This window comes from Zosterops lateralis (assembly GCF_965231275.1).
Source record: "Zosterops lateralis genome assembly, chromosome: 12".
Classification (NCBI taxonomy): Eukaryota; Metazoa; Chordata; class Aves; order Passeriformes; family Zosteropidae; genus Zosterops; species Zosterops lateralis.
The window spans coordinates 21,173,231-21,245,319 of NC_139772.1; positions in this window are offsets into that span (position 1 = coordinate 21,173,231).

The window sequence follows — 72,089 nt, forward strand, 5'->3', positions numbered from 1 at the left end:
TTGTTCAGCTATGGGAATTCTTCAATTTTTCTGTAAATGCTGCCAATAAAAGCTGACATGTGGGAAGAGTTTCACTGTAAATCATTCAATTGGGGCAAATTTGGTTTCCTTGCTGAGGGAGGAGGTGCTGCCCCTCCTCAGCCAGCTCTGAGGCGGCAATTTGGGCAATAACCTGGGGTGTGCTCTTATGGGGGCTGAATGTTCTGTAGCACTCCTGGGTTATTTTCATTCCTTTCAGGTGTTGTGGGGTGCAGGGAACCCCCTGTCAGGATGGATTTGAGAGGGATCAAACTTCCCAATGCCTTAGGAAAGCCCCTGGCAGAGCCAGCACAGCCATATCCTGGGCAGTACTGATTTCACAACAAAATAAACTTTGTCAGGCCTGCAATGAGACACTGAAGAGTCTAAAAGCACTTCAAAGTTTTTCCCAACGACCTTCCACATTCTGCCTTCCTTGAATATGGAGCTCTGACTCCTCAGTGGCTTCAAAGGGCTGCCAAAGCACTTTGAGTCAGTCTCTTAAGTAGAATTCCTGCAGAGGGATGAACTGTGCCCTCATCTTCCTCAAGGAGGCCAAAGCCTTTTGGTGTGGAGCCATTAATGCCAGTCAGGAACAGGAGTGGAAAAATGAAACACTATCAAATAAAAAGTCATATTTAAAGTTCCTGTGTGAACTTCTCCCTATGGAGAGCTGCAGATCTTCCTTAAGAATGGCTGGAGCTTCTGCTCTCCATTTCTGATGAGTGCACACAGCAGGATTCTCACCTTTGCACTATGCCCTCTCAGGCTGTGCTCTGCCACTCAGTTTACTGCACTGGGTGTCTCAGGAGAGCAAATTCACTGACAAAAGAGAGAGATTTGATATTTTTACTCACCATCCCATCAGACAAATCACTCATTTCCCCGTAGTTCAAGGTTTTTCCCTCTGATTAATCCAATGTAAGAAACAACAATCTTTTCTTCTGTTACTGAAGCATTTTTGTGACAGTCTTTAAAGCAAGTTTTTTCATGTTTCACATATATTTACTGATTACAAGTATACATCAGTGACCAAACATCAATTCAGTGAGGGCAAATTATTTCAAATGTAAGAGATTAAATTTAAAGGTAGCTTCTCCTTTTTAGCTTGACATTTTTATCAGATTTAACTCCTAGCACTTACATTTCATGGGCAGAATTTATAGTGTTTAATTTTAGTCTGCTCAAGCACAAACTAACTGAATCTCAGCACAAAATATGCTTTCATGCCTTGCATTTTTATTACCTTTTTCATCAGAAAGACTCATCACTGTATTCTTTACAAATTAGGTTCATTCATTTTACAAAGGAAAGCTGCTAACAAATTAGTTTCATTCATTTTTTTTCCAAATGAAACTACTCTTTTGCTCAGATTCAGACACAAAATCAAGCAGTTCTGTGAGCTGACACCCACAGAGCACAGAAACCTCCGCAATGAATGAGATTACACAGAGTATATCAAAAAGACAGAAGTGCTGCCCCATGGACTTTGGAATCATATTGGCAATTTTGACTAATTAATAATTTTGAATAAATTAGTAAATTTGAATTAATTAATTTTGAATAATTAATAAATAATAATATCAGCATTTGCTCCAAGTTGTGGCCCTAAGCAAACACATGTAAAAGATAAGTTTAGTTACCATGTAAATAAAGGGAAATTATGTACACATCTTTAAGTGATTTTGTAAGCAAGGTTTGGAAGTTTGATTAATATCTAAATAGCTAAACCTAGCAACATGCTAATCAGATGTCAATTACTTACTAAAATAGTTGCATTTATAATGTTAATTGAAATTAACTTGCTATAATGATTTATTAATCCTAGTTTTCAAACTCTTTAATTATCTTGCTTGTAGAAAGACCACACTTGTGATTCAAGATTCAAGGTTCTATTATATTAACATCTGGAATACGAATGCTGAGAGAATTTATTCAAGAACTATGTGGTTCATAAAGCCCATATACTTTTATCATAAAGCCAATCTGATACAGTGTCTCAATTTAATTTGTCTTTACAGGTAGGAAGTGAGCAAATATTCTGTGTTTAGAATATTAATCCATACTGAATTACCACAGAATTGTGATCAAATTTCATTAATGCAGATAAACAAGCCTGGCTGTTTCTGACGCTACGAAATCACCTGGTCTTTTTAATCACTGAACCTTGATCTGGTCTTGATAAAATTATAAATTTTGATTTGTTAAAAAAACAGTCATGGGAGATCGCCTGAATAGAAGAATGTTTTAGTACATGCTAAGCGAAGTCCACATTTAATTATTTAAATAGATTGTTTTGACTTCTCTATTAGAGCTTAAATTCTGATGTCACAATATGTAACTGTCATGTACAACAGATACTCATGATTTAGATAAATGGACATAATATTAAAAAAAAAAAAAAAAAGAAAAAAAAAAAGAGAGAGACTGAAATTTTAATATGCTGACCATTTTTTTTTACCCTGAAATAAAAGTTTCAAATCTCTTTTCCTTAAATCCAAGTCAAAAACAATTTTTTAGGGATTCCACATTTGAAATAACAGTTTCTCCCTGGCTGGGTTAAAGTTTATTTTATTCCAAGTGTAACTTAATTTTGATGAATTTTTGTAGTCATACAAACTGGGAGAGCATTCCAAATGCTTCCTCATCAGTGGGAGCCTGGCCTCAGAAATCCCAGAAAACACCTGCTAAACAAACACATTCTCGTCCATAGCAGAAAGACCAAATTATCTCATTAAATCCTGCCACAATGTTCCTGCCCTTAAAACTCATGATTAAGCTGAGCATAGCTGCAACATCAACAATCTCAAGAGTGACACCTCCAGATTCTTCGCTGATCAGATCTGTCCATCTTCCTCCAAAAAATTTGCCTCTGTAGAAAGCCAAACATTTATGCTTTAAGGTGTGATGAAAAACTAATTGATTTCCAGTGCCTGCAGGATCAATTGCCAAGGGCTGGAGGGACAAGACACATGGAATGGCTCCCAGTGACAGAGGGCAGGGATAGATGGGATATTGGGAAGGAATTGTTCCCTGGGAGGGTGGGTAGGCCCTGGCACAGGGTGCCCAGAGAAGCTGTGGCTGCCCCTGGATCCCTGGCTGTGCCCAAGGCCAGGTTGGACACTGGGGCTTGGAGCAGCGTGGGGCAGTGGAAGGTGTCCCTGGGCATGGCAGGGGTGGCACTGGATGGGCTCTTTTAGGTGCCTTCCAACTCAAACCATACTGAGATTCCATAATTACATTATTTTACTAATCTGTCAGTGGCTCTTGTTTAATATTGATACCCAGAGGTCACATTCGTTTCCTTCTTGAACAGAAATAAAATCCAATTTTACATGAGACAGTGTCTGTTTGCATCTCCTGTATATGTGAGGAGGTGCTGTAGATATTTCAGCACCCTGAGGACATCTTTATATAATGATTGCTCTTGAGCTGAAGCAATTTAAAAATCCCACTGCACACACTTGATGTTTAGTATAACGAATGAGGGCGAATGCAAAAAGAATTGCAATAAATAAGCTGAACACTGGAGAATACTGGATCTAGTCTACAATTAATAGAAGTGCAGTTATCATAGAAAGAATTCATGTTTATAAAGTACAGTTGTGCTTTATTCTTTTAACAAATCTTTGGGGCAAGTTTGTCTTGAAAGCTGAAATGCTAAATTCACAAATTTCCCATCTCATTTCAATTTCTGCCATCACAATTAATGCATTTAACTAAATGCTTCTTTTAACCATAAAGATAATAAAACTAACATCAAGAAGAGTTTTATCTGAGCATCTCTTTCCAGGATGTTGTAAATGAAGTGTGCAAGTGCAAGAATTAAATGTCTCCTTCCCTTTAGCTGCTGTTGGTGTAGTCAAATCCACCCTCAGCTTTGGGTATTCTACTCCTTGCATTCCACACTTATTGCTCAGCTCTGCCCACTGCTCTTTGAAGATTTCCCCTCTTTCTGTCTCTCCCTCTGGTAGTCTTGGCTTAAGATGATGAATCCCTTTACAGCCACATTTAGGTTTTTTCTTTCCCACTCCACACATGTTTTTTGAAATTTGATTTTCAGCAGCACTGGGCAGCTCAGGAGACCTGTGGAGATGCAGCCCAGTATGAACTGGATGTGTAACCTCAATCATCTCAGTGTTGTTTAGGCCCCTAATTCATTGCAAGAGCTGTGGTGGATTTGACAGGGCTCTGTCTGTCCCACGCTTCTGTAATCCTAACCCTCCTTGCATCAGCTTCAGCTTCATCCCAGCAGGGTGCACAGCCTGCTCATGGTTCAAGAGATCTTCCTCCTAAGAGAGGATATAAAATGTTCAGCTGCACAGTCAGGATGAGAAATCCCCTTTATTATCATGGTTGGATAACCTTTGGTCTTTCCATGGGTATAAAGCCTAAAACAGAACCTACAGGTAGTTCCAGTGCCAGGCTGTGTCAGGAGAAATCACATTTTTTTATTTAGACACCATTGTTGAACACCATTCTACCAGTGACTGAGTTTTAATGGTAATTTTTTATATTCCTTAAAAAGGAAACAGGATTGAAAAGCAAAATTTTTCTGTGAGTTTTATCAGTGGAAGAAGGAAAGCACATTAGTAAGGAGACAGCACATTGCAAATTAATGTAAACCTTCTGATTTCTCAGGAGTTTCTTGGAATTTTAGTGCTCTGAGTGTACTTGTATCCACAGTTATACTGAGATTTCTTGAAATATTTAATGCAGTGCTTCATTCATCATTTATATATTTTTAGACATAATGTGTCCGAGTGGAATAGATTTTTCTAGTGACTACACCACTTCAGGTGAAAATATCAACATTTACAGGGAGGATGATATGAGCCATGATTTTTTACGGGAATTTAGATTTATATAAAAAGAAATATTGAAGTCATAAGGCAGAATAAGTTGATTATTAATTTAAATCTGGTTCAAATTTTAAAATATAATCTGCTCTTCAGAATAAGAACCTCTTTGCATTATGTCACAGGCAAAACAAATGCTTTTTCCCCTTGAACTTTTTTGAATAAATCTTCTACACTGAAAGAGAGAAGATTTAGATGGGATACAAAGAAGAAATTTTCTACAGCTAAGAGTGGGAAGGCCCTGGACAGGGTGCCCAGAGAAGCTGTGGCTGCTCCTGGATCCCTGGCAGTGTCCAAGGCCTGGGACAGTGGGGCTTGAATCAGCCTGGGACAGTGGAAGGTGTCCCAGCCCATGGCAGGGGTGGCACTGGATGAGCTTTATGGTTCCTTCCAGCCCGAAGCCTTCCATGAGATAAATACAGCTTCTTCTAGGTTCCAACAGATGATGGCAGCTGTTTTAAATTGCCTAATGCTCTCACAGCTAATTACAATTGTTTGCCTTTTGTTGACTGAAATCCAAGTGAGGCTGATTTACGAAAACCGTGCTCGTCTGTTGTTACTCTGTGAGAAAAAAAAGAAACTAAAGAAAATAGAAGTATGGTCTAATGCCAGGAGAGTACCCAGTGCATTCATTAAGTATCCCACTATTAATCAGTAAACTCCAATCAGCTGGTAATTCTTTGTTCCCCTGTTCATTGTTGAATTGGAGATGACTTTGCTGTAGCTGACATGCAGTGACAAGTCCTGTCTTCCCTTCCTCTTCTGGCCCCACTCCAGGAGCTGTCTGTCACTTCTGTGCTGAGGATCCAGAGCTGGACACAGCACTCCAGAGGTGCCTCCAGGGCTGGGCACAGGGGCAGGATCATCCAGGTAATTCATCAGCTTTAACTGGAGATTCTCTTCTTACAGGGTTTATATAATTTTTAACCAACTCTTAACTCTTAACATTTTCTATCATTCATTTCTTCTTCACTAATTAGTTGCTAATGAATTGTACTTGCTAAGTAGGAAGGTATCCACTACACAGATTTTTAGAGCTCTTTTGATTAGGAGCCACATCTAAAACCCTTTAAATTAATAGAGAGTCATAAGATCATGCAATCATTGAATGGCTTGGGTTAGGCTGGAAGGCACCTAAAAGAGCCCATCCAATGCCACCCCAGCCATGGGCAGGGACACCTTCCACTGTCCCACGCTGCTCCAAGCCCCAGTGTCCAACCTGGCCTTGGACACAGCCAGAGATCCAGGGCCAGCCACAGCTTTTCTGGGCACCCTTTCCCAGGGCATCCCTGCTCTCCCAGAGTACAATACCTTCCCAGTATCCCATCCAGCCCTGCCCTCTGGCACTGGGAGCCATTCCCTGTGTCCTGTCCCTCCAGCCCTTGCCAATTGTCTCTCTCCATCTTTCCTGCAGCTCCCTCAGGCCCTGCAAGGCCACACTGAGATCATCCCAAAGCTTCTCCTCTCCAGGTGAACAATCCCAGGTCTCCCAGTGTTTCCTCTCAGCAGAGCTGCTCCATCCTTCTGCTCATGCTGGTGCCTGCTCTGGGCTCTCTCCAGCAGCTCCAGGTCCTTGCTGGGCCCAGGGCTGGGGCAGCTCTGCAGGTGAGGTCTCACCTGAGCAGAGAAATCGGGACAAGGGGAGGGGAGGGGAGGGGAGGGATAACTAAGTTGTGGATATCTAAGCTTCCCATCAGAGTGTGACACCTATATCAAGAAGAAACATTTTCCCCCAGCCCAAATCAGATGATCAAAAGTAGATTCAAATGATAACAATTTAATGGTGAAACAAGACGTTTGTGCATGTGCTGGATTTCCTTTACAGCTCAGCTCCTCCAGGGTCTCTTCATGTTCATACCCTGTCCAGGGTATGTTCCATCTGTTGGAATACTCCCACGTCTGTGGGATGCATTCAGTTTTGTCTCTGTCCCCACAAATCCACTGCAAATTTAGAAGGATTTTACTGGTACAAAAAAATAGATTTATTGCAGAGCGTTTGTTATGAAATACAGATTATACAACTAGCTAAAGCATTCAGAAGTTCTTTCTTTTATATTACTCCTTTTAATTATTTTATTTTACTTCAAAATTTGCACATCTATATTCATCCAAGCTGACATAGAGCATGCAAATGCTCTGGAGAATGCTCCTCTTTGCCCTTTGCCAGCTACAGTTCTCAGCAATGTATAAATGGGATGCAAAGAATAAAACCAGTTTGTGAAATACAAAAAAAGTTGTGCACAATTTTATAGACAGTCAATATTTTCTTTTCAGCATTTCGGGAAATTCCACACAAGAATCTGATTTAAAGGGTTCTCAAGGCAATTTTCAGAAGATTTTAAAATCAGTAACATCACTAAAAATATATACCCACATATAATTTTGTATTCATAATAGAGCATATATGTTCAAGGTGTACACAAAAGTGAAGCACAAAGCAACCAAACTTTATTAGTCTGTCATCTCCACTGATATTAAATTCACAATGATAGGAACTAAACAAACAGAAGGTTTGTCTTCATGTGTGGTGGAAAGTTCAAACTGAGAAAAGCCTGGAAAAAATCTGGAAAAATATCTCAAAGTCTATCTGTCTGTTAAAAAAAATTACAAGAACAATTTTTCTAAGGATTACTGGAAGATGAAGTTCTGAATTATGTTCATACACACAGAACTTCACAGGGCAAATTCTGCCCCAGCAACAGTCTTTGGAAAACTTTGGAGAGGAGCTTGGAGCCAGGGTCTGAGAGAAGGTCTGGGAAAAGCAGCCTTGATCCTCATGTATTTGTATGTGGGAGAGGGATAGATCAGATCAAAATCAAGTACATATCTAAACCACCTGCAGAACATATATTTTTGATATTCTTCCTAGGTTTCTGCTTGCTCCCACTGCAAAGGTATGGAAAGGCAGAATGTGTCTAGAAGGGATAGAAGGAGCAAGGAGATGAGATGCAAGAGCACAGATTCACCAAAAAAACCTTATCTAAACCCTGCAGTGTTCAGGCCATGTCAGGAAAATGGAAACCCTTAAAGGGTGCTGAACAATGTGAGGCAGTAGCATGTCCAGGAATACATTGTTCTGTTTTCAGATTTATTAAAATAAACTTTTTTGGGGGGGAAGAGTATTCACAATGTGACTAATCTGCATTATGACTATATGGTTTATATTTATTTTTATATAGAACAGCTGGAGGTATGGAGAGTGATGGATAAAAAAATATATAAATTACAAATAATATTGACAATTATGTGATAAGTTTCCTAATGAGTTTTGATGTCTGTGGTTCATGGCACAGCCTTCAAACATTAATTTATGAAAGATTCAAAGCCCAGAGCTCATCTATCATTAATAATTTTTGTGGAACTGGCAATTACTAATATGTGAATAGTGCCATTTTACTTTATCAAAATGTCCTCTTAAAATTAGGCTGTCTGAAGTTCCTGATGTGTAAATTAAGCATCTAATTTATCTTGCCTGGTCTTCCTGGCTGGCTTGATTGGTCCTTTATTGTTAGGCAGGCAGAGAGGGAATGTTAAATGTAAAACAGCAATCTCTCCAAAAATCTATGAAATGCAGCAATAACGGCCAAGCAGAAGGTCAGAGGTCACCAGCCTCAGTGAGAAGAATGCGAATGTTCCCAGCCTGAAACGGTCTTAATTTATGCAGTTTCCAGGAAACTTTTGTATCTCTCTTTCGTCTAAGATATATCATCCTATATCCTGTTCCACCACAAGGTTACTGGACCTGCTGTTATTTTCACTAGTGATGTGCTCAAGGAAGAGAACTGCCAGAACATTCCAAACCTTTGCTCTCAGATGGGGCTACCAGATCCTGAAAGGGAAATTAAAGCAAGTTAACTTGCCCAGCTGACATCATCATCAAGATGTGTGGCTCCTAACTAGACAGAAAGATTGGACTGAGCACACAGCAAGAGGGGAAAGCAACAGAGACATGGCAGATGAGTAAAAATTATTTTCCTCCTTAATTCTGTGGCCAGCTTGTTTCTCCAAACTCTTCTTTAAGGAGGGAATATCTCTGAAAGCAGACAAACCTCCCTGGGGTTTTATTTTGCAGAATAGAACCTACCAAAGCCCCTTGCTAGCGTAACTGCTTCCACAGGGAAAAGTCTGTTTTCTAGACAAAAGTCTGTTTTCAATCAAACTAAAGAGGCATCACTGCCATTTTAAGTTAAAAAGATTTTGCTGTCCTTGGAGGTTTAGTATCAAATCTAAACAAAAAGTAAACCACAGTATTGGGTGTTGCTCCCTGCAGTTCCACTACAATCACTTCTCATAAACCACTTGTGAGCATAATTCCAACAGGTACAATTGCAGGAGATAACAACTTGTTTAGCTATTCAAACTTGATAAAACAATCAGCTCTAATAACTCCTCAAGAACGTTTAATATAGTGGGCATTTCATTACTGCTGTCAACATTGTTGATATTTAATGACTATAAATAGGTGGAAATGCTTTACATTTAGCTCCTCTCCCTGTGGAATTGAAAGTAGGTTAGAGATAAAAGTTGAGCAAATGTGGGAAATCAAGGCACAGAAAATTCTCAAAACCTTGTGCCTACAGGCTCAGACTTAATAATGAATACAGGGTTCGACTTGAGACCTTGGAAAAGGCTTCCAGATTTAGAGACCAGAAGCAAGAATGTGGATTTGTAGTTTTAGCAGAAACATGTTAAGCTAGTAGAAAGTTTTTAACTTTAAAGCTTAAGATGTAGAAGTAATTATAAAGGTAGTAAGAAGATCTAAGGTGTAGTACTGTAGGTTTGTGTGTCATTATATGATTGGTTAAGCAAAGCCGCACTGCGGCAAAACGTGTAAAACAAAATAATTAACGACTGGGTTAAAGACACAAACAAGCTTTGTGGCAGTAGTTTATTGGTTAATAAATCTTTAAAAGGCTTTGTAACTAGAGATATTGTGACTACTGACTACTGACAACTGATATGAAGACATTCTCACCCTTCTAGGAAACTGTAGAAGATAAGAGCAATAAATCATGCTTTAACACGTCCTTCACTAGTCCTATCTCTCTTGCATAATCCTGATAAGCAAACAGCTCCCAAGGAATATTTTTGATTAATGTTAACCCTGACCTGGCACTTGGATAGAATTAAGAGAAAAATGTGCAAATTTACTATGCTTAAAGACTGTATTATCTTGTCATATTGCTTCAAGAATATTTTCTGCTTTCTTTTTCCTTCTGTCATAACCTCCACTATGGCTTTGTCTTCCTTTTCCTTAGAATGAGATAATTTACAATGTACATTGCCATTTATAAACATATCCAAAATACATGCTAGCTCTCTGGAACCAGTAGTTCTGGCTGAGAATAACAAAAGGAAGCTGGCACAGAGGAAAGCTGGCACTGTGCCCTCCTCAAAATCAGGTCATTTATTCAGAAGTTGAAATAAAAATTCTTGGGCTCACCTCTCTTGTAGTGGTTTCACGTTTGCCGAATTTCTGTTTTGTCAAATTCAGTGTAGTTGTTTGAGTGTCTACTCTTTGTACCCTCTGGGAGAAAGGGTTTGGGAGAAAAAGGCAAAACAGGCCCAACTTAAAAGTAAACAGATTTTATTAACACACACACTAAAAGAAGAAAAGGAGAGAGGAAAAAATGAAACCTTCAAAATCCTTCTCTTCCCCCCACAAGAGTTCACGATTCCACAAACAACACAGAGACAAAACCTGTGGTTTTCAGTTTCACCGTTTGAATATAGTCTTTCATCAATTCTTTAGGAGAGGCGTTTTTCTTAGTTTACCATGGAATCTTCCCCCACTGACAACGTAGAACAGTTCTCTTGTGTGTCTGAACTCTCACAGGAACAGCCACCCAGGGAAACCTGCTTCCATGTAGTCTCCTCCCATTAACAGCTTCCCAAGCTACCTATGGGTCATGGGAACTCAGGCATCTGGGGTGTCACCTTTTAAAAACGAGCAACTTCAAAGGCAAAGAATTCTTCACCTCAAGGAACAGAGAGATCTTCTCACTTCTTCACTTGGCGCAGAGGGCTTCTCATCTGTCTCTGTTCAGGCATCTCATGGGACCACAAGAATCACAGATTCTAAGGCAATATTACTCAGTCTATCACAAACACCTTTGCTCAAAAATTCATAAATAAACAGTCATCTCCCCAAATGCATATTTTTTTCCATGATTTAAAGGGTAATCTACCTATAGAGTTCACTGCCATGGCTCAATAAGAAATCCAGCCAGGAGGCAACTCCTTCATTCTTCCTCTAATTAGTCTTCACACTCTCCATCTGAATGTTATGCTGGGTCTTCTGTATGTTCACTCTGTCTCTCTTTTTTCTGTCTCTCTGGGAACAGTTATGTTTTGAAAGCTTCATATAGCCAGGAAAAGATTAGATCTACTCAGGCCTGCAGTGGTCACATGATCTCTGCCAGCTGAAACTCAAAGCTTTGCCTGTAGGGGAGGCTGGTGGATGTCTTCTTTTGTACCTCTTGATCTCAAGGCATGGGCCCACTTTGAGTTCCCCCCTGGGGCCCAGAGCAGAGAGGGGAAGGATCCCATCCTCCCCTGGGCCAGTCAAGTCCTGGCCCCAATCTCCGCCTCAGCCCCTTACACACAGCCAGCACTGCCGAACTGCAGCACTGCTACCAGCAGCCAGGGGAAAAGGGGCTCAGCTGGCCCGGACCGCTCCTCTGCAGGCAGCAGCTCCTAGAGGCCCCAACCAGGCCTGGCCACCCTGGCACATTGGGGCCTAAGCCTCTAGGCCCTCCTCGACTGCCCAAGATGTTACCTGGTAGCCAGCTGGGAGAGAGACTCAAACACTCAAACTCAGCTTTATTTGGGTATTACCAAAAGTCACATTCCATTTTCTCAGTGGTCAAACCACATGCCAGTAGCCAAGAACCAGCCCCAATAGGTCTCTGTCCTTTCCAAACAATCCCAGCGTCCTTGACAGAGAAATATTCCATATTCCTCTTTAACCAAAAAACCAAACTGTGCTAACCTATGACAAGATCTTTCCCAACACTTGCCATGAAACCTTCCCATAAATCATTTGGAGCTGTTCATTTACCTACATTAGAAAGTTACTGGCAGTAATGACTCTGAAAATAATAAATCAGACATCAAAGAGAAAGATTCTGCAGAGCCTAAAGACTGGGATGGAGAAAAACTGTCCCTCTCTTCCAAAATTACTGGCTCAGGACAATTGATTTTTAGGCTTCCTACATCAAGGCCTCTCAAAGAGGATGATATTCCCAGGGACTGGAAACAATGACTTTGATGATCTTCAAACTTACAGCAACAATATCACAGTCTGAGCTGAATGGCTTCATTTATATCACCTTCTCTCTTACCTTTATTCTAGACATGAGTCTAATTATGTTTAGCTTGGTTTAATAAACTTTATTTCTATCTGGGGAGGATTCTTAATTTATTCCTCAGTCTTCAGAACTGACTACTTTATCTAGTGAGATCCTTTTGAAAGAAACAAAATTAAAGCTGCTTTAATTAAGCACTTTCTATGGGAGAGGTGCAAACACACACCAACAGCCCAACTCGAAAAAACATATTAATTATTTCATGGATAAAAGAGTTTCCTGTGAGGATGGTGAGGCACTTCCACATTGTCCAGAGAAGCTGTGGCTGCCCATGTATCCCTGGAAGTGTTCCAGGCTAGGCTGGACAGGTCTTGGAGCAATCTGGGATAGTGGAAATGGTTGAAATGAAATTATCTTTAAGGTTCCTTCTAACCCAAACCAGTCTGGGATTCTGTGATTTCACTGCCATTCTATCTGAGAGCGAAGTCTAGACCAAGATAATCACAATGTGTGGTGGATGCTAACCCAGCCATACATAATCCAGCCACAGGGAAAAGATGACATATTATGTTAGATGTCATTGGTAGGAGACAGAAATGAAGCAAGTTTATCGAAGGGCCTCTACAAACAGCTATGAATTTAATATGATTGCTCCTTTGATAGGGAGTTTGAATCTCCCTGGTTTAGATAGTTGATTGGTTGTTGCTTTGCGTATCTGTCTCTCAGGCCAGCCCAGCGTTCGGCTGGACTACCCTGCTAGCTCTGATACGCCTCGACAGGACTTTTGCGTGGGTCTTGGCTCCGCAGTACCTTTGCCTTCGCTGTCACGGCCGTGGTTCGAAAGAGGGGACACTCGAGGCTCAGGAAGAAAGGTTTTATTCAGGGGTCACAGGGGCAGTCCCTGGTCCCAGGCCTGTGCCTCAGGAGAGTGACCCAGGGCCTGGTCTGCATGGAGTTTTTATACACCAAAAATCTCAGGGATGGGCACAAGTTACAAAACCAATGAAACAAAGCAAGGTGGCTAATGCCAAATGCAATACACAACATCAACAAATCAGGCAAATTGGGGTGGGGTCTCTGGGGGATTCACCAACCACTGTCTGACACCTCTCAGAAGGTTTCAGGCCTGGAAGATGATGGACAAGGGGGGGAGAATATACATTGTGATGGGGGAAAAGACAATGGGATGACCGAAGTCCAGGCAGAGGCTTAGGTTGTCTTGGAAACTCCTATCAACTTCTGATAAGAACCATTCTAAGACAGGAGCTTTACCTAGCTAGGGTTAAAGTCCAAACCACACTAAACTTAAAACGAAAAACCTATGAAACAATTCCAGCACCCCCACAATTGGTTGGGATCTCTCTCCATCCAGATCTCTGGCCATTGGTGTGTCTGCATCTAAGCTTGAACAGGGCTGGCTGAGAGTCTCTGCTTGAGTCCTACCACTGTTCACCCATGGACCTGCCCATCAAACCAGGAGAGCCAAACTGGGTTTCCCATCATAGCTAGATTTATCTGGCCAGCTACACACTAGCTGTACTCTGACACTGCACAGGAGATCAAGAAAAGTTCATCAGGAATCTAGCTGGAATTCTCCTAGATATTGGGTGTTTCACTGGGAGTGATCACAGCGTAAAGATAAACAAAGCATCTTAAATGTTTAATTAATTTTCAGCTCTGTATGGATCTGTAAGCCAGCCAAATACATAGCTGGGAAAAAAGCTATGTATAATTTAATGTGGCTTAGAGCTAAAAGAGCTGCAAACATAGAACCCTCCTGTATGAAGCATCTGCATATCATGTACATCACAGAGGAGGACAAGAGATCAAGCCAGTGGGCTGAGTTACAGGTACAATGCTCAGAAGTTACTGTAGTAAAACTTACCTTAAACCTAATTTGTGTGCATCAAAAAAAAAATAAATCAATTCCTTCTGTTTACCTGTTTTATGTTATTTTCTAAATGTTTTAGTGAAAAGCTTCAAGCTGAGAACTCCAGAGAACTGCAGCCTTAATAACTCCCAAGAGCACCACTACATTTTCAGCATGAATTTCAACATAGTCAAGACTTGTCCAGTCTGCAAACTTCTCCACAGTTTTAGGTAGCCTTAGGTTGATACCATTTGGGAAAAGTGCAAAGTTCCTTGATCCCCTTTCAACTGTTTTCTGTCAGGAAAATTTGAAACACAAAGAAAGGAAAGAGTAAGACTGTATTTGAGAACACTTTCATTTCCTCACTTTCATGTCTGACTGTGCTCTGTGCATTAAACAACATCCCAAAATGGTTTAATCTCTCATTGTCTGATGAAGGAGGTCCTTATGTAGTTTTATATTTTCATTCTGTACGAAGGACCCTTATTTTTATCTGTCACAATATACAAAACAAAGACTCTTCCCTCTGTTGTTCCAGGACCCTTTTTAATGTCTGGTGGGTCCTTTCAATCACGGCTTGGCCTGTTGGGGAGTAGGGGATGCCCTATTTATGTTCTACCCCCCCATTGCTGCAGGAACTCCCCAAAGGCCTTGGAGGCATAGGTGGGCCCGTTGTCTGTTTTGATGACCTTGGGGATCTCCAGCATGGAGAAGGCTTGCACAAGGTGTTCTTGGGCATCAGTCAACTTCTCCCCTGCATGGGTGACAGAAGCATATACTGCCCTGGAGAAAGTGTCCACCGATATATGGACATATCTGAGCCTGCCAAAGAATGGGATGTGAGTAACAACTGTTTGCCACACCCCACAGCTATTGAGACCCCTAGGATTTACTCCAGAACCTAGGGATGGGATGGCATGCCTTTGGCAGTTTGGACATGTAGCCACAATTGCTTTGGCTTAGTCCCACCTCAGATGGAACTGACAGATCATCCCGAGCAGGTTTTGGTGAAATCAGCAGTGACTTAACTTGGCTTGTTGGAAGGTGTTTGGAAGGTTGGCTCTTTCAGCCAGAGCCACAAGGGGCATCTGCCTTCCTGTTATCTTCAGCTATGAACTCAGGCAGGTCTGTGTGTGACCAGATGTGCATCATGTAGAAGAGTTGCTCTCAGTGGGAGACTAGATACACTAATTTTGAGAGCAACTCAAAGAGGCATGTGTTAAGAACTCCTTTAAGATCGTGTTCTCTGCCCTGGCTACTACTCCTGCTACATAAGCCGAATCAGTCACCAAATTAAAGGGTTCAGGAAACCTTTCAAAAGCTCTGATGACTGTGGCCAACTCAGCAACTTGAGGGGAACCTTCCACCTCTTCAACGTCAGCCTCCCACTGCTGAGTCAGGATATCTCCAAGTCACCACTGACTTGTGAGATGCTCCGGACACATCTGTGAACACTGTCAGGGCTTCCAAAGGCTTCTGACTTTGGTTTTCTTTTAGCACTAACTTCAATTCCACATTGAAAAATTTGCGGGCTGGACTATGAATCCAAATTTGGCCTGTGTAGCTATCCAGGGCAAACTGGAGTGCCTCATTCTCCTGAAGCAAAAGCTCCAATGCCTCCTTTGTTAACAGACCTGTACTGAGTTTGATCAGCAGGTGGATGCACGCAAAGTTGCATCCTGCCAGTTCCCTTATCCTGGCCCTGGCCTTCCTGATTAGCTGCACCACCAGCTCTTGTGGCTTTGTTAGAGTCTTGGTCCGGTAGTGACTTAGGAACACCCATTCTACGATCAAGATGGGGTCTCTCTGGTCCTTGTCCTTCCTAGTACCCTCATCCCACTGGAATATCATCCCATGGAGGTGTGGCAGTCTCCCGAGCACAATGAACTTAAATGGCAGGTCTAGCAGACACCAATGTGCCTGCCTTGATGTCAACATTGCCTGAACTTTCTCCAAGGCTAGTTTTGCTTCTTGGGTCAACGTCCTGGGAGAACTCAGCTCCTCTCCCTCCTTCAACAAATTGAAGAGGGGGGGTAGGTCTTCAGTGGTGATACTCAGCCAAGGTCTGACCCACTTCAAAGACCCACACAGCTAGTGGAAATCCACCAAGATCTTTGGGTTGTCCCTTATAACCAATTTTTGTGGAACAGTGGTCCTGTGTTTGATCTCCAGGCCCAGATACCTCCAAGGGGACATCTCTTGAATCTTCTCCCTCTGGAGCTCAAATACTGCAGCAACCAAAGCATCAACTGTCAGTCCAAGCACTTGAGAAAGCAAGTTGTCTTTGGGCATACAAACGAGGACATCATCCATATAATGCAGGATGATGGCATTTCCCACTTGGGCACACACTGGGGAAAGCAGGGAGGCTACATACCGCTGGAAGACAGTGGGAGAGTTCTTCATCCCCTCCTGGGATGTCTCCTGGGAGCTCCTCGATTGATGACAGGAATCAAGAAGGCAAAACATGGAGCATCAGCCGGGTCTAAGGAAATCTGAAAAAAGCAATCTTTGATATCAATTACAACCAAATTCCAGCTTTGGGAGAGCATTGATGGGGAAGGCATGCCTGGCTGAAGAGATCCCATGTCTTTGATCATGTAGCTAATTTGGCAGAGGTTGTGAAGGAGCCACCACTTGTCCTTCCTCAGCTTCTTGATAACAAAAACTGTGGAATTCCAAGGGCTGGTGGTCTCAACAACATTACCTTTAGCTAGTTGCTGCTCTATGAGCTCCTCAAGCACCTGTAATTTTTCTTGACTCAGTGGCCACTGCTCTACCCATACTGGCAAATCCGTTTTCCAATTCAACTTTTGGGTAGGGTGCTTCTCAGAGGCCACTACGAAAAATCCTAGGGGTTTTTTGGGATGTCAATCTTCACCCCCCATTGTGATATGAGGTCTCTTCCCCAGAGGGTTTCCTTATAATCTAAAATAAACAGGTGCGAGCTTGCCAATTGCCCATCTGGCTCCTCAATCTGTACAATGCTCTTCGACTGTTTGGCTAATTGAACGCCCCTTTTAACCTGAACTGTCCCAGTCACATTTTGCAACTCCCAATGTGACAGCCATTTCCGAGAGGGAATGATTGTCATGTCTGCCCATGTCTAACAGGCCCTTGGGGTACTGGTATTCACCATTCCAATGGACCCCGCACCCTACCATGGGCTTGTTCTCACCCATTACTTCTGCCCAATATACACTTGGTGAGATCTCCCAGGTCTTTCTCTCTTGTTCTGGCATTGGAACGGCCTGGGTAATTATTTGCCCTTTGGGCAGGACACAACGAACCGTGAGGAAGAATTGCTCTGGATCCAACGGAATGAGTGCTGGGAGAACCTCGACCTCAAACAGGGTGTGTTTTGTTTCCCCAGCTTCCAGTGGAAGTTCCCAAGACGAGTCGGGTCTGCAGAGACTCAGAGCTGGTCTTGATCCTTTAACATTAGACTCTCTGTGAGTTCTAGCCTGAAAGATTCATAAAAGTCTTTGGTGGTTACTAATTCCAGTGGCCTTTGCAGGCCTGTGACCTTTTCATCAACTCTGGGTCTCTGTCCTTTCTTCCCATCTCTGTCTGTCCCATTTTTATCAGCACATGAGGAAGATCCACACTCCCCTCCTAGTTTTTTTCATTCCTTGGCAGCATCCCACTGCTCCTGTCCTTTGGGGGCAGAGCTGTGCCCCTTAGTACCTGGGTTTCTTTTTTGGGATGAACAGTTCTTTGCCATGCATCTCCTCCCTCCACAGTCAAAACATATCATTGGGCTCCGTGGTTGTGTGTCAGGCACTACTGCGACTGCAACTTTTCAAAGTCCTTTGTTGGAGTCTGCAGGTGTTTGAACATTGGTACGCTTCATGCAGGCCTCTACCATTAAGTCTAGAGTTGGCGGTGGGTCGAGCAGGAGACTCTGAATTATCTTCCAACAGTCCTCATTTGCATTTGTCTGGACAACTGCAGTAATGACATCCAACTGAGCTATCCTGTTCTCCACCTGACTCTCAACTGCCATACGGCGGCATTGCATGAACCTACAAAACACTCGGAAGGAGCCTGCTTTATGGAGACAAAACTAAGTGTTGGATCTGCAAAGGGCAGGGTAATAAAAGCTTTCTCAGCAGCTTGTTTGATCTCCTCCAGAAGAAGCATAGGAATCCCTTCTGCCTGCTTGCTAGCCTCAGCCCATTCTCCCTCATCGCCAAAGTGTTTAAAGGTGATGGCCTGATTGTGCGTATCAACTGCACACTGTGGATTCTGCCAAAGCTGAGGAAGGACGTCACGCAGCAGTCTTTTCCATGCTCTTTCCCATAGGAGATACTCAATGGGAACCAAGAGGCATGAAAACAAATCCCAAAGATCATGCAGGACCAACACATTTGAAGAGAAGGCAGCCCTTAAGAGGCCTTTAAAATATTTGCTTTCTCGCCTGAACTCTTTCTCAGCTTTGGAGAGTTCCTTTTTATTCTGACGGGAGAAAGGCTCCCATCGGATGTGTTGGTGTCCCCCCTACCATGCTGTAACACAACTGCGGCAGCAATGAGAAGGGCCCTCTGTTCCTGGTTCTGATCCCCAACCTTGTCACTCCTAGTTTCCAGACCATAGGAACTGGTAAGAAGGGCGTAAGAACCAGAAGGAGGAAGATGGGGATGGACACTGGAGGCCTGGGAGAAATCGGGGACACTGTAACAATCAGAGGAGGTGGAGTTTGAGGATGAAATAATGGGAAAAGGTATGGGAATCAGAGGTGGAGCCACTGCAGAGGAAGAGGAGGAACTGAGGAAGGAGTTAAGGGACAAGAAGGGGTCAAAAGAGATTCTGGGATGAAGAAGCCTTTAGGGGACAGGAAGGGGTCAAAAGGGATTCTGGGATGAAGAAGCCCAAGAGAGGGACCCTGACATGTGGCCTCCCCCATTTTGAGTCTTCTGGGGGCCATTTTGAGAACTGTCCCGGGGGTCTAAGAACCAAACTAAAGGCTTCAAAATGAGGGAAACCGGGTTCTGGGAAGGGTCCTGAGCAACTAGCGCCTGGCCACCCGAGCAAGGGTGCCAAGAAGGCTGAGGGGAGCCAGAAAATCAGTAGTTCTCCTGTGCTCTCTTGCAGCTTTCTCCCCACAGACCTCCTGGCTTAGGGGATAATGGCTTGGGGCTGAGGGAAGAGGAAACTGGAGAAGATTGCTTTGGCCCTTCTTTCATGCCCTTCCTCTCAATCAGTGAATTCTGAACCACAAGGCTTAGACTAATCAATCTATGGAGTGTCCCCTTTACCAGCCAATTTATTAAATTTACAACCAACCTGATCCCAAAGGGGGATGGTCAGCACCTCACCCAGGGATACTTGAGGAAAATGAAAGAACAGCCAATGAATCAATCTCTTTAACAAACTTTTGAGAGCACTTTCCCCCCCACCCTCTAGGAGGCCCACAACTGGGTAATAATCCCCTCTGCTGTGCAGTCAGTTTAGCACCCATAGATGATTAACCAGCACAAACAATACAGCAAAAATCCACCCCCCCTTCCCCCGACATGGTCAAAGGCAAAACAAATGAACAGAATATAAGGGTCCAGGAACCAGCAACTCCAGACAGGGCTAACACACAGACACTGCACAACAGGCAGCCACAACTCTTTCCCTCACTCTAGGGAGAATCACATGCCTTTCTCACACAGCTGTAAAGCACACACAACACAAAATCCTCTGAGTGCCTCACAGCCACTCACCAATCTGGTGTTGGACAAGCCACAACAGAGGTCCCCTGCCTGGAAGCAGTCCTCCTGTGCTGCGAAGGGTTGTTGCTTCCACTCTTGGGAGTGCAACTGGACAGAAGTTGGTCTCCTACTACCGAGGCAGCTGATGGCCAAGACTTCTGACTCCACAAATCCAAGGAGCACAATCCTTCTGTGGGATCTGGTGACTGAAGGGGGTCCTACATTGGGCACTAAGAAGATGCAGTGCCTTCCAATCCAGCTCAGCTCAGCTCAGTCATTGACACTGTGCACAGTGAGGGACACTCCCCAGGAGGAGGATGAGCCAGTGGGCCGGTTAGAGCAAAAGTTCTAGCATGGAAGGCTGTTAAGGCACAAGGTGGAGATAAAGGATGAGAGGACGGTCCTCAGTGCTGTAAATCCAAAAGGCTTTTACTCCTCAGGAGGGGAGGTGAGCAAGGGAAGACACAGCAACTGAAGACCCCAGGTTGAGACATACACAGACTTTTAAACAGGGGTGGTCCTGCAGGCAGGGACAAATACATAACCAATAAGGGAAAAGTAGGGGAGGATACAAGAGTTTGATAGCCATTATAGGGGCCTATGGGGAGACACCTGGGGAGGGCACAATTTGTCACTACCAATCACCCATCAAAGACCATGGAACATTCTAGGGAAAGGGATAAGTACATCGGGGATTGACAGGGAGGTAGGAGGTACAATTACAGGATCAGCCCAGAACAGTTGAGAACAAGGGGTGGAGTCAGGCAAGACTGACAATTCAATGGGGAGGAATCAACCAGGGAAAAACCATTGCAACAGAGGGGTAACAGAACAAATCACAACACATGGCTCTGGCTCCGCAACCCCAGGACTACGTCGGTCAGGACCAAGGTGGCGATAACTACAAGGATGGGTACAATGGAATTATCCAGAAAGTAAAAGGGTTAAATAACAAAAACAACAAACAGGAGAAGCTGAACAACAGTATGGGATTAATTCCAAAGACCTGGGATAGGGTAGGCAGGATATACATATAGGGTTGATTGAGGGGCAGAGCTGAGGGCAAGGGTCCAAGCAAAAACAATAATTCAGAATATGTAAAACTCTGCACCAACTGACAAACTATCATGAAGGAAGAACTGAGGAACCTTCTAGAACCACAACTTTGTATGAACAGAACTATTACCATAATATTTCCCAGGAGTCAAAGCTGCTTGAATCATGTTTGCCCTAAGTTGAGTATCGGTTAGGTTAACTACAGACTGGTTTCCCACAGTTTCAAACCGATGCCCTCAGGCAGCTCAACTCCCATAACTGACAGCCTCAATATTTTGAAACATTTTAGTCTCAGAGGCAGAGGTAGCACAAAGACTTACAAAGCTGTAGAGGCTCCTTCTCTGAAGATATTCCACCCCACCTGAACACGTTCTTGTACAAACTGCTCGGGTGTCCCTGCTATGGCAGGGGGTTGGTGCAGATGAGCAGAGCCAGGGTCTAGTGCAGTTTCAGTATGTTATAGATGGGTAATGCAATGGTTTGGTCTCACAATTAAGGGATGAATATTATGTATACATTATACATGTATAATTATGTTCTTGTGATATGTTCTCCCCATAGTCCTCTTTCCCCTCTCCTTGTATTGTTGTCACTGGACAGCCTTGGTAGTTGGAGCATTTGGGGGGAGGGCAGGTTTGTTACCAGGAGGCACGACATGGCAACACCTGACCTCCAACCAAGTTGCAAGAAAGCAGTCTCCACCAAAGGACAACAAAGAACTGTCAGACTTTGGGAGGGGCTAGGGTTACCTGATGCAACACCAAAGATATAAAAGTTGGAACAGTGTCTTAAGTTGCAACACAAGATGTAACCAGAAGTATGTATTCTAGCACCATCTGTTGAAATCAGGTGGAGCAGTTCTTTATCTCTTCTCCGGGTGGCAGGGGGAGATATCCTCTGTTAATGGATCATTAAGTCTCACTGCATGACTGATGAAAATACATCATCCCATTGTGAGATGCTCCACCCAGGGGGAGGAGCCAAGCATTCCTACCTGGATAAAAATCTGAGATTCAGAACACCAGAGCAGCTTGCTTGCCTTGGATTCCCAGAAGAAGACTGGACTACCACTGGACTTTCAGAGGAAAACTACACCCTTCTACAGAATCACTGGATCAACAGAACCACATCTGTCACTCCAGCAGTACTGCAACCACCATTTAATTAGACTACTACTGTTAGCGTTGAAAAACATAATCACAGAATTATTATACACAGGTGCTTTTATTGAAGAGCTCTGGGAATCAGGGGTACAAAGTATGGACCCAAATCTGACTCTTGACATGGATTCAAGATGGACATGGTTTTATATCCTTCCATTATATAACTATATATATTAATTATTAAACTCTTATTGTTCTATTGTATACATTGATCTTATGCAAGCAGGAATTCTTGTAGTTTTTATGAGGTCGCCCCCAAACATCGTTTCTCATGATTATTAAAAAATAATCATATTCAATTACCAAACAATCATTACATTTAACAATCTTATCATTTATCATATGATGACTGTGTAGGTGCACTTTCACATGATCTAGTAAAGACAAAGCCTAACCTTCGTTTCCAGGGACTACCCAGCCCTGGTTCCCTTTCCCAGGCCTATCCAGACCCAACCTTTCTTTCCACCTCCTCTGAGTCTATTGTATACCATTCCCATGATTTCAGAAACATTTTAACCCTATGCTATCACTACGAACACCCTAACCAACAGGTTATAGTCTAATTCTGTCAGTGGAGTGGGTTTTTTGTTGTCATTTTTGTTTTGGGTTGTTTTTTTGTTTGTTTGTTTGTTTGTTTTTTGTACTACTGCAATTTTATTTTAATTTTCCTAATAAAGAACTGTTATTCCTAGTCCCATATTATTATTTAAGAGCCCCTTAATTTAAAAATTATAATAATTCAGAAGAAGAGGGTTTACATTTTTCATTTCAAGGGAAGCTCCTGCTCTCCTTAGCAGACACCTGTCTTTTCAAACCAAGACAAACATTTCATGAGCAAGCACATGGTGGTTTAGTCCCATGCTCCCAGAGGTGTAATTTTTCCTTATTCAGTCTTTTGTTGTATTTTGTTAAGGTTTAATAAACCTTTGATGTTGGAGCCCAGGGCATCCCTCTGGGTGCCCTGGGAAGTCACAGACATCGGTAGAGAGGCCTGGGACCCAAAAAAGAGGGTCTGGGGTCTGTGCAGGGGGGTTTGCCTGGCACAGAGCCCAGGAAGATACAGTCTTTGATTTTTGGTCCATGTGAAAAACATCCAACAGAGAGAAGGATTGCAAGTCACAAATGTGTGACAGAGAGTAGTGTAGTTTATCACTGTGTAGAAAATTTTGTAGTTTGGGGATTTTTAGAACGTAGATGCAAAGGGACAAGATGGAGATTTTAGGGCAGTGCCCTGCCTTCTTCTCCCTTGGCATCCATCTTCTGTAGTGACGTGGGCACAAAGTAGTTTCAGTGGATTGGGTCAAAGTAGAAATGACCCTGTTTTAGGTGATAGACATTGGCACAGAATTGTAAATAACGGGTACGTAGTTATCTGTATAAGAGGTAGCGACCTCCCATCACAGGAGGAGTCACCTCATGTCCGAGCTGCTGTGAACATCTTGGCCAGACACAGGGGAGTCACATCGTGTCCGAGCTGCTGTGAACATCTTGGCCAGACACAGGGGAGTCACATCGTGTCCAGGCTGCTGTGAACATCTTGGCCAGACACAGAGAATTGTAAGATAAGAACTAATAAACAATGTGAGAAACCAAGAAAACCAAGACCTTGAGACTTCTCATCATTCTCGCACCGCACCGAGCTCACCACAGAACACAGAGACACAGAGTCAGACAGCAGACCCTAAATCCTTCAGAGATCAAGAGGGAAGATCACTCCCTCAAGCCCACACGAACCACCAGCTTTGGAATCTCGGGTGAGAAAGAACCAATTAAACCTGAGACTTTGACATTTTAAACGTGAACGTAGTTTCTCACAAGAACATGAAGTTGTGTTATCACATCTTTTTCCCATCATACTTAGAAAAAGATGGGGAAAACCAACTAAAATCCACCAACAAGTGAGAGACCTGCCTGTGGCAATTGCAGTTTCCCAGTGCTCCTTCCTGGCTCACTCTGCATGGTTGCCTTTTGCATGCAGGGTTCTCTCTCAGGAGTTTGTCTCAGAGGTTTGAAATGAGACTGAGGTGTTCTGCCCCTTATCCTGACCTGGCACTCCAGGCAGCCAGATATGAAGGCAGATGGAATCTGAGCTCTGAGTTCTATCTCCTGTGTTCCTTATTCTCTGTGCTCCCTCGGAAATTCATCTCACAGACATTTTAAATACCCTGCCTCACTATTAGCAAATCTATACCACACTGCAACTGTTCTCACTGTCTGAAAGGGCCTGAGGTCTTGCACCCTCTGACAAAACACCATGCGGAGTTATTTTCTCTCCCGTGCCTAGTTAAGAGTTTATTGATTGCCACTCACACGCTGTAATGAATGGTTTTCCACTGCTCACATTTGCATTCCTTCTGTATTTTAGCCTCTATTTCTTCCCTTCCGACTGATACCATTGTAATTTTCAATGTGTGTACTGATGTGAAGGTCAATACACTTTGCTGGACAGTGCTTCAGTGATTTATTTTCACATCTCCTTAACTAAATCCTCACAGTGAAGAGTTTTTTCAACCAGTTGCCAGCAAACTACCATCCCCAATTCTTGCCAGCTTTGTTGTTGTGTTGTTGCTGTTTGGTGAGTCCATTCTCTCAAAATTCACCCATTTGTTTCACTGCTGGTTTTCAGAATCAAGTGCTTGTTAACGATCATTACTTTCTGAGACATTCTTCTGACTTTTGGCATGAGCTTAAAATTTTCTTTTGCCTTAGAGTTTACCAGATTTCCCCATGTGGGACTTCCCACCTGCATGATTAATGCTGATGAGTGAAACCACTCCTATTTATCACCTCACAAAAAAATTGTGTAACCCCTCTTTAGGTCACCAAATTGGCCAATATATCTCATGATTTGAGCTGTACCATGGAATTAAAATAAAATCAGAGTAACAACAGAAAAGCAAACATAACATGCCATAAGAATACACTGCAGTGATCTACCAGCTGAGACACCCTCCAGGGTTCAAGTTTACACCACACACAGACTAAAAAAAGCAGAAGATATAGTCCAGAACTTCTACAGAAAACCTGCACAAAGACTTGGATGCCCAAGAGATGAACAGGGGGGTAGAATCCTAGAGATGGAGGCCTTGGGCTGCCCATGCAGGTAAGTTTTGAAATTTTCTATGTTTATCTACCTTTAATATCATTTTAACCCTGTGTTAAAAACTGTCCAAAATATCCTTGTTTCATTTAATGCAAGGTGATGAGCTGCTTTCAAATTTAAAGGGCTCTTAATCCACAAGTTAAAGTGCAACCAAGGATATCAGTGTAATTTTTTTAAGAGCTTTACAATAGAAAGTCCATATCTTACCGTTTAGCTGTCTGCAGTCACGTAGGGAGCAGTTAGTGCATTACTTTCTTAAACCAGAATTTCAATGATATTTTATTACTTTCAGCAGACACACCAAATTGATTAAATTCACAAGCTGCAGAAATGGATTCTGACAGCTGGGAGCTACACACTGCAAGGAGAAAGGTTTGTTAGGAATGAACTCTAAAGCAATACAAACTGATAGCAAAAGGCTTTTATCTAATCTAGAGAAGTGGGAGTTAAGATTTTTCTCTATTAGAAAGCATGAATAAGCTGCTTGAACTTTTCATATTAAAGGATCTGTCTGCCTTTCAGGCTTTGGCAGCTTGGCCAGTGTGGAGCACTTTTGAATGTGTAAGCTAAAGACTCCACAAGAACACACAAGCAATTGTTTTTTTCATTAATAAGTTGCAGGATAAATCAGAGCCTGCTTCATTTTCATCTCTGCATGATCACTGAGACACTGTGGAAAGACTCTCTAAATAAAATATAGTTTATACTCCACTGCTAAACTACCAGCAACAGATAACTATTGCTTGGAAAGAGGTCACTTCCTAAGAGAGGTAAACCAAATCTCAATGTCACCAGAACAATGATCCCAGGAGAAAAGAGCAGACTGATTGTATCTATAAAATAGACATAATTGTGTCAGTCTGGAGGGACTGAATGACTGTGCAGTGATGTCAAACATGTATCATCAATTAATTATACCTCAGAATGCTCTTGCACAGCCTGGTATGCAAACCAGCACAACTGGAATTTGTGCTGATTGAAAAAAACCTAAATCTTAAAATCAGCCTTAAACTGATTGAAATTATTTTTCTCCCATAGGTGTTTTTCTATTATCAAACAGCATCTTGTTGTTTATTTAAACATTGTTATATCAATGTAATTCTTGGTATAACAGAAGTCAGACATTTAAAGTGCAAAGACTGTGGTTACTTAATTTTTTAGTTCTCTGTGGCTGTTATCATGGAAAGAGCTCCAGGTAAACAACACAGGCCATGTGATTAACATTAACATGAAATATTTTACAGGGAATTTTTGCAGCAAGTACTTAGAGATGCTGGGTTCGGCATTTACCATAATTGCCATTATCACTTACATGCAGCTTTTCCCCACAGGACTTACACAGAGAATGGTTTTAGCTTGTTTTAACCTAATAGGCAAAAAATTAGGTGCTGAAAGATAGAAATTCCATGAAAATTCACTAGGTGGGCAAACAGTATAATGCAATTGAAATATTTAAAGCAAAACAAAATGCCATTGCAAAAATAGCAGGTAGTAAGCAAAGATGCTTTTTCTACTTACTGGTAATTTTTAAAGTAATGAACCATTCAGTTTAAGTGTTTTATAAACTTTTAAACTTTCATGATCCTGCTTTAGAAAGAAAAAAATATACATACATAATTTTCTTCCACTCCTGGCATTATACAGTTTGGAAGAAAAATATTATTTTCCTGGTCTACATTAAAAAAAAAAAAAAAAAAAAAAAAAAAAAAAAAAAAAAAAAAAAAAGCAAGCATGGAAAGTGAATGGTAGCAGCTCTGATTCTCTGCCTGCAGATTTAAGAGCAGCTCCCATCACCCCCAGCTCCCAGGGCTCCCATCAGCCAGAGAAGTGCCAATTTAGCATCAAACCCAGACTCAAAACCTAAACTTTGTCCAATCTGGAAATACTTACAATCTACTTTTTTGTCTATTTAACAGTGTTTGAAACTCACAGCAAATCTCAAGTTACTGTATTTATGAATGGGGAAAATTGATTTGCTTTTCAGCAGGAGGAAAAAAATAATTCAATCTGTGGTGGGAATCTTTGGGGATTTTGCTTCGCAAAGTTGAAGGCATGAGATTACAATGGACAAAGAAATTCTGTTTAATATTTTCCTCAACCTGAATATAGACATGTTATTTCCTACATATGCTCCTAAGGGAAGGATGGCCTCGGAATTCCCTGAGGCAACCCCACAGGACAAGACAGAGCTGGATCACCAGGTGGCAAGTTTGTTCTCTCAGGATTTGTACTGATGGCTGCAGAGGTGGTTTTAATCCCAAGGGTTGTGTGCAGAAATTCTTATTTCACTATTATTTTAATAGTATGGCCCAGAACATTCTAAAACTATGCTAAATTAGGATAAAATAATGAGGTGATATATGCTTGACTGACAGTGAGTCAAAGAGAACTTCTGCACCCTTTAAAACACAGTAAGAAATGCAAAATGTTCTAAATGCACATAAAATATTGTTAAAGAAACATAAAGGTAACAAAAAGCAGATTTTGATGCCAGCAGGTGGGTTTTTTTGGTAGTTCTTAAGAATAATGGGGCAAATCTGAAAACCCAGAACTGATAAAAATATCTAATAAACTTCAGCTGAGATTCAGCAGCTTTAATTTACATGTCAAAGTTCTATGAATACATCACATGTACCAACAAAACACTCTGAGGGCATCATGTACAACAAGATAATCAGATTCCTTTTGTGTTTCCCCCCCCCCACCCCTTTTTAATTTAATTTGTTCACTTCACATTTCTCTGTGGATATCACCAAACCACCCCACTTTGCAACCTGTAAATGATACCTCAGAGTTTACAACAGCTCACTGCAGTTTTTCTGCAAATGTAAAAGCAGAAAAAGAGGGGATCTGTAGAAAAATAATAATTATCTTCATAAAAGAAAACTGCTCACCATAGAGACACAAAAGCTTCCTTGCCAGAATATGAGTGCATTGCAAATTTTAAACAATATCACTGTCTTGAAATAGTGTTGTTGGAATCAGCCATTATGGAGCTGAGAGCCTGAATCATTTAATGTGACCTTTAGCTGGACATGATAATTGCTGTAGCAGCCTGACATAAACTGGAGCCTCACTTAATTAGCAGCAGTATTACAAAGGCCTAGGACTAAATGATATGTTAAAAAAATAGCAGCTCACAGGAATGGCCACACATTTCTTGTTTTACATTTTATCTGGGCAATATTCCTCATTCCCACCATTTTATCAGTTCAGCCCATGCTGCCATTATGTGGAAGGATTATCTCTGATTTTATTAGGAACAAAACACCCAGCTATCTGCATTCCTCCAAAAAGTGAATGGGACTCAAACTTTATTCTTTCAAAAAAGAAAAACGAAGAATCCCTGACTGACTTCAAGAAAATGATGGCTCTAGGGATAATTTTTCTTGACTCTCTTTCAAGCTTTATTTCACCAAGTAACAACACATTTGTAAAGATTAAGACGGGGAGAAATGTTCTACCCAGACCAGTGAGGTCTAGGCAGACTAGATCAACATGATTACAAAGGCTGGGTAGTTGTGTTTGGTTGACATAAGACAAATTAAAAGGCAATGGTAACAATGTCATTCTGCCCAGACCTTGCCATTCTCTTCAAATTGAAGTGAAAGGTCAGTGATGATAGGTGTCTGAAAAATTCATGAACTCCCTGGAAAGTGTCCTTATAGCAAAGTCCTTGAGAAGTCAAGGAGCAGGGAAAGCAAATTAACTCAAGGGTCTATTCTTCGGACTGCCTTTTACTTGAATTCTTGAGGTCCCAAATTAAACCAAAGTCACACAGATCAACAATTTCACTGCTGATACAAAAACCTACCAGGATACTTTCTCCCTAATTTTCCCTACCAAAAAGCAGAGAGAGTTAAAAGATGACCTAAACTGTAAAACACCAGTGGTCTCCTGAATCCTGTCACCACATCCCAGGTGAGGTTAGAGCACTCTAAAGAGTCCCAGGGAGCGGTTAATAATGAGATGTTGGTCATTTTTGATTAAATATCTTGCACAGGAAATAAAGCATGGCATCCTCTCAGTGAATTTCTAGTGCAATATGAAAGTGCATAAAAGCTAAACTTGTTAGAGATGATCTACAGAGTTAAGAAGAAGTGACAGGGGAAAAACTCAACCAAAATGAGACTTAACTCAGACTGCTCTTCAAAATTCAAAAAGGACATTTTATCCAGAATGTTGAACTAATCCTCCTTTAAAATGCTAGTTTAAATTAAGTTTCCATGTGCAGTTTAGGTCTAAAAAGATAAAAAAACCACAAACTTTTACTTATTTCTGGAGCTACTATAAGGTGCACATTTAAATATGCAGGAATTTTAAAGATTTCTAGCTGCTACATGCACAGAAGTCATGAGGATGTTTTGCGGGCAGAGCTGGTTCTTTACCTTTCTAGACTTTTTTCACAGAAATATTTTGAGAGAAAGAAAGATTTCATTACTAAGGTGTTGGAGTCCAGGGCATCCCTCTGGGCGCCCTGGGAAGTCACAGACCTCGGTAGAGAGGCCTGGGACCCAAGAAAGAGGGTCTGGGGTCTGTGCAGGGGGGTTTGCCTGGCACAGAGCCCAGGAAGACACAGTCTTTGATCTTGGTCCATGAGAAAAACATCTAACACAGAGAAGAATTGCAAGTCACAAATGTGTGACAGAGAGTAGTGTAGTTATCACTGTGCAGAAGATTTTTGTAGTTATGGATTTTTAGAATGTAGATGCAAAGGGACAAGATGGTGGTTTTAGGGCGGTGCCCTGGGTTCTTCATCTTCTCCCTTGGCATCCATCTTCTGCAGTGACGTGGGCACAAAATAGTTTCAGTGGATTGGATCAAAGTAGAAATGACCCTGTTAGTATAGGTGATAGACATTGGCATGGAATTGTAAACAATGGGTACGTAGTTATCTGTATAAGAGGTAGCGACCTCCCATCACAGGGAGGAGTCGCCTTGTGTCCGAGCTGTTGAGAACATCTTGGCCGGACACAGGGGAAGGGGAGTCGCCTTGTGTCCGAGCTGCAGTGGACATCATGGCCGGACACAGGGGAAGGGGAGTCACCTCGTGTCCAGGCTGCTGTGAACACCTTGGCCGGACACAGAGAATTGTAAGATAAGAACTAATAAACAACGCGAGAAACCAGAAAACCAAGACCTTGAGACTCCCTTCATTCTCGCGCCGAACACCGAGCTCAGCACAGAACACAGAGACACAGAGTCAGACAGCAGACCTAAATCCTTCAGGGGTCAAGAGGGAAAATCATTCCCTTCGTGCCCACACGAACCACCAGCCAGCTTTGGAATCTCGGGTGAGGAAACAACCGGATTAAACCCCGAGACTAAGGCACCAAATACCAGGTGCTTCCCAGCCTCATTTCCTGACATTATTCATAATTCCTGAATAACCCAAACAAATAAATACATTACTTGGCATAAAATCTTTATTTACTTCTATGTTCTCTCTACCCTGTCCAGCAAATATGTTGTCTCTGATCATCACTTTTTGCACACAAAATGTTAATCCCAGTAGGCAACATAGTACACACCCATAGCAGACATATCCTTTGAGGTAGCACAATATTCAAAATATAAAGGAGAATAATGTGAGGGGTTTTTGTCTGATAACACAGAAACTTCAGCATTTAAGATCAATAAAGGGTGACCAGAAGGCTGGCACAGTTTCTGCAGTAATCCAGGACATGGAAGATCAACAAATGATAATAAAATAACTTGCTTCAAATTTTTGACTAAGAACATTATTCCTTCCACCTTGTGTTGAATGCAGATAAACAAAAGGATGAAAAGTATATTTCAGTATTGCATAGTCAAAGCATTTACAATTCAAGAAAAAAAAAAAAAACAAGAAAAATTGTTAAATTGGTTCAAATGTAATAAATTGTGCTCTGGTTTTAGAGTCTTGAGGTGTCTAATGCTTTTTTCCCCCTGCCGATGTAAGAACATGGGCATAATTTCTCCTAAAACATAATTTTAAGAGGAGGAAAAGAAGCAAAAAATGATGCATCAGTCCAAGGTTCTTACCTGGCACAGGACTAGAAGTTGAAGGAAAAAGACAAATTCCACTATTAACCTGAGTAGTATTCAATCCAAAAGTGATCGAAAGCCTTTGCTGTTGCAGGGGGGCACCTGTACACATAAAAACAAGGAACAAACACAGTTAGTAATGCAATTAATTCTCAGGGTTTAATCCGGTTGTTTCCTCACCCGAGATTCCAAGGCTGGCTGGTGGTTCGTGTGGGCACGAAGGGAGTGATTTTCCCTCTTGACCTCTGAAGGATTTAGGGTCTGCTGTCTGACTCTGTGTCTCTGTGTTCTGTGCTGAGCTCGGTGCTCGGTGTTCGGCGCGAGAATGATGAGGAGTCTCAAGGTCTTGCTTTTCTGGTTTCTCGCGTTGTTTATTAGTTCTTATCTTACAATTCTCTGTGTCCGGCCATGGTGTTCACAGCAGCTCGGACACAAGGCGACTCCCCTCCTGTGTCCGGCCATGGTGTTCACAGCAGCTCGGACACAAGGCGACTCCCCTGTGTCCGGCCATGGTGTTCTCAGCAGCTCGGACACAAGGCGACTCCTCCCTGTGATGGGAGGTCGCTACCTCTTATACAGATAACTACGTACCCATTGTTTACAATTCTGTGCCAATGCCTATCACCTATACTAACACGGTCATTTCTACTTTGATCCAATCCACTGAAACTATTTTGTGCCCACGTCACTGCAGAAGATGGATGCCAAGGGAGAAGAAGAAGAACCCAGGGCACTGCCCTAAAATCACCATCTTGTCCCTTTGCATCTACATTCTAAAAATCCATAACTACAAAATCTTCTGCACAGTGATAACTACACTACTCTCAGTAACACCTTTGTGACTTGCAATTCTTCTCTCTGTTGGATGTTTTTCTCATGGACCAAAATCAAAGCCTGTGTCTTCCTGGGCTCTGTGCCAGGCAAATCCCCCTGCACAGACCCCAGACCCTCTTTTTTGGGTCCCAGGCCTCTCTACCAAGGTCTGTGACTTCCCAGGGCGCCCAGAGGGATGCCCTGGACTCCAACATCTCCCCCCTTTGTTTTCACCAAAAAACACCTCTTTGGCTGCTTTGCCATATGCATTAAAGCAAACACGACTTGATCATGAGAAGAATTACAAGTCTCAATAAAATACATACAATTTTTTTCAAAATTTTCTTCCACAACCGTGAAAGGTTGAAGAAATCAAACATGCCATTCATCCGTGATCTGGTTTCTTCTCTGAGTTTGTTCACTCCATTTCCCAACCGCTCTGTGCTCTCGTGAATTGATTCTGAACCATCTGACAAATTCATGCAATACAGAAGGAAAAGAAAACGCAAGATATAAGTCCTTGCACGCAGAATGAAAGATGTCTGCAGTCTTGACACTGGTTCACATCTGCATGCTCTCTCCTCTACTCTTGAAGCCGTCAGAGCTTCTGTGCTTGACATGATTTCCACACTCTTTGCAGAAATTCACTTGTGTTCTGTATCTGCAGAAACAAAAGCTACTTCTTTGCCATAGGTTAGTTGAAACTGTACTTTGATGGAAAATGCACAACTCTTGTTAAAACCTGAAATCCATCAGGAAAAGTTTCACATGCAACATCTATGCTTGTTGATGAACACATCTCTCCTCTAGTTAAAGCCAAAGTGTGGCCAAAACCCTGGCCTTATCTAGAGTAATATCCTTTAATACATTTTTGGAACAAAGCTCTTAACAACAACAATTATGAAATGCTTAAACAACTAAAGAACATAAAGGAGAATTTTGAAATGTATCATGATACAATTAACAATACTTATTACTTAAAACTTATTATCTTAAACTTATCTTATTTTACCAACTTATCTTACTTATTACCTTATTATTTTAACTTATTTATTATCTTAACTTTAACTTACTTAACTTAAAACTTAACTTATCTTAAAACTTATTCTCTTAACTTATTTATCTTAAAACTTATTTAGCTTAATATAAAATACATTTAAAATTTACATACAATAAAACTTTAAATTTATAAAATATAAATCTATCACTTAAACTTTATCAATCCTTATCTTAAATTCAACTTTACTTACTTAACAAATCTTAAAACCACATAGAAATCCCTTCTAATGTCAATACAATACTAAAACACAAATCAACTTGGATCCAAATACATCAACACTATAATCAAAAATCCTTTTCCATGTCATGACAATAAGTCTTTTGCTCCTGATCATGCAGCTGCTTTGCAAACATCCAATGATTTCCAGATCTCTGCTTCTGAATTCACAAAACCTGTAACTTTAATTGAATTATTATTTTGCCTGAATGCAGCCCCTCCTAACCCCGAGGGTTACTGCCTTCCCCGGCATCCCTCCCTCTCCTGGATGAGGAGTGGAGACTTTAAAACTCTTATTGCTGCACATAATCCCTGTGCAGCCCTGCCTAAGAAAAGCCCTCCCTCTCCTGGATGCGGAGTGGGAACCTTAAAACTCTAAGAAAAGGGTAAACCCAGCATGTAGCCGAAGGATAAATGAAGAAAGGATGTGTGCAGTGAATTTAAGGGAAACCTGGCTACCTTTTGCTGAAAGGAAAAGTTGAGGGAACTGGACTGACAATATCGAACTGCCGCTTGTGGGCGGGGTCAGGCTCAAAGCGCTCGCTCTGAGGGGGTGGCGCCTTGGAGAAACTCTCCGCCCTGGCCACGCCTCCTCCCTGCTTGCTCTGCCTTTGCCTGCCCCGGTCCTGCCTGCGCTGGCACCACCTGCCTCGGCACTGCCTGTGCCGCCCCGGCGCTGCCCGCGTCTCGCTCTCTGTCGGGGTTTGTCCCGCCTGGAGCGATCCCACTGCTCCAGCTGCATCCCACTCGCTCTCTGCCTGCCGCAAGGCCTTCTGGGATTTGTAGTTTCTAGCTTTGCACTTGCGCCGTCCATCTTGGCTCTGTCACTGCGCATGCACCAACCGCAAAGCTTTCTGGGGTTTGTAGTTTCCAACTCTGTACTTTCTCTGCCTGTTCCGGCTCCTCACTCGCGCTCCGCGACACAGGCACTGCTCCGCCCGCGCCGCCCCCGCAGCCCGCGCTGTCCCGACACGGGGCACTCCCCGGCCGCCCCCAGTCGCGATCGCTTTCGCGCGCACACGCCGCAGTGTTATCTCTCACCACTGACGCGATCTGGGCTTGTTTTCCCTGTTTTCCTGGTGTCTCCTCCACTCCCCCTTCCCCCCTCTCTCTGTCTGTCCCTGCGCTGAAGGGGAAAGGGCAGTGGAAAACTTTCAGGCTGTGTCTGAACGCGCTGTGTCTGAGGGGGGCTGAAAAGACTCCTGGATGCACTTTGTCTCACTTCTCCCTCCCCCACTGCTGCGGCAAGTGTCTCGTGCTCACGGAACACGCCTCGAAAACAAGCATGTCCTTATCTCGGGATGGATTAGAAGTTTTGACTTTCCCGAGACGAATTTCTGGGACTGAATTCCTGAGGACTGTGGCGAACCCAGGGAAAGTTGGTGTCTCCCCTGTGCTAAACTCAAGGAGATCTGCTGACTCTCCTGTCTCGAGGGTTTTTTTTTTACCTCCCTGCGGTAATCTTGAGGGTGCTGGTATCTCTCCTTTCCTATTAAAACCCAGAGGAGGCTGATGGCTCTCCCCTTCCCCACCTCCTGTAAGAGGAGGTGTATGAGACCCGTCTGCTGATAACAGACGACAGGACCTGCTTGGCTGCCGGCCAGCAAAAGAACCCGCTGCTCGCTGCTGGCAACAGACAAACCCGGTGCTGGCTGCAGGCCAGCTGGTAAAGTGTTTCTTCCTCCCTCCCCGCTACACTGCTGCTGCACGGAGAAAGTTTTTCCCTTATTTTTCCCGGGAGAGGGTCTCCTCCCGTGTTCCAAATTTAACTGTTCTTACCAAAATCGAAGAATGCAGTGCAGGTGTTCTCAAATTCAGTTCGGAGGTTTCCTGATCACCGACCTGCAGATTTCAGGAGACGAGTCCTGGGCCCTTGGAACTCGTCCGTCCGAGGTGAATTTGCAATCAGCTGCCGTCTCTGGTTAGAGATTTCTTCCCCTGTCTTCTCAGCTTGTCTTCTTTGCTTCAGAGGTCTTGCTGTGTCCACTGGAAAGCACCGATTCTGCCCACACCGGTGTCCATTCGTGCCCGTTCGTGCCCATCCATGTGCCCACTCGTGTGCCCACCCAGGGACGCCAATTCTCGGGGTTTAATCCGGTTGTTTCCTCACCCGAGATTCCAAGGCTGGCTGGTGGTTCGTGTGGGCACGGAGGGAGTGATTTTCCCTCTTGACCTCTGAAGGATTTAGGGTCTGCTGTCTGACTCTGTTTCTCTGTGTTCTGTGCTGAGCTCGGTGCTCGGTGTTCGGCGCGAGAATGAAGGGAGTCTCAAGGTCTTGCTTTTCTGGTTTCTCGCGTTGTTTATTAGTTCTTATCTCACAATTCTCTGTGTCCGGCCATGGTGTTCACAGCAGCTCGGACACAAGGCGACTCCCCTCCTGTGTCCGGCCATGGTGTTCACAGCAGCTCGGACACAAGGCGACTCCCCTGTGTCCGGCCATGGTGTTCTCAGCAGCTCGGACACAAGGCGACTCCTCCCTGTGATGGGAGGTCGCTACCTCTTATACAGATAACTACGTACCCATTGTTTACAATTCTGTGCCAATGCCTATCACCTATACTAACACGGTCATTTCTACTTTGATCCAATCCACTGAAACTATTTTGTGCCCACGTCACTGCAGAAGATGGATGCCAAGGGAGAAGAAGAAGAACCCAGGGCACTGCCCTAAAATCACCATCTTGTCCCTTTGCATCTACATTCTAAAAATCCATAACTACAAAATCTTCTGCACAGTGATAACTACACTACTCTCAGTAACACCTTTGTGACTTGCAATTCTTCTCTCTGTTGGATGTTTTTCTCATGGACCAAAATCAAAGCCTGTGTCTTCCTGGGCTCTGTGCCAGGCAAATCCCCCTGCACAGACCCCAGACCCTCTTTTTTGGGTCCCAGGCCTCTCTACCGAGGTCTGTGACTTCCCAGGGCGCCCAGAGGGATGCCCTGGACTCCAACATTAATGAGAATTAACTGATATCTATGCCAAGGCTGTGAAGTCTTCCAAGTGTTTTGTTCCCTTCCTTTTCTGTGTGATTTAAACTTCACCTCTTCCTCCATCTCCCACAGGTGTGTGCTGGAGAGGAAGGGTTTGCAGCACCTACCCTGGCCTCCAGCAGTTGATGGCCATCCCTAATGTCCATGTGATTTTGGGGTGTGCATGACAGCCTAATATGCCCCACAGGAGGGAGACTGTGATGTGCTGATGGTCAGGACTGTTGGATGTGTTATAAATCCCCTGTGTTACAGAAGCCAGGGCTGGAGCTGAAGCAGGACAATCAGACTTTGGGACTGGGACATACCACACCACAAAATGAGCTCCAATACTTGTTTTGAGAACTCTTGGCAGGACACCTGTATTGTGCTCTTGACTCCAAATCAGTCCTTTTACACTGCCATGTTAAACTCTGGCTAAGCAGGAAACTGGCAAGACCAAGATTTCTACAAATCTGCAAGTACAAGTCGTGTCAGACCATAAAAGTTAACTACTACTATTTAGCAGACTAATTTTAGCTGTCTTCAGCCTGTGCCTATGGTGTATTTTATGGAATTAATTTTAATACAGTTTCATGTTTGTCCAGCATTCCTAGCATCTGTCATTGCAGTTAAGCCTCTTCAATGAACTGCACGAGCCCTGCCAAATGTGGTAAGGTCCATTATGTCTGTCCAGAGCCTAAATGCAGACAGCAACAACATAATTTTTGCAGATATTATTTCAATTTATTATTATTATTATTCTGTTTTTTATCTTATGTCTTATTACTTATCCCAGAAGGAACTTCTAAATGAGAATGGTGCAGCTCTGAGTTCTCATCTCCTCAGCAAGTTCCACAGGTTGGATTTGATGATCTTGGAGGTCTTAATGATTTTAAGATAGATTTGGGGATTTCAGAGAGGAAACCATCATGTTTACCCTGCCATGTTTACAAATTTGTTAAAAAACAAGGGACTGAATTTTAACCTTCAGATCTACCAAATCAATGTTTTGCATGCTATGAACAAAAAACTTTAAATGAGCCTGGAAAATGGATTTCAATTTAAATTTTCTTTGAGCACAATGGCCCATCAGTAAGAATTGGAGGCTTGAAAGTGAAGCACACCATTGTTCACAAAACGTCACAAAAGGGATTTAAAAAAATATCCATGACTTTACAAGAAACAAATGGCTTGAAATAACTCAAAGAAGATTACACATAACTGAGTTTATGCTTCAGGGTTTCTAATTGCTTCAGTTATCCCTAGTTCATCTTGGCTGTATAATATCATTTAAATATTTTAGGTAGTTTTCTTTAACAGACTCTCAGACTTAATGTTTCTGCCTTGCTTCAGGACAACATCTTGTAATTGCTTTAAATTATCAGTGATGTCTCCAGCATTTTCACTGAACATGGATTGATTTCAATTAACTTTCTCACACTTTAGCATAAAAGCACTCATTCAATTTGCCCTAATTAGATCACCAACCTCTTGGAGCTAAAGCAATGAGTCATTAAAAGGTTGTACAGAGAGAGAGAATCAAGGTTGTTTACTGCACTGTTAGTCTTTTGTAATTTCCAAGCTTCAAGGAGAGTTTGTTCCTGTGTCTATATGAAGGATTAAATTCAATTCCAGAATTTAGAACTTGGGGAATTTTACAGGAGTAAATTTTGTGTCAAAATCAAAATGGTTCTTTTATTACTGTTGCACTGACAATGAGCAAGTTTTGCACTGCTGCCAGTAATGCACCTGCACCAGTCACTGTTTTTCTATCTTGCAATGCACTGAGGATATTAGTAATTAATGAATATTAGTAATTAATGGATACATGGTTGCAATATTCCTTTGGTTTATGTCTCCTCAGAAAACTTCTTTTTCCTTTACTGCCAACTGCTCCAGAAAGGGATGTGAAGACAATCTAGAAATGTCGTTGCAATTAAAAAAAAAAAAAAAAAAAGCTTTGCAAAGTGGGGTGGGGAAAAAGGAGGAAAGAAAACAAAGGCCTGTAGTAAACGGTCTAAGGGATGATGAGACTGCACAGAGTCATTAAGCCTGATACTCAGCTAGCAACAGAATTCTGCAAAACCACAGGTGCAAACATCCTCAAGACAGTCACAGCTTTTCACTTGCTTTTCAAAATCTACAAACATCTCAGAACCTAAGAATAAATCTATTTTAGTAGAGAATACCAAAAGATAATGAAAAAGGGGAGAGTAAGACAGAGAGGAAGAATGGAGGTTCTCAGTGTCCTTCACATTGTTTTTTTAATCTCAGGAAAATACTCACACAGAATCCCAGAATGATTTGGACCAAAAAGCCCATCCAGTGCCACCCCAGCCATGGGCATGGACACCTTCCACTGTCCCAGGCTGCTCCAAGCCCCAATGTCCAACCTGCCCTTGGACACTGCCAGGGATCCAGGGGCAGCCACAGCTTCTCTGGGCACCCTGTACCAGGGCCTCTCCACCCTCTCAGGGAGCAATTCCTTCCCAGTATCCCATCTATCCCTGCCCTCTGGCAGTGGGAGCCATTCCCTGTGTCCTGTTACTGCAGTTCCTGAGGAATTGTCCCTCTCTGGTTTCCCTGCAGCCCCCTCAGACCCTGGAAGGAGCTCTGAGGTCTCCAAACAAGCTTTCCCTCTCCAGGCTGAGCAGCCTCAGCCCTCCCAGCCTGGCTCCACAGGGGAGGTGCTCCAGTCCCCTCAGCATATCTGAGGCCTCCTCTGGACTTGCTCTAACAGAGCAAGTTGCTTCCATGTCCTCCTTGTGTTGGGGTCACCAGAACTGAATGCAGCAAATCTGGGTCTCACCAGAGCAAAGCAGAGGGATAGGATCCCCTCCCTCCTCTGCTGCTCATGCTGTGTTTGAGGCAGAAGATACAAACAGGACTGTGCTCATTTTCACTCAAAGAGCAGTAGCCCCTTTCCCTGCCTTCAGCACTGCCCAGGTACATGCTGCTCCTTGTGGAAATACTGTTTATAAAAGAGTCTGTCTTGGAGCACTCTCTGAACTGGATTCAAAGTTATGTTCAGAACCAGGAAACTCTGGGCGACTGCAGCCCTTGGAAAGAGTTCTCCTTCATGCTACCTTGCAAGTATAAAAAACCCTCAAAAATTTAATCCCTTTAGCCATGGGAGTCTGGGTCAAGAATCTTGTAAGACTCAATTAGTATGGGCAAAGCTGGATTCTCTTATATATCCTTCCTACATGAAAATGCATCCATTAACCCATAGCTCTGGAATTAGTTTATGTTCATCTTTTATAGATAATACATGTGACTCCACAACAGCACTGTTTAATTAAAAAGTGCAAAGTTACTGGGGTATAAATCCTAGTTCCATTGAAATCACATGAAAATTTATTACATTAATCTGTATCTAGAGTTCATAAAGGACAAAATTTTACATCCTCAAAGTCACAGGTATGCAAATGGAGCGAAAAAGCTATTTATCAATTTTCCTACATAAATAAAATTAAGTCCAGATTACACATCAATGCATTTGAGCAAGTAGAAGCAAATATTTACCTATTATTTATCCATAAGAGCCTGTTTTCAAGTTCAATTTCTCCACTGAAGGTCTTTCCTAGAGTGAAGCCTCCAGTGCTGACACCTTGTGAACCTGTAAGAACAATAAAATTATGGACCACTAATTAGCGAAGCAGCTCTGCCAGGTTGTGTTCTTTTCCAATGAAATTAGAGTTTCTTGTGATTTTTGGAGCTTCCCCAGCTTGGCTGGTGATCCCAGCTGGCGAGTGGGTAACACTCCATGGCATAACACAGCCCTGCCTCTTGATTCCCATGGAGGACCTGCAGTTCTGCAATCAGAAACAGGGAATGGCAGATCCAGGGGCAAAGATTTTACCTTTTGTTTAATGGGATTGGTCAGCAGAGCAAGAACAAGGAGTACTTTGAACCTGGCAGGAGCATTTCTGATGTGTAGCTTAATCCATTTTAGAAAAGCTGCACCGGGATGATGATCTGTGCTGAAAGATTTATTTGGGAATAAACCAGATAGGAATAATCTTACTCTGGATTAAATATCTTCAGGGAAAATATTGCATCTGTACCAGCATTACTCTCCCATGAAACAGAAACATCAATAACACTTGGTCCTGGTACTCCTGTGGATGTCATGGGGTCTAAATGCACAGACCTATTGGAAAGCAGAGTTTTTAATTTCTCTAAAATGTCTCAGTGGGTTACTTGGCCGTTGCCCAAGGTAAAAAATTATTAGCAAAGATTTGGAATGTTGTACTGAGGTGGTGAGTAACAGACTGTTTCACTTCTTGGGAGAATTAGGGTTTGGGAATTAATTTTTCCTTGACCATGAACTCACATAAGAGAACTACACAGACAGCCAAAAGTTTCTGAAGTATTTCAAATATGTTTTAAAATTCCATGAGATTTTCTCTCTCTGCTTAATGAAGTACAAGAACAGAAAGAATACACATAGCAGAGGACACCAGTAACACAAACAGTGGTCCAGGAGCAAAAAAAAGGGATGTAGTTCCTTCATTAAATCTTAACTATTGAGAGTTAAGTTAAAGCATGTCATATTTTTCAAGCGAACAAACACAATAGGCTTTGTGATCATCTGCATATTTGCAAGCACGCAAGGATATCTGGGATGATGCACTATCGATATTACAACATGAATAATTTCAATAAAATCATTTCAACAGGGAAATTCAGGCACCTGGTGATGCTTTGTTGCCTCCCAGCCTTCAGATAAATTTAAAGAGCTCTTTTTGAACGATTTACTATTTCTCTCTAAAAATTTCAGTGTTAAATAATGTTGAATGAATGTTCATTGAGGCTGAGGTGGAATTAGTAATTTCTAGTAGCAGTGACATTCCTATTTGACTATTTACCCAAAGCTCCATGATTAATCTTTGGCTCTTCAACTCTCTCAGGGACATCATCCTTCATATAAAAGGAGAAAGATATTCTCCTACAGTTTCCCAGTCCATTAAGGACAATTTCCTACACTATATGGCTTTACTGCTTTACATACTTGTATTTTACACAGTAATTCCACTGTTTCTTTCAGATCACCATATTAATCTTGGCCTGTAAGAACAACCTGGGCCTATTGGTGTTTATGTTTTAGTCACTTGTAAAAGCATTGTAGTGGACAGCTCAAACAAGCTCTTAACATTTTCTATCATTCATTTCTTCTTCACTAATTAGTTGCTAATGAACTGTACTTGCTAAGTAGGAAGGTGACCACTGCACAGATTTTTAGAGCCCTTTTGATTAGGAGCCACCTAAAACCCTTTAAAATTAATAGAGAGTCATAAGATCATGCAATCATTGAATGGTTTAGGTTGGGTTGGAAGGGACGTAAAGGCCCATCCAGTGCCACCCCTGCCATGGGCAGGGACACCTTCCACTGTCTCAGGCTGCTCCAAGCCCCAATGTCCAACCTGGTCTTGAACATTTCCAGGGATCCAGGGCCAGCCACAGCTTCTCTGGGCACCCTTTCCCAGGGCCTCTCCAGCCTCCCAGGGAACAATTCCTTCCCAGTATCCCATCCAGCCCTGCCCTCTGGCACTGGCAGCCACTCCCTGTGTCCTGTCCCTCCAGCCCTTGCCAATTGTCTCTCTCCGTCTTTCCTGCAGCTCCCTCAGGCCCTGCAAGGCCACACTGAGATCACCCTAAAGCTTCTCCTCTCCAGGTGAACAATCCCAGGTCTCCCAGTGTTTCCTCCCAGCAATGCTGCTCCATCTCTCTGCTCATGCTGGTGCCTCCTCTGGGCTCTCTCTGGCAGCTCCATCTCCTTGCTGTGCTCGCCCAGGGCTGGAGCAGCTTTGCAGGTGGGGTCTCACCTGAGCAGAGAAGCTCAGAGCTGTAGAGCACTGGAAACACTCTGATTTTCTACAGCAGACACCATTGCATTAAGGAGCCCAAAAGAGCTTAGGAGTTCTAAAATAATTTTGGGGTGAGTTCAGGACTCTGGAAGTCGCTGTTATAAAAGTGTAAAGATGTCATTCAGTGTGTTCTTCTGCTTCTTTCTTGACTGGATTGTGGGGTTGTGTTTGTGACACAGTGATTATCTTTCAATAACCTTCAGAGTGTAATCAAAACAAACCAACTCATTAAGTGATCACATAACAGGTATAACTGAGGATTTGAAAGCAAAACAAGCTTCCAGTGCATACCCAAACAATGTGCCCGGTTTTTATTATTACCTTAATTACAGCATGAAGTGATACTTGTTCTTTAACCTCTGAGCTTGAATTTAACTCAATTCAGTCTTTCTGCAAGTTATATAAAAATTCTTACACTCAATCCAGTATTATAATTCATGCAGATTTCTATGTAAAAAAGGTTCGGATTTCTCTGTTAATGAAACATGACTGAGTGAGAAGATTGAACTCCTCTTCCTTTCTCTGAACAGACACAGTTTAACCGAAACTGCCAACAAGCCTATTTCAGTTAGGGCAGACTGATAGAAAACTGGAAGACTGATAGAGAGTGTTTTCCTTCATCCATTAATTCCTTGATCTTTGCAATTGGAGTTTGTGGAAGATCTTCCTCTCAAATCCAGAGATCAATTCTTTTTTACCAAAAAAGAGAAGAAAATTTTAAAAAAATTGCCTTGAGGAACACAAATAAGCAATGTCTTTCCTCATTGTTTCAAAACATTTCCAGATGCTGGTTGTCAGTTACAGCTGCTCTAATCTGAGGAAGAGTAGGACAAGTTCCTTTGATTATGGTCATACCATCAAGGGTCACAACAGTTGATAGAGCTGCTGCTCTAAATTTCAAGCAACTTACCTAGCTCACAAGTCCCTCATCAGAGAAATCTTCACCCATCATCAAGGACAAATAGAGAGAAATAATTGAGTTAATTACCTTACACTGCTTTGCAGATTATTACTATTATAATGTGTTTGGCATCAATGAGTATTTTTAATGCAAGAGAATTTACCAATAAATATGATTTTGGTGATTTAGCTCACAAAGATTCTTTGTCTTATCTTTGGTATCTTAGACAAAAAGGGAAGAGATATGGGCCCAACCCAAATCCCTGGATCTAGTGATCACAGAAAACACCAAGATCATTGAGTCCAGCCTGTGCCCAACCCCACCTTGCTACCCAGCCCAGAGCACTGAGTGCTGCATTCAGTCCTTCCTTGGACATCTCATTCAGTCCTTCCTTGGACATTTCAGGGCTAATCCATATTGTTGTAAGGAGTGAGTCCAGTTCTGGGTAAGGACCTTTCCCAACACCTGTAAATGTACTGAAGATGAATGCAGATATAACAGTGGAGTTGTTATGTCCTAGGAAAGAGTAAATTAAATGTGCTGTATCCAGTCTCTGCTGAGTGACACAGCAAATGCCACACACAGTAACACAGGTCTGTATTCAAACTTCTCACATTTTCCACCCACAATTTATAGCAACTAACTTGCCTTCTGAAATGTAATGGAAAACTCACAGGAAAAGCCCAAGGATTGGTCTGTGACAGTCTGATTTAAGAAGCAGAAAATAAGAAAGGAAAGGTGAAAAGAAGAACACCAGAGTGAGTAGCTATTTCACAGTGCTGTACATACAGCTCCCAGGTGTGATAAATCTGGTATAAAAATTCATAAATAAAATAATAATCAAATGTATAATATAATGGTGTTAATAAACTGTCAAATCTAGTAGGTAGAAATCTGTAACTCGCCAAGTCTCCGCGGCTCCAGTTGTGAAACAGAACAAGGACCATCAGACCAAACAAAGACACTAGCCAGCCCCAATAAGAATCGCATCCCGTCCAATGCAAGGAGAATTCCTTCTTGAACGGTGAAGAAGAATTCCCCAATGCCCTGGCATGATATGCATACCAAAATCAACATAAGGCTGACTGGCTCAATTCGCATAAGAAAAAGACCTTCCCGGAACGGATCCACCGGACTCAGCAAATCCAGGAAGGCCATCTAGAAAAAATTTAGACTATTTGGTCCATCCTAGACACCTGTACTGCGTCAAAGTGAAAAAACCCTATAAAACAGCGAACTGAGAATCGTTTGGTGTGGATTTGGGTGACCTGTACCTTGGTGTGCAGACCCCTCATCCACCCGGTGCAGCGCTGCTAATATCCTATTTTGTGGTTTTCTCTTTTATTGGTGATTGGGATCGTTTTATTAATAAATTGTTTCTTTGTTAATCCGGTATTTGCTGTTGCATTTATAACAGATTTGGTGCCATGACTTGGATTCGGAGGAAGCTGTGAAGACCTGCGATCCAGGAGGGTACCCCCACTGATTTTGGCGGCCTGGTGAGTGGGGAGACCCCGCGGCTCCACCCAAACACCCAAACCAAATTTAAGAGCGAAAAAACCACAAAAAGGACAGGAGAAAAGACGGATCCAAGGGCAAAGAGAGCTCGGGAAGGCAGAGGGCCTTCAAAAGCCGCGGCTGATATTGCTCGTAAAACGTCTAAGTGCACGAAGACATCCACGCAAGAAAAGGAGCTGTAAGTACTGCTAGTTGAGTAGGTGATCAGGCGAGTGTGTGAGACGTGATCTGATCACGAAGCAAGTGTGGACTTTAAAGTCGCATTTCTGTATTCCCGCGAAGAAAACAGTCGGCCGCGAAAAAAGCGATTTCGTGTGAAAGTTCTCTCATATCGCTCGTAAAACCTGAGACTAGGAGAGTCACAGGGACCGATCACGAAGTGGGCAAAAAGGGGAAACATACGTCCTGTTGAGCTCAAAAATTGGTAAACCCTTTTTGCCAGCGAACCAAGGTAAGGGTCCAAATAAAATAAAAAAAAAAAATTGAGCACCAATCAGGGACCCCCCGGCACAGCTCGCTGAAAGGGTGAGTAATCGAAAAGGCCTCAGTCCCCTGAGAAAAACCAAAGACACAACGCACAGGCAGAAAGCCGACTTGGAGAAAAATTGGAGATTTGGTAAGAAAGACTTGTAAAAACATGAGACAGAGAAAGAGCAAACCCCAGAAAAAGACAGCAAAAAAACTCCCTTCCAGTAAGGGAAAGGGAACTATGAATATCCCCCAAAATAGTCCCCTAGGTTAGATGTTAAAACATTGGGGAGATTGCCCCCAGAGAAAAGGGAAATCCAAAGAAAGGATGGTTTATTATTGCATAAATGTGTGGGGTGGTAAAGAGCTGAGGAGCCCCTTACGTGGCCGGTGTTAAGAACATTTGAAAATTGGACATGTAATGAATTAAATTGCTATGTAAAAAAAAAGAGCCCCTCAGACTCTGAAGAAAAGGAATATGCTCGGCTCTAGCTGAATACCCGAGCAAGATTGTTCCCGATAAAACAGAAAGGGCGGCTCGGAACTGGGACCGAGCCCTGAGACCCTCTAGACCATCTCCCACCCCCTTATAATGGGCTGGACTCACCGCCCTCTCCAGATCAAGTGGTGCCTACGGCTCCCTTGGACCCCCAAAACCAACCTATAAGGGCACAAGTATCCCAAGTGGGAAGCACTATGTCCGTAACAACACAGGCTTCCCGTCCCTTGTCCCCACTGGCAGTTTCCCTGCTGCCACCTCCTCTCCTTCCCCTTCCATCTGGTCTGGGTCCGTCGGCGGCGCCCCCACCGGTGGACGTCATGACCACTAGAATCCCCTCCAAGATCCCGTCCACGCAAAGATGGGAACAGCCTCACTCATCCTTGCCACCACAACCAGGGTCCGCCCGAGCGGAGGAGAGAATCCCCTCTGCCGCACAGACGGCAGTTCCACCCCTGCAGCCCACAAAAGGGAGACAACCCACAGCCATCAGTTCTCCCCCTGCTAGCAGAACACGTTTGAAAGCGAAGTTGATAGGTGATGAATGGAGAGAGAGTGAAAATGAGGGACACAGTTTACTTCCGTTAAGGGAAGTTCCGACAGCCCCTGGAGTTATCGAGTTTGTGAATGTTCCTCTCAATACAGGAGATGTGAGAGCCTTTAAAAAGGAGATGGGACAGTTGTTGGATGATCCTTTTAGTGTAGCAGAGAGGTTGGATGAGTTCTTAGGAAGTAGTATCTATACCTATGAAGATCTTATGGCAATCCTAAGGTCTTTGTTTAACAGCGAGGAGAGAGAAATGATAAAGCAAGCGAGTATTAGAAACTGGGACTGGCGCAATCCACAGAGGTCACCCGGTGATCAAAAATGGCCCAGCACTAGTCCAGATTGGAGTGCACAAACAGAAAATGGGAGAAAGAGCATGATAGACCTGAAGAATATCATAATCCAAGGTATTAGAGAAGCCATCCCAAGGGGCCTATAATATCAGTAAGGTATTTGGTGAACGTCAAGAGAAAGAGGAATCCCTCACCGAATGGATTGAGCGATTGAGGCAAAGTCTACAGATATATTTTGGGACTGACCCCAACTCCCCTGTAGGGGAGGTGTTGCTCAAGACACAATTTGTTGCCAAATCTTGGGAAGATATCCAAAGAAAATTGGAAAAGATAGATGGTTGGCAAGACAAGAGTTTGCAAGAATTGTTGAAAAAACCACAAAAGGTGTACATAAGAAGGGAGGATAAAAAGCAAAAAGTGCAAGCTAAGGTTCTGGTAGCAGCTGTAAAAGAGGTCCAGAGACAGGAGCAGGCATCGAGTAAGTATAAAACCTTACACCAAAAGCCCCAGGGCCCCCGTAAGACGGCCCCAGTCACAAAGAAAGAACAGCCAAAATGTTACTACTGTAAGAAGGTGGGACACATTCAGAGGAATTGCAAAAAAAAAAGAATGAAAAATGAGAAAATCTTCCAAGAAGATTAGGGGTGTCAGGGGCTCTTCACCTTGGAGACCAGAACATCTAACGAGCCCCTGGTAAAATTGAAAGTAAGTCCCCAACAACAAAAGATAATTTTTCTAGTAGATACTGAGGCAAAAAGGAGCACTTTACAACATTTACCAAAAGGCTGTATAGCCAGCAAGGAGAGAGTTATGGTGGTTGGTGCAAAAGGGGACCCTTTTAGGGTGCCAGTGATAGAGAATGTGGAAATTGAGTCAAAAAACAAAATCTGTTTGGAAAACTTGTTGTTAGTAAATGAAGCTGATTACAATTTGCTAGAGAGAGACATGATCATTGCACTAAGAATTAGCATCATTGTGAAAAGTTCCGATCTGGTGGTAAAAATGTTTAAACTCACCGAAAAAATAAAGCAGACATTAATCCAAAAGTATGGCACTCTAAAAGAGAGGTGAGGAAACTAGAAATTGACCCCATTCACATCGCAATTGAGAACCCCGAGGACCCTATACGGGTCAAACAGTATCCCATCCCCCTAGAACGGAGAAAGAGGCTAAAACAAGTAATCAATGACCTCTTGAAGGGAGGAACCCTAGAACCATGTATGTCCCCCCATAATACTCCCATACTGGCTGTGAGAAAGGCAGATGGAAGTTACAAACTAGTTCAAGACTTAAGGGCAGTGAATGCTCGAACCAAGACTAGATTTCCAGTGGTTGCCAATCCGTATACTTTACTAAATCGACTCACACCTGAGGACGCATGGTATAGTGTGATTGACTTGAAGGATGCTTTTTGGACTTGCCCCTTAGATGAGAAAAGTAGAGATTACTTCGCTTTTCAGTGGGAGGACCCCGATACCAACAAAAAGCAACAGTTAAGATGAACAGTGCTTCCCCAAGAATTAGTGGAATCCCCCAATCTGTTTAGACAGGCTTTAGAACAACTATTAACTCAATTCACCCCAAATAAAGGGACAAAACTTCTGCAGTACGTAGATGATCTACTAATAGTTAGACCCACTGAGAAAAGCGTGAGAGAATGTACTGTGGCTTTGCTAAATTTCATTGGAAATAAAGGTTTGAAAGTTTCTAAATCCAAGCTGCAGTTCACAGAGCCCGAAGTAAAGTATTTGGGGCATTGGCTGACACAAAAGGAAAAGAAATTGGACCCTGAGAGGGTGGCAAAAATTATAGCATTACCCGCCCCAAAAACTAAAAGACAAATACGTCAAATCTTGAGGCTCCTAGGATATTGTAGGCAATGGATTGAAAGCTTCAGTGAGAAGGTAAAATTTCTTTATAAAAGGTTAAACACTGATAGAGTGAAGTGAACTAATCAAGATGAATCAAACTTTCAGAAATTAAAAAACGTTCTCATTACTGCTCCAGTACTGACCCTCCCAAACGTAAATAAAGAATTCCAGTTGTTTGTAGACGTTAGTGAGCAAACAGCACAAAGAGTCCTGACCCAGGAATGGGCAGGAAAAAGAAAACCCATAGGTTTCCTATCAAAAATCCTAGATCCTGTGAGCCGAGGATGGCCTACGTGCTTACAAGCAATAGTAGCAGTGGCGCTTCTAGTGGAAAAGGCAAAAAAAGTTACCTTCGAAGCCTCTTTGGTGGTTTACACTCCTCATAATGTGAGAAGTATCCTACAACAAAAAGCAGAGAAGTGGTTCACTGACTCTCGACTTCTAAAATATGAGGCCATTCTAATTAGCTCCCCTAGTCTTGAGTTGAAAACCACCTCTGCACAAAACCCTGCTCAATTTATGTTTAGAGACACCTCCAAAAAATTGTTGCATGATTATGCTAAGATCGTAAAACTTCAAACCAAAGTAAAGCCAAATTTGAAGGATCAAAAATTGGAGGGGGGAAAAAAATAGTTTGTGAATAAATCTGCAAAAGTAGTAAAAAAAAAAAGAAAGTCGAGTTATGCAGTGATGGATGGTGGAACAAAAAACATGGTAAAATCAAGCCCCCTAAAACCCAAATGGTCAGCTCAAGCTTATGAGCTTTATGCTCTCCTAAAGGCTCTCAAAAAGTTAAAAGGGAAAAGGAGGACCATGTTCACAAATTCCCGTTATGCTTTTAGAGTGGTTCACACATTTAAAAAAATATGGGAAGAGAAAAAATTGATAAACACAAAAAGAAAGAGTCTGATCCACAAAGAAATAATTAGGCAAATCTTAGAAACAATTAAAGAACCCAAAGAAATTGCAGTAGTCCATGTAAAAAGACACCAGGCAAGACTACAATTCCAAACCCGCAGTAATAACCTAGCTAATCAAGAAGCAAAGAGGGCAGCATTGCTCACAGTGAGCGTCCCCAAGGTGATCGGGGAAGAAAACCCCGAAATCCAAATATGCCCCTCCAAGAAAGACATTGAAAGATTCAAAAAGATGGGAGGAGTCTTAGAGATAAGAAAATAGAAATTACCCAATGGGAGGGTGTCATCTCTGCATTTTTTAGTTTTAAGTGTTTGAGTCTTTGCAGCAGCTTCTCACGCTGCTTCATGTAAACAATATTGTATTCTTAGAAATTATCTTTATGTTTTGCATTCTTGTTCTCTGAGAGAGAACTTGATTAATAGTCATATTGACCAATAAAGTCAGGAGGTTGTAACCTCTTTGGGCCAATCTTGGCCCTCTGTACAAAATGTATATAAGCCTTTAGAGTCAAATAATAAAAAGCATTCCATGTTTCACCAAGCTGCTGCATGCTGTCTTCTGTAAAGGTCCACACCACGTCACAACGTGTTGCTCTTCTAAAGGTGTGGAGTAACAGGAGGGAATTGATTCCAAAGAACACAACTAGAAGAATCCTGAGATGACTGCATGAGCAGACTCACTGAAGAACATGGACGTTGGCAAATCAGTTCCTAAGGTTTTTCAGATGCAAAGGAATTTTTGAATTAGCAAAGCAAAAAGTGCAAAGTGTGTGATTTGCCAGAAGGTGAATCGATCGAGATCCAGACAAACGGCCTGGGGAGGTCGTCCCCTTTCATAGAGACCGTTTGAAAAGATTCAAGTTGATTTCACCGACCTACCAAAGTTTGGGAGGTACAAATACCTATTGGTAATAGTGGATAAATTAACACATTGAGTGGAAGCATATCCTAGGGCAAAGGCTACGGCCCAAACCGTTTCCAAAGTATTATTAGAGGAAATAGTCCCTAGATATAGAATTGTTGATTGAATTGATTCGAACCAAAAGACACATTTTACGTCAAAAGTCATAAAACAATTATCAAAAGCTTTGGGAATCAAATGGCAATATCATACCCCCTGGCATCCTCAAAGTTCAAGACAAGTGGAGAGAATAAATCAAACCTTGAAATCTCAACTGGCAAAGCTCATGTTGGAGACAAAAATGTGTTGGGTGAAATGCCTCCCCCTTGCTCTGCTTAATGTGAGAACCATGCCACACTCCGAAACAGGGTTGTCCCCCTTTGAAATGTTGTATGGGATGCCATACAAGCACAAAATGCCAGTAGAACATCCCCAAGTCAAAGATGTGCAATTACAACCTTATCTTATTACTATAAACAAAAATTTACAAAAGCTCTGAAGGCATAGACTTATTCCCCAAAGTGCTCCTCTTGCATTTGAAATTCACCAAATTCAGCCAAGAAACAAAGTATTGATCAAAACTTAGAAGGAACTTCCTCTCCCCCCGCATTGGGAAGGACCATTCCTAATACTGCTCACCACTAACACCGCAGTCCGAACTGCAGAAAAAAGCTAGACTCACTCGTCAAGAGTGAAAAAGATCGTGGACTCGAAAACCTCGGATTGGAAGGTCACCACCCCTCCAAGAGAACTAAAAATCAAGCTTCGGCGTCATCCTAAATGACAAGTCAGATAAGTTGTATCACCCCAGACTGTGAATGTTTCCCTTTTATCCATTTTAAATGTGTGTATTGTAAACAAGTTTGGGTCACCCATTGTTAGGAAGGGAATCGATCAAGAGGTCTTTGTACTAACTGTTTGACTAAAGAGCAGGAGAACACTAGCCGTCTCTTAATACTTGCTACTCAAGCCGAACTTTTGAAGTTAGATTCTCCTGAGTGGTATCAAATTTACAAAAAGGAGATAAGAAGAAAATTGGACGCCAAAGCAAAGATCTTGGTGACTGAGTGCTGAAAGACCATCAAAGTACCGTGCAAAGGTGACACAATTAAGTTATCTAGGTGAGCAACCTATAAAAGAAAGTTTGCTATAAAGACCACACGTGCCCCTGAAGCATACCCTTGCTGCCGAGAAAATGGTTTACCCCGCTGTATGTTTACATACGGGCGAAAGGCGAAGCAAAGAAGTATATCGGTGGAGGATCCTGATTGTCCTGAGTCTAGCCATGTGCTAAACCAAAGGGGCCCTTCCAAAGGCACCCCTAAGAGAGAATCCCCCCGTAAAGTGTGAGTGGTGCTTAACAGCCCCCAAAACCAGACCAATAAAGGAGTGCCCTCCAAGTAAGCAGCTAGGTAATTGTTAGGCCAATAGCACTCGATTTTATCTCTGCAAATTAGAAAGGAGGGTCCAGTGCCAACACTCAAAGGCAAGTTTTAAAGGCAGACAGTTGAGAGTCCCTGCTGAAACAAACACACATGTCAGACAAAAGCGTAAACTCAAGATTCCGCCCTCAGTTCAAATGTGTAGTCAGTCTAATAAAACTGTTTGGGTAAAAAAAAAAGGCAATCTACTTTCCTCGGCTATTTCAAAGTAAATCCTCTGTGCTATGATAAGTCAAAATTAAAAATATGCACCATAGGTAGAAAGTTGTATTAGGAGAGAAAGAATCTCAAGCATGAAGAAGAAGGTTCCTTTAACAACGAACCCATTGTTTTTGACCTATTACAAAAGGGGGATAATCGTGTATGTTTACAGTTTGACCAAACCTTTTGTTTCTTGAGAAACGAAGAGAGGATGGACCCTGAAAGTAAAATGAAACAAGTAACTTTAGAAATAAGAAAACAAAAAGCTAAAGCCAAGAAGAGGAAGATTAAACAAAAGAGATTGAAAACGCTCAGCAAACAATATGAGCAACTAGAAAAACAATATGGTGATAGGGGATTTCCAGCTCCTAACCAAAATCTCTTTATAGAGTTGATGCAAAAAATAGCCACTGAATTAGAACTATCAAATTGTTAGATCTGTAAAAGATTGAAGTCAGCTGAAAGATGGCCCTAGAAAGAAGAAGGACTAGCCCCGAAACAACTCCTAAAATGAGAGAGTTCAAAAATATCCAAAACCATAAAAAGGCCAAAGAGATAGATTCTAGAGAAAAAAATAATTGGCACTATATGTATTAGCAAAGAAAGGAAAAAGTTTACCAACTTAGTAAGTTATACACCATGTATAAACACACTAATGATAAACTCCCATGATAAATCGAGAATCTAGCAACCTGAACCACCCTCCAGATATTGGAGCAAAATCCGAAAAAAAAAATTGTGAGTAGTTTGAGAGAATAGAACTATGTTAGCACAAAAATCCTGGGGCTAATCCTTTCCAAGCCTTAATGGGTCTGAAAGAATACTAAGATGAACCAGCTAGAACAAATGCTGGCTAGAAAGCGCCTGATAGAATATATTGCATATGTGGGAAAAAGGCGTACAGTGAACTTCCCAAAAAATGGAAGGGGTCCTGCACCCTAAGTATGATTAGACCCTTTTTCTTTACCTTACCTCAATCCAAAAGTAATTTGCTAAGGGCCCCTCTCTTTGAAACATTAAGTCGAAAGAGAAGAGAAATAAGGCGAAAACTACCTGTAGCCAGAGGCAACCAAAAGTAGAGGAAGGAAAAGTGGCCCGCAAAAAGAATCATTAAGTATTATGGGCTGGCTACCTAAGCAAACGATGGTAGTTAAGGATATCAGACGCCCATTTACCTCTTCAATAAGCTGATAGGACTACAGGCAGTAGGAGAGGTGGTTTCAAACCACACCTCGAATGCCTTAGAACTTCTAGCCAAGCAATATTCGCAAATGAAGACTTTTGTATATCAAAATCAGCTCGCCCTCGATTACCTACTAGCTGAGAAATGAAAAGTATGCGGCAAATTCAATGAGTCAGAGTGCTGCATCGAAATTGACGATTACAAAAAAACAATTAGAAGATTAGCCGCAAAAATTAAGAAGGTGGCCCATGTACCAGTCCAAAAGTGGAATTCAATTTTTCAAGCCTCATAGTGGGATCAGCTCTTTAGGCAAAGAGAATGGTGGAAGAAATTAGTGTTCTTCATAACTTGTTCTGTTGCAAGCATTATTTTCCTCCCATGTTTGATCCCCTGTTTCATCCGACTGATTCATTCAGTCGTCCAAGGGATGCAGATAGCCTCATTTCCCCTAGACCCAAAAGCCGCACAAAGAAAAGCAACCACTCTCTCCTCAATTTCCAAGCTAATAAAGCTAAAGGAAGGTGAAAAAAATAAGAGAGCTGCGGCAGCTCTGAAGAAGTTTGAAGAAGGACAAATACTCCAACAAAGTGATGAATCCTCACAAGAGGACTAAGAAAACTGTGACCTTAATTCGAGTTAAGGTCAAGATAAACAAAAAGATACAAATTTTTAATTTGATGAATTATTAAGTGGGAGACTGTGATAAATCTGGTATAAAAAATTGTAAATAAAATAATAATCAAATGTATAATATAATGGTGTTAATAAACTGTCAAATCTAGTAGGTAGAAACCTGTATCTCGCCAAGTCTCCGCGGCTCCAGTTGTGAAACAGGACAAGGACCATCAGACCAAACAAAGACACTAGCCAGCCCCAATAAGAATCGCATCCCGTCCAATGCAAGGAGAATTCCTTCTTGAACGGCGAAGCAGAATTCCCCAACGCCCTGGCACGATATGCATACCAAAATCAACATAAGGCTGACTGGCTCAATTCGCATAAGAAAAAGACCTTCCCGGAACGGATCCACCGGACTCAGCAAATCCAGGAAGGCCATCTAGAAAAAATTTAGACTATTTGGTCCATCCTAGACACCTGTACTGCGTCAAAGCGAAAAAACCCTATAAAACAGCGAACTAAGAATCGTTCGGTGTAGATTTAGGTGACCTGTACCTTAGTGTGCAGACCCCTCATCCACCCAGCGTAGCGCTGCTAATATCCTATTTTGTGGTTTTCTCTTTTATTAGTGATTGAGATTGTTTTATTAATAAATTGTTTCTTTGTTAATCCGATATTTGCCGTTGCATTTATAACACAGGCATCCCACTGAGACAGCTACTGGAATTTCAAATTTGTGTTCGTGGGTAGAATAGGTGAGAGAAGTTTTGGACAAGTTGTCCATCTGGGCAGATGTGCTTTTGTCTGCCTTACAAACATCAACCAATTGCTCACAACAGAATTGTATTCTTCTGAGCTAAAACATTTAGGGGAGTCTAAACAGAGCTGTATCCTGAAATGTTTCAGGGCCAGGAAATGAACTTGGATGAATCTGCTCAGTCCATGGGGAAGTCATATTCAGTGCCAGCTGGTGAAATTTCCTTAATAAAAAAATAACAGGAGCAGAGCCAATGACACTCAAACCCTTCATTTAAATGAAAGCTGCCTTTAAATTACTCTCTCTTATAGAAGGTCAAACATTTTACAGTAGCAAATCTGATTTAAACTACTTTGTTTAAAACAAACCAACTACCTCCTCACCTTTCTTAAAAACTACATTAATACAATATTTTTATTCACAGTCATAAATCGGAGATCCTTGTCATTTTACGAGCTCTTCCTGGTATTATTCTATTTAAGCCATTAAAAGTGGCTAAACACTTTATGTAAAATTTTAAACAACAAAACTTTTTTTGTAATAAAAATAATACAAGATGTATCTCTTGCTAATTTCCCCTGCAGAAATCATATTTTTGACTTGCTTTCTGTGCAGCCTCTAGAAACCACAATTTTACTATCTCATTATTGCAAAATATTATCAATTATTACCATCCTTCATAGCCTTTCTTCTTTTTTATTCTAAACAATTCATACTGGTCACTGTAAAAAAAGGTGGAAGAATTCTGCCAACCTGCATTTTGCGCAGAAAATGTGGTAAATGATGTATTTCAACAACAAATGCAGCATAAAGGACACTATATGCTAGAAACCTTCATATTTCTCTCTCCCCCTATTCCTGTATTCTACTGAAATTTCTGTCCTCTCTTTTATCCCTGTCCAACTTCACTAAGTGCATGGGACCTTTGGCATATAACCATGTCACTCTGGGGAAAAAATAAACCATGCTGACTATTTATAACATGATTTAAATACTATAATTTGCCCTGGATTATTGAAACCAATAAAAAGAAATGTGAACAACAACACATTGTTGATTAATTTTACAAATACTTTTAAACACTTTACTAAAAGATTGAAATTTCAAAATTGTGAGAGAAAAAAAGGGAAAACACATTTTTTCTGTATGCATCTGACCCCTTTATGGCTCTCTTAATTTTGATTTAGTTACCTATTTATCTATCCTCATGGGTTTTAATGTCTCAATTATGAGAGAAGTGCTTAGAAAGACTTAACCAGCCCCTGGTTGCCACAAGGTAAGTGCAGGTACAACGGCCTCTAACCCATTTCAGAATAAAATAAACTGAACTTTAAAAGTTCTAAAATAAGCTGAACTTTAAAACCCAGTCAGATGAAAAGTGGAAACCTCCTTTAACTACTGCAAATGGTTGCAAAAATAAGGCCCTGATTAAATTCAGCAATTATGTTGGCTTACACATGATTCGAATGAAGTGTTGTAGATGATGAGGCAAAGGAATTGACTTACCAATTGCATCCCCTCCATCATTCCTGCTACATTCCAGTTCTATTTGGGAATATCATCCTCTGGATGCGTGAAGTAAAGAATTGTCAAAGTTTATTTGAATAGATTCCATGCCAACTCCCTGAGCAGCTGGGAGAATTCAGACATTCACAAAGCAAAATTGGAATTTTCATATTTGCACATGTTCACTCAGGCTTGAATTTTAAACTGTATATATTTTATTTATGTATTATTTTCACAGTACATGTTTTTTATTAAAGATACTTCTGTATGATTTTTATGGTGTCTCAGGGTCCCCTTCAACATCATCTTGTTCTTTTTGGCAATGCAACATATTTTATTTATCCTAACCTCCAGCACACTTCTTTTTATTGTCCACCTTTAAACTTTTTTATCAGGAATTTTTACACTTGCCTGACTTTACTCCTTAATCTTACTACTTCATCTTTGGTCCAGATATTTTACACCTTATAGATGTCTCTTTCCAACACTTTATTTTTCATCTCCATTGGATCATATTTTTTGTCTTAGTATATTCACTGCTAGATGAATGACCTTCATTTATCTTTCAACACTTTCCATTTCCTTTCTATGTCTTCCTTGCATTGATTTTTCTCACCTTCTCCTAAGAGAAGATCAGCTGATACTCCATCACCCTTTTCTTCTATTTTGTCTCCTTTGAGTCCAAATGCAAACTTAGCACAGCTATGGGAATTAAACTTCTGAACTTTATTTTCATTGGTAACAGGGTATGGAGAGCAGCATTTTGATTTTTTTATTCCTAGATTAAAGAGACAAAGTATAATAAATCTTTATTCTTGTGTAGAAAATTACTTGTATTAATGATCAACAAAAATTATTGATAGAATTAAGGACAGAACAAGCCATATTTGCATTTGTGATTTGCAGAGCCTAGAGAGTCACTAACAGGTAGGTAAAAGACTAAATAAAAAATCTGAAAGACAATTTTGAAGAAAGTTTCTGGAAGTTTGGACAAGACTTCTGGAAGGCAAGTTTCATTTTAAAGACTTCTGGATGAAATACATACTAACTGTGGGAAAAAAATATTTATAAGTTGTGTTTTGATAACCCAAGGAATAATTTCTGAGGTAATTCTGCTCCCCATGTTGAAATCCTTGCATCCACACATAGACCTTCCTCCTTTAATCACAGAGTCCCACGATGGGTGAGGCTGGAGGGGCCCACAGGGGCTCCTCTGGTGCCACCTCCCTGCTCCAGCAGGGCCATCCCAGAGCACAGGGCACAGCAGTGTGTGCACAGGGCTCTGCAATATCCCCAGGGAGGAGACTCCACAGCCTCTGTACACAATCTGCTCAGGGCCAGGCACTGCCCAGGGCAGAAGTTGTGCCTCCTGTGCAGGGGCAGCTCCTGGGCTCAGTCCCTGCCCGTGGCTCTGGTGCCATTGTTGGGCCTGGAGCAAAGCTCGGGCCTGCTTTGCCCCTCTCTGCACCCAGGGACACCCAGGGACACCCAGGGACACTCAGAGGCACACAGGGACACCCAGGGACATCCAGGGACACCCAGGGGACACGGGGACACCCAGGGGACACAGGGACACTCAAGGGACAACGAGGGACACTCAGGGACACCTGGGAACACCCAGGGACAGACAGGTACAGTGGTTCCTCCCAGGTGTTGCCGGCTCCAGCCAACCCTGGCACCACTGCAGCACAGGGGTCTTTGAGCCAGTGAAGCAGAGTCACTACTAAGGCGCAGATAAATTGAGAGACAGGACCCTCCTTTGAGGCAGCAGCTGAGGTTTATTCCACCTCAGGGCCAAGGCTCTGAGTAACGGGGAGACAGAGAGATGGAGAGACCTCAAGCACCTGAGTGTTACAGTTTTTAAAGGGGGGAAGGAACACATGGGATGGCAGAGCATGGGGACCAATGACAGGGACTCAGGGTGCATAATATAACTTGTAGGAGGGGGAAACCCTGACTCTAACCAATCACCCAAGACACTTCGCAGAAGATTCTAGACACTGGGAGAGGTCTCAGATTGAATGGCAGGGCCACGTGCCATGTAAACAACAAGATTGACAGGTAACTGCTTTATGGTCCTAAGAATAGGGAGAATAAGGGGTAACAGGTCATGAACTATGCAATAGTAACACATAACATATCAGCAAAGGATAACCATTAGCACTCATCAACCCACTGCTACAGACAGGGACACACAGGGACACCTGGGGACACCCAGGGACAGACAGGGACACATAGGGACACCCAGGGCTGAAGGCCCCTCTCAGCTGAGGCTCCTCTCCAGGCTGAGCAGCCCCAGCTCCCTCAGCCTCTCCTGGGCACAGAGATGCTCCAGGCTCTTCCTCAGCTCCAGGAGCTCCTGTCCCTGCTGTGCTGAAGATCCAGAGCTGGACACAGCACTCCAGAGGTGCCTCCAGGGGTGGCCACAGGGGCAGGATTTCTCCCTGACCTGCTACCAAGGCTCTTCCCCATGCCCCCTGGGCAGCCTTGGCTTCCTTGGCCCCAGGACACTCTGCTGGCTCATGGAGAGCTCTGTGTCCCCCAGCACCCCTAGGACACTCTGCTGGCTCAGGGACAGCTCTGTGTCCCTCAGCACCCCCAGGACACTACTGGCTCAGGGATAGCTCTGTGTCCCCCAGGACCCCCAGGTCCTTCCCTGCAGAGCTGCTCCAGCAGGTCCCCCCAACCTCAGCTTGCACTGGGGTTGTTCCTGCCAAGAAGCAGGACCTGCATTTCTGCATGTGCCTTGGTTGAGCTTCAGATTTTTTTTTCCCTGCCCAGCTCTCCCAGCTTTCAAAGCCCCTCTGACTGGGGAATTGGCCACTCCCAGTTCCAGTCTTGAAATGTGCTAGGAGCAATGAAACAATGTAATGGAATGAGACCAATGGGTTTTTTCAGCAACTCTTGGTAACTAAGAGAGAAACAGCAGCAACTGAGGCTGTGTGAGTGGAGGTACCCGGAACAAGAATTAAATAAAAGAAACAATCAGCTGAAATAGGTGCTCGACAGCAAACCAGGGCCAGGAGGAAGACTGAACATGAGCTATTAAAAGAGCGCATGTAAGACATGTAATGTGCAAAACTTTGCCAGTGTTCAGGAGTTTTTAAGGAGGCCACTGCAGCCCTACTAAAACCCATCACTTGTTTTTCAGCTCTATTCTACTACTGGGAGTAAATAGAAAAAAATATCTTGTGGGCAGCACTTGATGACAACACAAATCAACCCATCCACCCCCATCCAGACTAGACACACCAAACAACCCAAATGGGGAGAATACATTTCTCATCAGAATGATGTAGAAAATACAGAAGAACATATTCAGAGGACAGCATTTATCAAAAAATAAATAATTCTGCATTCCAACAGATGTTGAAGGTGACAACATGGTTAACAGACTGTAGGTTGCAAATCTTGATTGATTTTTGCTAGTAGTCCTCTTCTCAGAGTCTGTTCTTTTTGTTTTCTGGAATTGTGATGAAGTGGCAGCAGAGTATAAAGCTTTTCTGGTGATAATACTGATGACATGGGAACAAGTGACATGGAACAGCACAGCAAAATCAGAGACAGGGAGAAAAAAAATCAAGAAGCTTCCTAGAGGGTGGCTTAAGATTTTTTGTTTTACTGTATTTTCACTTTTTGTTAATTTTGAGCCATCATTGAGGTTCATCAATGCCAGTGGAAACAGAAGCACGATCCATAGGGAAATTTAGATGCACCTTCAGTAAGATCTCAGGACTATTATTCAATTCTGAAGTCAGAGATGTATTAAAAAGTTAATCCATGTTGGAAGAGATTATTTACCTTCTACATTAAAGTATTAAGGTTATACATTCTATTTTATCAACATATTATCAGCACCCAGTTATCACCATATTATTCAGTCACCCAGTTTGACTTGATCCTTTGGGAAATTTAACAGTTCTGTAAGGTTTTCTTTAGTCTAAGGAATTTTCTGTTATCAGCAACATTCACCAAGCCATCCACCAAATCAATAATAAATATACTGCAGAATGTCAGGCCTGATGTTGTTACCCAGGGCAGCCACTACTAACTGCTTTCCACCTGCAGAAAATTTATCTGCAGTTTCCAGGAAAGTTGTATTTTCCAGCAGGTCACTTGCCTGCTATGTCATATTGAGATAACTCAATGCAACTTACATAATTACATCATGTAACTTTATATCATTTGATATAGCTGAGGCAACCTAACATAAAATATCACAGTATAAAGCAACAGCTGGAAAATTTAAACATTGCTTCCCCCCCACCCCCACCCCTAGCCCCCAAAAGGAATAGGAGGAAAAATCCAAAACAAAAACATAATATTTTTTTAAACTCTAGTCTTTGAAGGAAAAAAAAAAAAAAAAAAAAAAAGTATAGCTTGACTAAAGTATTGATTTTTGTGTATGTAATTAACACAATGTCTTCACTAAAACCTGAATCTAGAAGCTTCTTGGAAAATGGGCTGTTGTCATGATCAGAGCAGCAAACCGTCAGGGCTGCATTTTAAGGGTAGATGTGCAGTGCTACTTTAGATTAAACCTGTATATTTGCTGCTCCACCTATGTACAAGACATTCTGATTTAAGTGTAATTTTCTGTGCCGTTAATTTCCTAGGACATGAGTTAAAGTAGATTACAGTGCTAAAGAAACAGACATTTTGGTAGCTTCATTTACTTGTATCACTGTAAAATTAGTAATTGCATTCTGATGTAACAAATGCCACATTTTAATTCTCTTTATTTTCCTGTCTAAAAAGAGGATGAGAACTACAAGCTAGATTTTTAAAATCCACAGTTCTCCTTCCTGCAATCTCTTTGTCTTGAAAAATGGGCACTTTATCTTTGAGCTGAGCTTTCAGAAGATCAAAAAATAAAAGGAGTCTAATTTCAGTTATTTTCAAAACAATGAATTCAGCATTCAGAGAAGAAACTAATTTAGTGGAGACAAGGAATATTGTGACTGCAGAGAAACATGATATAGAAGGGAAGTTGAGATTAATATGAGCTGAAACAATGAAATGTGACTATATAGAGAGTTTATAATAACAATAATGACACTCAGCTGAAGGTGAGGCAGAAGGTGATGTGGACATTCCCACCTGGATAGCTGGCTAATGGCATTGACTGCTGGAGTTAAATGCCAAGGCACACTGATAGAAGTGATCAGAACTGACAGGGAACACCAACAGCAGCAGGAGATTCAAGACAAAGTACATTTATAATATATACACAGGTATTATATGGAACTAAGGATACCAGGGAAAAGGGACTAAGAAAAGCTGCTGGAGCTGAAAGCTCTGTCCAAAACTGAAGGACACAGACTGGCTTGTTTGGGTTTGGACTTCATGTTGGTTACAGTAACACAAATAGATATTTGCTTGGATTGGAAATAAATGCTGTTCCTTCTTTTATATTTCAGTCTTTAGTTGCATAACAGACATGCTAAAATATGATTAGATTTCTTTAACACTACTTTTCATGAATATAGAGACAGTGGGATGACAGGTAATCAAACACCTGAAGAAAACCCTCTGGAGCCTAAATAGGGATTTCAGACTGGCACTTATGGAAAAGACAGTTCATCATCAATTTGAATTATGTTCAGCCTCAGGAAGAGATGGCTGAGAGAGGCCCTCAGCCCTGGGTGTCCCTGGGTGCAGGGAGGGGCAAAGCAGGCCCAGGCTCTGCTCCAGGCCCAGCAATGGCACCAGAGCTACGGGCAGGGACTGAGCCCAGGAGCTGCCCCTGCACAGGAGGCAGAGCTTCTGCCCTGGGCAGTGCCCGGCCCTGAGCAGATTGTGCACAGAGGCTGTGGCGTCTCCTCCCTGAGGCTATTGCAGAGCCCTGTGCACACACTGCTGTGCCCTGTACTCTGGGATGGCCCTGCTGGAGCAGGGAGGTGGCACCAGAGGAGCCATTTCCAGCCTGACCTATCCTGAGATCAATGTGCAATCTGCACCAGCTTTGGCTACTGAATGGTAGAGGAGGCAATATGACAGGATTAGAAAATCACTCTGCAGAGAGAGGAATGAAACCTGTTGGTATTCTGTTGGAGGGTGGATAATAACAAAGAAAAAAGCTCCAGAAAAACAGGACCATCAGCTATTGAGCACAGTCACCTGTAGTAAGGATAAATGAAATCTGTAATCTTGATTTTTATCCATTGTCCAGGGGAAAAATACAAGTTTAAAAACAGGACCTTGAATGCAAGGACAAAATTTTGTATTTTTCTCTGGGAAAGCAGATGATTCCCCTTGAGATGTTGAGAAAGTAAAGGTTCTGAGCTGGCGCAGAAAGCCAGTCATGCACATCCAACATCCTTTTTGTACACTTTGACAGCCAAAATGTGCATCTGAACAGGATTTGTATTCCAAGAAAAAGGGATTTCAGGATTTGACTGCTCCTGGATGTACTGGGACAGAAGACAGTATGTCATTACATGTGGAAAAGGAGTCATCTGAACAACATCTTGAATATTAATAGTGAATTACTTGTTTCAGCATCTACACAATGCTTATGACAATTGCTATCTAATTTCTGTCGTTCCAGATAGCATGGCTAAATTGTCAATCTATAGAATCCCAGAATCCCAGAATGGGTTGGAAAGGATCTCAAGGACCATCTTGTTCTGCCTCCTTGCCATGGACAGGAACACTTTCCACTGTCTCAGGCTGCTCCAAGCCCCAGTGTCCAACCTGGCCTTGGACACAGCCAGAGATCCAGGGCCAGCCACAGCTTCTCTGGGCACCCTGTGCCAGGGCCTCCCCCCCCTCCCAGAAAACAATTCCTGCCCAATATCCCATCCAGCCCTGCCCTCTGGCGCTGGCAGCCACTCCCTGTGTCCTGTCCCTCCAGCCCTTGCCAATTGTCTCTCTCCATCTTTCCTGCAGCTCCCTCAGGCCCTGCAAGGCCACACTGAGATCACCCTAAAGCTTCTCCTCTCCAGGTGAACAATCCCAGGTCTCCCAGCCTTTCCTCCCAGCTGCTCCATCTCTCTGCTCATGCTGATGCCTCCTCTGGGCTCTCTCCAGCAGCTTCAGCTGCTTGCTGTGCTGGCCCAGGGCTGGAGCAGCTCTGCAGGTGGGGTCTCACCTGAGTGGGGCAGAGGGACAGAATCCCTTCTTTATTCTACTTTAGATTTATCAGACACCTGTGGAAGCAGATCCAGCACTTTTTCCCAGTGACATAACCAGAAATTTATAAGGTCCTAAAAAAGGCCTGGGTAGCAGCTTCAAAGGTAGAATGTTTTAAGGTGTATCCCATGTAATGTGGGACTAATTAAAGAAAAAGTCATTATTGGGTGCACAGCTGGGAGAGACTCTTGTCAAACACAGAAGGGACTGGAGCAGATTCCAAAATCATTCATACTTGGAGTGTTCAGTTAGACTGAGTCTGAGTTCAAGTCTGGCTGAGCAGTGGGGAAAGGAACTTGCTGCAGGAAAATAACTGTCAGTGCCTCTGCAGAAAGCATTTTGGGTGATACCTGCATGTTCATCTGCATGGCTACACATTATGACTGTCACATACAAGATTCTATACCAGGTTAGAGGGCTTTTTTTTCAAATGCCATAATGTTTTGGAAGGGAGAGTGAGAGCTCTTGTAAATGCTAGTAAATATTTCAGCAGCATAGACACACGGAGGCAAGGTTGAAAGAGTAAAATTATTTAGCTTGTTTTCTCATGGTCTCTTTACAGAATGTTAAAGAAATGCAGAGGTCTATTTCCTTGAATCATTCTGCAAATCTAAATTCAAAATTACTTGTTTGCTATGAAACAAATACATAGCAAAGAATTTTTTAAAGGAAAAGAAAGAAAAACGTGTCACTGTAATGCATTTTGAAGCAGAAGATCTGTGATAGGGTTCATTTTCAGAAGATAAAATAGTTTTCATTTATTCACGAAACATTTTATAATGCATTTTTACTTAATAAACATTATATTTAAAATAAGCAATTTGTGTTCATAGCTACAATCTATTTTTGAATTATTTTCTATGCAGGCTGTTACACTTTGCAAAAAGAAAGCAAAATTGAAACATATTTAACCACAGGCTTAAATTTGTGTGGTTTCTTATTAAGAGAGAGAAGATAAGGAGCTGTAGTTAGAAAGAACCATTGGGGAAAAAATGAAAGTTTTCTAGATTTAAGACCTTTTGCAGCCTTCCGTTGTTAATTTTTTGCTAATAATCCAAAAGTGTTGCACAGTCAGTGCTCACTCCCTTGGCCGAAGTCGACAAGCAAAGCAGGTTCACACCTGATCCTCACCTCCTCCTCAGAATATATATTTTTAATTTGTTTTTTGAATAATCCCTTTCATGTAGATGGCTATTTCTTTCCTGGAGGATCAACCGTTAATGTCAAGTGCATGCAAGTTTATTGTAACAAGGTTTTCAAAACTCTGTGATAGGTAACAAAGCTTTAAGGGGCTACAGTGATGTCTTGTCTGTACATTTTTTTCTTTGAGTTCTGATAGAATGAGTGTACAAATGTGTGCTGCAGCATCATTTCTCAAAAAGGTGGTTTTCCCCTTTTTTCCCCCTGAATACAGAAACCCTCTTTGTCATTAAAAATGTAAAGACCCTTCTGATTTTGTCAGTCGAGGAAGAAAATTAAAGGAAAGTCTTTTGTGGCAGCCTGGTGTAGTAAAGAGTCTTCCAGTTAAGGAACTCCCAAAATACACGAGGTTAAACACGACTTGTCATTAAAAATACATGTAGACAACAGGAGAACACGTTAAAACCTGAACATGCTTGATATATGCAATTTAGTTTAAAAGTCCCAGAACACTTGTAGAATATTTATTTTTTCCTTCTTTTGATTCAAATTGAAAGAATTTCCTATTGTTTTGGAAAATAAAATGGAAAAATAAAATAAAAGGGGAGAGAATAAAACTTGTTTTTAGGAAAAGACTTCAGAAACTTAGGATTTAAATGATTATGGTGCAATAAGGAAAGGGAAGGGGAAGCAAAAGGAGCTATGCCAAGAGCCAATAAAGTCCCTGGTACTGCAGGTTTGGAGAGGTCTCCCATTTCTAAATATGCTGAGCTCAATCTGGCACAGATGAAACTTAAACCTTCCTCTTGCTTAGAAAACACAGAATAATGAAAAGAAAATTTGCCCTGATGAAAAGTGAAAAGAAATGGAAGTCACCAAAATTTCAAGGAGCAGAAGACAATGAATTACCTGGGGTCCAGAAGTGCTCTGGGACACACTGCAAGCCTGTTACACACTAACAGGACTGATGAAGCAGTCACTGAGATCAGGAGGGCTGAAAATGTCCAGTTTGCCAGAGCTCAACAACTGGATCTTCCCCTAAGAAGCCAGGAAGATGCCTGGAAAAACAGCATCTGTGAATAATACACTGAGGCATTTCATGCTCTGCAAGTCATTATTTTAAACTACAAATTTTGGGTGAAATAACATTATTTATATTGTGATATCCCCCATTTATAGAAAGAAGAGAGTCCATTAACCGGTGTGGTTTCTGGATTCAAATGTCCTAAAACCAGTAAGACTAATTTTTTTAGTAGACTTATTGGTGTCTGGTTTTAGAGATCACCTCATGGAAGTCATTGTAGGGGCTATAACACACCAATGCTCCTCTGAACAGTGCCTATTTTAAAAGTATCATATTTGTTTATTTAAAATAAGACTACTCCCTGAGTGCATTTGAAGTCAAATCCAAACACCTCAGTGACTACAATATTATTGCCTTTCACTCCAAGAAAGGGAGTAGAATTCATGAAGCAGTCAGAGACAGAGCTCCTTTATATATCACAAACAGGAGCATCCCAGCTCTAACACATCAGAAAACTACTGGAAATAATTGAAATTGAAGGTAACAAAAAGGAAAATCCCCTTTTTTATAATGACACAAAGATCCATTTTTAGTGGGAGATCTCCCAGTCAGTACAGGAAATACAAGAAAGAATTTTATTAGGCATTTGGATTTTCCTAATGGTGTTCTATATCTGCTAGCATAAGATAAACATTATTATCATACAGTGTAACTTTTGTTATCCAGCATTATCAAATTATTGACTCATTTATAATATAAATAAGTATTATTAGTTTTAAATATGGAAGATTTACATAGCTAATGAAATGACTGTAAAAACATTGTCTTAGGACAGCTAAAAGCTATGTTACATTTAGCAAAACTGTGAACATGAATATTTATTCTTTCACAACAGAAAGAATATCCAACTTCTTATGAATATAAAATAATAAAGCAAATAGTGAAGAACATTTATAATCCATAATCATTCTGGAAATCATTTGTGTAAATCTGCCCTTTTCACCTTCTGTTTCCAATACATTTTGAATTTAATGGATTAGAAGTTTACTACATTAATCAACATCACAGTGTTTGGCAAAAGGCAGAGTTCATAAAAATGTATGGCAAACAATCAAAGATTTTTATAAGGAAGCAGTGTATGTGAAGGAGCAGAGATGTAAAATAATTAAGCCTAGCCATAAGCTTAAAGCTCCTTCTAATAGCACAGAAAACCTTCAAGGAGACAAGACACTCTTTACTTCACCAGGATGCAGAAGAGATGGGAAGAAAATATTTCCCCAATATTTTGAAGATGTAATGACTAATCGAGGGGCAACACGTTGGGACATGGGTGCGGACCCTCACAGAGGACAGCATGCAGCAGCAGGGTCAAACATGGAAGGCTCTTTATTATCTGACTCAAATAGCTTATATACATTTTGTACAGTGGGCCAAGATTGGCCCAAGGAGGTTACAACCTCCTGACCTGATTGGTCACTCTTACTTTCAATCAAGTTCTCTCTCAGAGAACAACTATGCAAAACATACTGATAAATTCTAAGAATACATATTGTTTACATGAAGCAGCGTGAGAAAGCTGCTGCAAAGGTTCAAACACTCAAAAGTCAGGGGCAACAATCACCAGCATCATCACTAACCTTTTTACTCTTTTAAATTATTTTTCCCCTCCAGTCTATCTCTCATTTTTTGGATTAAAAATGTCTACATTCTTCAGAGCTATTTATGGTGTGTTGAACTTACATCAATCTGATGAAATAGAGAAACACAGAAAAGTATCTCTTACACCTGAGAAAATGATCAGGATGAATTCACTCTTGGTGAGTGTCCTCAGACCTGAGATACTCAAGGTGTATTGTGTCCTGAGTACCCATTGACCTTCAGAAAAATTACACTGACCAACGTCGCCAAAATCCAGTGGAATTTGGATTTTTTAATTAATTACCAGAAGATAATATTCTGAGCAATTAATTCTCAGTGCAAGCATAGGCTTTTATGGTTTGTGTGAGTAGCAAAAAAATTTACATTCAAAATATATTTTAAATACAAAATATGACTTGACAGCAATGGACAAACTCCCCTATTTTCCTGTTTATTTTTTACACATGGATTTCTGTGCAATGCCACATGCCAGATCCTGTTCACAAATGTGGGACATACTCCAATATCTTGGCTTATTAATTGCAATTTTGCATTGATTTGAATGCAGCATTCTTATCTGCGAATTATACTTCTTCCTGATTCTCTCCATTTCCACTATATCTGAACTGAAATACTTGAAATATTTCTCTATATACAGAAATAGTTTAGATTATTCCTATCTTTTACAAACAGTTCCAGCTTCACAGGTTTTGAGCTAATATGGAACGGGTTTGTATTAAGAAAGCCCAAGAAAGCCTCACAAAGCTCATAAGGAACCTTTTTTCTTTTTTTCTTTTTCCTTTTTTTTTTTTTTCAATGATCTAACCAGTGATATTCAGCTGCCAAACTTTAATTAATTAAATTAAATTCAGGTACTCAGCGTTTTGGAGTATCTGAACTACTCTGCTGCTTCTCTCTTATCTTTTGAGTGGGAGATAAACACCATCCATTCTTTCTCTGAGGCAGGCTGCAAGGCAGTGTAGTTTATTCCCATCTCCGAAATATCTTGAATTCATTAGGTGGGAAGAGCTACAGAAGTGCAGTTTGAATGCCCAGAATGCCCTGAGGCGGGAGGGGTGCCAGCCTGGTCAGATGTGCCCAAATCCCTTGTGGTGGGAGGGGAGCCAGCTCAGGGTGCTTTGCTCCCCACTGCCCTAAATAAACAAACAGAAGTAGTGCCAAGGTGCCTCCAAGCCGCACATTTTGTGATGCAAACGCTGACTTAAGAGAAAGAGAAGTGAAACTGTTGCCTTTCTGTGCTGATAATCCATCAAGCAGGGCCTAATGACAGTGAGAGCCTTTGGACCAGTAAGAAGGTTATTTGGAGCCACATCTCAAGCATTGTCAGTAAGAAAAGGTCTTTCCCCCCCTCCCCCTTCTCCCTTGCCAATCACATGGACCATCAAGCCTGCTGGCATTCTAGAATTAGCAAGTCTTGTGCAGAACTATGAAAACGTATTATTCCTCCAGTCTCATTTCTTGTGGGCTAATTAGAAATATTTGACCACAAAACTACATGAGTTTTGATCAGATAATGGACTTCAATTAACAGGAAATCATTAGAAGTACTGCACAAAGGGAATTCATTAGCAAAATAATTTTCTGTAATCAGTTCTGTAGGTATTTTGAAACCACAGAAACCAGTTCATTCATGGTTTTCCAAGGCCAATATCAAACTGGCAGAGTCTGATTAGATGGGATACTGGGAAGGAATTGTTCCCTAGGAAGGTGGAGAGGCCCTGGTACAGGGTGCCCAGAGAAGTTGTGGCTGCCCCTGGATCCCTGGCAGTGTCCAAGGGCAGGTTGGACATTAGCAGCTTGGAGCAGCCTGGGACAGTGGAAGGTGTCCCTGCCCAGATGGAACTGGGTAAGGTGCCCTCTAACCCAAATTATTCTGGGATTCTATAAAGTTAATTTTAGGCACAAACCATGGACTGCACCTACTCCTGCTATCATCCATAGGGGTTTCACCCTCTTTGCTCCATGAGAGGAACAGCAGAGTTCTTCAGAGACCTTGCCACTATGCTGTGAACAGACCAATCCATTCTGACACAGTGAAAAATAATTTTTATATCAGGCTAAACGTTTTCAAGGCACTCAGATTCATAGCTGAGATAATTTCATGTCTGACTGCACAACTGCTGAAAAGCAGAGCAGGCTGGTCAGATATCTAAAGTGTCCTCCTCCAGTACCTAAAACTAGGGGCAAATGTAATGGTTTTAGGTGGAGATCTGTGTTTCCGGGGCACAAGGAAACTTCACTCCTTAGTTCATAACTCCCCATCAGGTGTGCAATAGTGCTGGGCTTGAGGGAAGCAGATCCAGTGTCTCCATGTATGCAAGGCTTATAACTCTCGAAGAATTAGATTCTTTTTTGTTGCAGTTGACTCCAGTAGCCCAGTGCAAGGCCTGCCCCTTGTCAGGACAACAGCTGACCAACAGTTTTGCATCATCAGCTCAGAAATATCATCAATAATTAATGAAGAATTCTTCTAGAAGCCCTGATTTACCACAGTCTCACTGCTTTATTGACAGCTATTGACATAAACCTTTTATTTGATTTATTTCTATATATATTTCATGTTTTTTAATATAAATAATATTGAATTTTAATTCTTTTTACCTTTGTCTTGTTCCTTTTTCAGGACATGTCAAGCACAATGTAGAAAGCTGGACACTCCTTGCTGCAATGCTTGGAACATTAATATCTCTGCGGTTGATTTCAATGGGGACACCATCTGTCTGCAAATTCTGAATGAGGGAGAGGAAAAGAAGGAAAAATTTTAAAAATGAGACAAGACAAAAAAAAAAAAAAAAAAAAAAAAAAAAAAAAAAAAAAAGGATGACAGCACTCCACAATGTTTCAAAATAATTTGGTGTCATGACTTGTGCCATGTATCCATAAAGTTACACAATGAATTGAGGGTAATAATAACAGACTGGAAAAAGGAAGTGTTTCTCCTGAATAAGCCAGAGACTGAAAATATTTATGTGCAATCAGCAGGCATCCTTAAAATTTCTCATAAATATCAGAATTATTACAAGGCCTTGCCTAAACTATAAATATAGCAAAAAACTCCTGTTACAAGTCCCAAAAATCTGAACAATAGAACTGAAACTTTCAATTGAAGAGAGGCAGAAAGATAAATGGAAACATAAAGGAATATAGATCTGTGCTGCACCTGTTTGTCCTTAAGGCATAACTCCCACTTCTTCAGGGGAGAGTAGATAGCAACACAAAAATAAAAAAGTAAAAGCTGTCTGACATTAAGCTCACCTTAAGAACAGTCTCTCTCTCTTTCTCTCTGGCAGAGTTCCTTTTTTGCACATTATATGTGAGACAATTACAATTGGATTTATCTGTGTATTTTTAACTCAGACATAAAATTTTGCTTCAGGCTGAAACTTGGCATACCAGATCTCAGCCCAACACTAACTTTAAAAAACCAAGAAGGTGAAGGGAGACTGAATCCTTAACCTTCAAGACTGCAAAGCAGCAGCATATTTAAACTAATACAGGGTAAGAACAAACCCCAGTTTGCCCCATGAGAGCTGCAGCACATCACATGAAGTATGGACAGAAGCACATCTATGAAGAAAATAAACATTATTTCTTGCAGTATAGATGCAGTTTTCATTATTATCAATATTTATTGTCACAGAGGGAACACTGAAAGGTAAATTGAAACCTCTAAGGGAGGTGTTGTCCCCATCCCTGGAGGTGTTCAAGGAATACCTGGAGATGGCACTCAGAGCTCTGGGCTGAGTGACAAGAAGGTGATCAAGGTTGGATTTATGGGAAGTCAAGGATAAGAATAAAAAATAATCAGACATCCCAGTCATAGATGTTGTTGGCTGATGGAACTTTGCACTGTCTAAAATGGCTGAATATTCCGTTCAGCAGGGGTCTAAATGCTGGGAAGCTGAGAAGAATGCAGTAGGAGACCATGGAAAAGTTTAAAAAGATGATTAAAAAGATGAAAAGCCTTCTGAATATTTATGCCATGAGCACTGTTTTCTATTTCTTAGTTTCATTCTGAGAACATTATGAACTACTGTATTAAAATTTTAGACTCTTACTGAGATGGGTGAATCAGAGTTGATCAATCAACCTTGCTGGATATTTGGAAAATAGGAGATAATCTAGCAAGGGATCTTTATGGGTGTGAGCAAGTAAAAGAATGTCAGCATAAACTGACAAACACTGTTATTTACTGAACAATCGCTCTGCTGGAATGTTGACTAAAAATATCTAGAAAAAAAATTGAGAGAAAAAGAGGTTCTGTATAGCAGGAGAGAGAAACAGCGTAGGTGTGACTTATTCAGTATAAAATTTGTTCTATTTTCCACATCTAAGATGTAAGGAGAGCTTAGGCATGCACAGCCTGGAGTATCACAGTGCATCTTGCAGGGACATAAAGGCCAGTTCAATGTGGTTGGGGTGTATTGAACCACTCCTACTGGGAATATTTGTCTCCCATAGGCAGACACCTGAACCAGTTCAAGTTCACAAGGTGTGCAGCTCCCAGTGCTCACAGCTACACTGCAGCAAAACTGGATCAGTACAGGAAGAGCCAAGGCATTTAAATACACATCCAGGAGAGAAAACAATCTTGGAATTACTGAGGGCAGTGTGACCTGATGGCTTTGGCCCTGTTGCACACTCATATCACACCACCTCAGACAGGAAACCTCTCATTCCATCATTCCATCTTCCCATAAAAACACCCCCTTAAAAACTCACCTACTGCCATCCCAGATCATATGTGAAGCTGAAGTAAACTTCTGAATTAATACACACATACATTGCACAGATATATATAAATAAAAGATATGCAGTTTACCTGCATTACAAGGTTTATAATGCTTTAATTCTGGGAGAATTCCAGAAGAGCTTTATAATTTAAATAAAAGGATGGAAAGCATATGCATACCCCATGTTACATGACATGTTTTGGATAAATGAAAGGCAAAATAAAATGTAACTCTGCATTATGGAGGAAAGTGGAATTTAATTATACAGCTCTATCAATACCTTTGTGAACTGTAGTTAATATTCTGGATGTTAAATATGGAGAAAAAATATTTTTCAAAGAACAAGGGAGGAAAAAAGAATACAATAGAAGATGAAAACCAAATAAATATCTGAGAAATCTAGACAGCATTTTCATGGTAGAATTCTCTACTAATTTGCTTTTATGGTATATCATACTCAGAAATTTGGATAGATAAATCTAATCAATCTTAAGTTCACTTGTCATTGAACAAACAGAGATACACTGATATAACCCTCTGCCTGCCTCCTGGTGGGCTTTGATTGGCTCAGTCCTTGAGAGGCTTTGGAGAGAAATACACCAGGGACAAGACAAGAGATATCAAAAGAGGCTCTCCTCCCGGGACCTTTGTCCAAGACATTTATTCTTCAAGAAATCCAGAGGACAAGAGAAAGAACAAGGAAAAGTGAGGCATTATGTAGCCTCCTGCTCGGCAAGAAGATA